Source organism: Scyliorhinus canicula, chromosome 1, assembly GCF_902713615.1.
Source record: "Scyliorhinus canicula chromosome 1, sScyCan1.1, whole genome shotgun sequence".
Lineage (NCBI taxonomy): Eukaryota > Metazoa > Chordata > Chondrichthyes > Carcharhiniformes > Scyliorhinidae > Scyliorhinus > Scyliorhinus canicula.
Window position 1 is genome coordinate 251,812,647 of NC_052146.1, and position 72,089 is coordinate 251,884,735.

General features: G+C 47.5%; 1 long non-coding RNA gene across 1 annotated transcript; it reads right to left on the minus strand.

Moving 5' to 3' along the window:
* Nucleotides 1–13,921: 13,921 nt before the first annotated feature.
* LOC119973415 lies at nt 13,922–35,524 on the minus strand. The gene is made up of 3 exons (XR_005462308.1): nt 35,384–35,524; nt 16,645–16,927; nt 13,922–15,017 (listed from the first exon to the last, which is right to left on the minus strand). It is a non-coding gene; the product is annotated as an uncharacterized LOC119973415 (long non-coding RNA).
* Between the last annotated feature and the right edge of the window lie 36,565 nt (nt 35,525–72,089).

Here is a 72,089-nt window from a genome sequence, read left to right on the forward strand (position 1 = left end):
CTTAGCTGAAATGTGTATGAATTAGATTTTTGCAAACCTCCCATGCCAGTGTTGGCTCATCATTTGCTCGTGCAGACTATTGGAGTTCTTTCTTCTCCCTAGCAATGGCTCAGGGCCATTCCTCATTGATTTCAAGGTAGGTGCTCCTGGATTTGCAATATAACACACCACAATGGATTTGATCCCTCCGGATGACTCATACTTTCAAATTCCTCTGTGCAGTAAGACACTAAAATTGCTCTTTGAGAAGACTGAGCAATTGCTCTGTAATCAATTGCGTTGCTTTGTCTGCTTGATTGTACTTGTATTCTGCTGACATCATGTGGGTGTGCAAAGGGGTTATGAGTCATGGTTGCAAACCATAGTAATGATTTCCCTAAAGACAGCTTTGCAACCATGTAGCCCATTTAAACATCCAGGCGCACTAAACTGGTAAGGATGAAGAAGTCAGAGGTTGACCCTGTATTCACCACAAGTATCTTTTGTTGAACATCACAGATCACCTGCATATTAAGGCTGAAAGACTGCACATATGATATGCACCATTAGTTTAATCGTCAGTAACTATCTCTACATGAATACATTTGGCAACAAAATGGGGAAGGCAGCAAAAGAATAGAATTGTTGATCTTAACACTTTGCATAAAAGGACATGCCTTCCAGAATGATTACATCAAGCATTTATTCAATGTTAGTGGGTATAATGGGGGCGATTCTCAAATATTGGGCCCAAAATCCGCGCCGTTGTGAACACTGTCGCGTTTCACGACGGCGCGAACCGGGCAGCCCCGCCGATTCCAGCGGTCCGCTGCCGCGCCAACGCAAATGGCGCCGATTCTCCGCACCTCGGAGAATTGCGCACCGGCGTCGGGGTGTCGTGGCGCAGTCGCGCCGATTCTCCGGGCCAGCGCGGGGCTCGGAGAATCGCCCCCGATGCTTCCATGTCCAATGCAATATTAATCACCACTTAGGGATTAAAATCATCCACACTGAGAAAATTAATGACTGCTGTTTCTTCTTGGATTTGAGGTCTAGATGAGGTTTCTTTAGAGTTTGCTTGTTACCCTAAGAATGTGAACATAGACTGCTGTTCATGAAAACCATTCTAGTTTACACATAGATCTATACACATCTCAGCACTCCACACCAGGCTGTAATTCTGCTTCCCATTAGTTCTCAGCCCCTTTGTCATGTTACATTGCATCAGTAGTTAAATCAGTATCAGGTACGACAGATGTTAACTCTTTGCTGCAACCCCCCCCCCCCCCCGCCCCCCCCCCCCCATCCCCCCAAAGTTTCAGACTTCACAGGGTTAGTCTCTCTGGTGCCTTACCCAATCTCTCTGATCTGGTCCTGATTTCATTTTGAGATTGAGGAGGAACTGTACTCTCTCTTTGTTTAATCAGAGTGTCTTTCACCTGCATTGTAATAGAATTTCTGCTTGCTTCTGGTTCCTTGTCTTCATCCATGGATAGTAGTCCACGGTTCCATTGGATTTCTTCCCAATGGTATCAAGGATCTTTGGTTTCTTCTCATACTTCCCTAGTTCTGTAAGATGTCGATTGTGGACTCTGTTGGTCTTGTAATCCATATTCTCTCCCTAAGCTGTATTACTTTCAGGTCTCATGCTGTGTGGCTGAAATTTAAATTACAAGCTTGATGCCACTTTGTTGTTCCTCATGCTTCTGAGCTTTCTCACAACTGTATGAGGTAATGTTAAGTTGTAGGGTGGAATTTTCACTTTTTTTGACAATGTGTCATGTCAGGCGTGTAAAAGTGGTGTGGAGCCCATTGACTTTTCCTGCCATATACTTTGACACATTGTCAAAAGAAATCCCTGAGGCAGGTCCCACATCATACTCGTGGGGCAGGTTCTGAATGAGCCAGCCCTGCCAGCAATCTTAAAAAAAAGAAGCACAAATACTCCACGGAAGCCCCTCTTTATGGACTAGAACACCCCTACCCGAGGGATCCACCAACTGGGACCCCCTCCCCCAGGACTCACATCCCAAATCTCCCAATGAAAGGCCCAGGGACTTCAACCTGACACTGCCCTTTGCGGGAGGCCTCTACCTGCCCGCCCATTGACTACTAGAACTCAAGCTCACCATTTTTTCATGAAATTGCATTATAAGTCTGTACTCATGTGTCCCCAGGTCCCCACTTGTCAGGACTCCACCGGGGTGATGTCAGATTGGTGAGGCAGGGGATCTTTACGTGAGGGGGATAATTCAGCAGGGAAGCCCGCTAATGATATTTAAATGGGGTTTCTGACCTGTCACGACGACAACCCCATTATGTCTTTGGCGGGGGCAATTGATCAGAAAACTTCCGCGAATGTGAAAACCATTTTGGGACTCCCCACATCCCACACCCCTGCCGCCATTCTCATAGGGTTGGGAAATCCTGCTCTCCCTGTAGTGCTTGTTGTGGAGCTGGAAGTTGTATTCACAGCCATTTTCCCCATCAGTAGTTCTGAACGGCAAGCACCAATTGTGTTAATGGTGTGGGTCTGTAGCTAAGAAGGGCTCAGTGAATATCTCCATTTTATTTTCATCAATTCCTTGATAGTTGAAACTCCTCTTTCTGCTTCCCCTTTCAACTGCGGATATCCAGGTGAACTAGTCACATGCATGAAACCATATTCATGCACAAAGTTGTAGAAAAGTTCATTAGCGAACCTGTTGTCTGGCACCACAAAGTCCAGGATGCCACATGTCACTAAGATTGCTCTATGTAATGACTGCCTCTGCTGTGATGCTGTGCAGTCTACTCACTTCAAACCCTCTCACACGGTAATCAATGACTGTAATTAAAACTTTGCATTTAAACTCAGAAAAATCCATCTCCAGGTGCTGCCATGGCCTTTAAGGGAAAGTAGAGAGTGCCAAAGGTTCACCGTGCTGTTGGCTATTCACTGCACACGTAAGGCAATTCATGATTAACTCTTTAATGGAGTGACTGATGCCTGACTACCAGACTGACTGCTGGCCTCTTGCTCTGCATTTCGCTACCACAAAGTGACCGCGATGGATTTTCTGTAGAATGTCGAGTCAAAAGTGTTTTAAGGGTGACTGGTCTGTCATTAAAAATTAAGAAATCATTGATGATGGCGAGATGCTTTCTCTGCTTGTAGTATTAGCAAAGTACTGTGTTGCTAGGAGTATAATCCGGCCATCCGTTCTCACAATACTCTTTTATCTGGATGCATTCGCCATCCTGTTCTTGTGCTTGCTTGATCGCTTGTAATCTCTGTTCCATGGCTGGTAATGAACAAAGTATATGCTTCCGCTTCCTCTGTAAAATTTAAATCTTCCAGCTTGACTCCATCCACCGGCATTCTTCCCTTGAACGTATTCGGTAAATGAAAATAAAACATTGAATTCTGGATGGAATTTTGGAAATTTCTTTAGGTTATATAGAGTAACGAAAGTTTTGTAGTCAGTTTTAATTTTAAACCATAATCCCATGACATAATCAGTGAACTTCTCACAGGCCCATGTGGCTGCCAATGATTCTTTCTCAATGGTTGCATACCTCTTCTCTATGTTCCAGAAAGAGTTTCAGGCATAATAAATGGCCTCCATTGTCCTTTTTTGACCTTGAAATATACCAGGCCTGTCGATGGTGCATTGACTGCTACAAGTGTTGGCAAGTCTGGATCATAATGCGAGATAGATTTTGGTGACATTAGGAAATTTTGATCTTGTCAAAAGTGTTTTACTGGTCCACGTTCCAGCATCTCCTTATCTCAACAACTAATGTAATGGCTGATTAATTTCTGCCAGGTTTGGCCCTCATCACGAGGACGAGAAACCTCCTTCGGGTTTACAGAGTTTTCTTCTGTGTAAGTGTGTCACCTGTTCAACCTCTTTCTACATATCTGAATATCCCTCTCCCTCTTGATAAGTTCTGGAATTCCCTCCCCAAAGGTCTCCACCTCTCGACCTCTCCATCCCTCCCTTCCCCGATCAGGCTCCCCATAAAACGTACCTCTTTACTCAAGCCTTAGATCGCCTGTCCTAAAGTGGCTCGGCTTCAGCACTTTTGAATGATGATACTGCCGTGAGTTGCTGCAATTGCTGTTGTTCCTCGTCAAAAAAAAGCTGATCGCTGCTTAAATCGGTGCGATGTGCTATGCTGCCCGTCTAAATGAAGGCACCATTTAGTCTGTGGGCATAGCTGAAATTGTGACCTGAATATAATGAATTGTAATCTGAAACATGATTTTAGATAACTTTATCTGCCCTAACAATAATTGGCTGAATTGCTATTTTATTTATCAGCATAACAGATTTGTTCATCAGCAGAAATGTGTTAGAATCTATCAACTGATGTGCTGTTTCTCACAAGTTAATAAGTCAGTGCAGAAAATTGCAAACAGAGGGTTTCTCTGTTAGGGGCTTTTCACAGTAACTTCATTTGAAGCCTACTTGTGACAATAAGTGATTTTCATTTTCATTTCATTTTCATTTCTTATCCAATTTTTAAGTGGCACAGAAATGACTATATGAAGGAACAATTAAGCAGGTCTACCGATGCATCAAACAATACAAAAAAGTATGCAGCTTGAGAACCAATTTTCTGATATTCTAGCCATTAGTATAACCTTGGAGTTGCTGGGCAGTAAAAGCATGTCAGCTGTGTGACCTTCATTTGTGTTCATTGCAGCTTATTTGTAAACATTATCTAAAGCTGAAGGAGGGTCGAACTGACTTTTTTTAAAAATAAGAAAGGCAATTTATAATGTAGAAATATTCTTTACATTCTCCTGATTGTAATTTGTACAGGTGTGGTGTGAGAGTGGTGTTATGCCAATGGGCTCTATACTTATTCCTGCTGTGACCCCATTCTGAAGCTTGAAACTTGCCTTTACCCCAGAGCGAGAGCAGGGCGGAGCATAGAGCTGTGAGAGCAGGGGGATATTTGAGAGGGTGCAGGAAAGAGAGGGTGGGGAGGAAGATTTATGAGAGTGAAGGGGGGAGATTGAGGTTGAACATGGTGGGAAATGTTTAAAGTGAAGACCACCTACTTCTCCATTGGCTTTTTTGGCGCAGCAGTCAGGCTTCGAAGATTGGTCCCAGTACACCAGTCACTGAAAGCTAGCATGCAGGTGCAGCAAGCAATTAGGAAGGCAAATGGTATGTTGGCCTTCATCGCAAGAGGACTTGAGTACAGGAACAAAGATGTCTTACTGCAGCTATACAGGGCCTTCGTTAGACCACAACTGGAGTACTGTGTGCAGTTTTGGTCTCCGTATCTAAGAAAGGATATACATGCCATAGAGACAGTGCAGTGAAGGTTCACCGGACTGATTTCTGGGATGGCAGGATTGTCTTGTGAGGAGAGATTAGGTTGACTGGCCCTGTATTAATTGGACAGACTGGATGCAGGGATGTTGTTCCCTCTGGCTGGATGGTCTAGAACAAGAGGGTCACAGTCTCAAGATATGTGGTAGGCCATTTAGGGCTGAGATGAGGAGAAATTTCTTCACTCAGAGGGGGGTGAACTTGTGGAATTCTCTCCCACAGAAGGCTGAATATATTTACGTGGAAAATAGGTAGATTTCTAAACTCTAATGGTGTCAAGGGGTTTGGGGAGAAGGTGGGAATAAAACATTGAGATAGAGGATCAGCTATGATCATTTTGAATGGCGGTGCAGGCTCAAAGGGCCAAATGGCCTATTCCTGCTCCTATTTTCTGTGGTTAGTTAGGCCACGTGCACTATTTTAAATAGCATGAAGATTTTTAAAAAAAAATAATTTTTATTGCAAAATTTTGTATTTATGTAGCAACAACGAACCGCAATAAAATACCAACAATAACAATAATGATAACAGTCATAAACATTCGCTCACCCTCAATGAACAACAAAACATATTAACAACAACTTAAATTAACACAATATTAAGTTAAATAACCATAGAGAAAAAAAAATAGAAACAATAAAGAACACCCTCCCCCCCCCCCCCCCCCCCCCCCGGATTGCTTCTGCCAAGATACCTATCTTTGAACCAGAAAGTTCAGAAAAGGCTGCCACCGTTTATAGAACCCTTGTACTGATCCTCTCAGGGCAAATTTGACCCTCTCCAGTTTTATAAATCCCGCCATGTCACTGATCCAGGTCTCCACACTTGGGGGGCCTCGCATCTTTCCACTGCATCAAGATTTAAAGGTACCTCGCAGCTGTTAGCATTCTGTCTGAGTGCAAGAGTAACCATTGCCACCTTTTTGCCCACGACCCTAAAATTTTGTTTCACAACCGCACTATGGATTGTGACCCACAGTTTGGGAAGCCCTGCTTTTGAGACCTGGTTAATGACACCACTATATCTGAGCAACACAGGTACAATCAAGGGTATGGGACCTTCAAAAGTATCATAAAGCATACAACTGGCACCTTGAAGTAAAAATTCCATTCAAGTTTGGATCTTAATTGTTCTGGGACGTCCTGACAAAATGATCCAGACAAAGTGGACTGTGTCATCTAGTTTGCTGCAGTCTGCACAACCTGGCGATGCAAAGAGAATTAGAGTTGGAGCAAACAAGTAACAAAAAGAAGCATCATTGGACAAGGAAAGACAAGTCTAAGGATGTGCGTTTAGGTGGGTTGACCATGCTAAATTGCCCCTTAATGACCAGGATGTGCAGGTTAGATTATGGGGATAAGGCGGGATGGACAGGTGAGTGAACCTAGGTAGAGTGTTTGGAGGGTTAGCGCATACTCGAAGGGCTGAATGACCACCTTCTGCACTGTAGGAATTCTTTGATTCTAAGGAATACTTGAATAAGTCTGAGAGAAAACCACAAGGAGGAGAAGCAACATTGAGTATTGCAGCTAATGAAGCCAGGGAACAGTGACCTATTCATTCCCCTTGCTGAGATGTGACAAAAAGCCCCTCAACATTCACAGTCCTTGTTACCGCTTCACCATTCCTCCAATTCTGTATTAAAGGACACGGAGCCAAATATTACCCCGGGCTTCCAGACTCTGACTATGGGGGCCTGAGTCCACACTTGCTGGCGGGGGACCTGCTCAACATTCTTCCCGAAGGTGACGCCTTAATTGTCTGCCTCTAGTTTTGTCAATTTGAGGCATCCTTGGAAATAAAAAAAATTAAATTCTAAGGCACCAAGCAAGCTGACTTCACAAAATGGCCCACTTAGGCCGCAGGGTGGCTTTTCCCTCTGAGGGCCGTGGGCCACCCAGCCCCAATGGCTCCTGGGACAGCTGAAGTGTTGCACTGCTTTCCTTACTGAAAAATGCCAATGGCATAGAAAAGTCGCCTTTAATAGGGCGCTTAATTAATTAAATTGCCTACCCATTCCAGTCCAGCCTGACTTAGCCACTATTTCCTTTGGCTCCCCCACCTCACAGCTCACCACCCTGGGGCTGGGAAAAATCAGCCCATTGAAACCATTAGACAACCTCTATGTCAGGCTGGGGGAGGTGGGGGGGGGGGGGGGGGGCAGCCACATACACTCAAAAAGCAAACCATTTCTAATAAAACTACATTTTGGTACAAATAAGGATAAAATCTTTATTATTATGATCATTATACCATCATAATGATGCATTACATACAACATTGAAACCAAACCTACCCTCTTTTCACACTTGCTTGCCTTAATGTAGACAATGCAGCTGGTCACCCTGCTTCATTTCCTTTTTCTTTACAATGGCATCAAAGTCCGGTGTCACTCATTTCTATGTCCACAGATGTTGCCTGATCCACTTACAACATTTTCTGATTTTATTTCAAATTTTCAGTGTCTGCAGTATTTGACTTTTGTGTTATCAATATAAATCATAGAATCACTACAGTGCAGAAGGAGGCCATTGAGCCCATTAAGTCTGCACCTACCCTCTGAAAGAACCTAGGCCCCACTGTCTCGCAAACCCTTAATCCCACCTAACCTTTGGACACTCAGGGGCAATTTAGCATGGCCAATCCACCTAACGTGCACATCTTTGGACTGGAATGGAACAGGAGAATGTGGAGGAAACCCTCGCAGACACGGGGAAAATGTACAACTTCCACACAGTGACTTAAGGCGGGAATTGAACCTGGGTCTCTGGCGCTGTGAGGCAGCAGTGTTAACCACTGTGCCACCGTACCAACATCCAAATTCTCTGACGCCTCCCTGGGGAGACTCCTTGCTGATGTTGAGGCCCACCGTAATATTATCCACCTGCCCTCAAGGCAGAAACCCAGCAGCATGGGAGGAGGTGGCAGTGATCAGGAGTGCCAATGGACTGCCATCCAGTGCAGGAAGAGGATGAATGATCTCCTTTGTCCTGCCAGGCTAATTCACTCTTCTCATTATTCTCAACTCACACACTCACACACCCATTACACATCCACACTCACTGACGCCACCACTCGTTCTCCCACACATGTCTTAGTCTCCTCTGTGGATCATTTCCTTATCAACTGCCTGGTCCTGATCATCATCCACACATGCCAGGCAACCTTATCATCTATCCTGGCACATATTCTGCTTATGTGCTCTCCATTTGTCTTCATGCAGGAGAAGCTGGCACATAACAAGAGGAAGAGATCCCAGAAGGTCAGGGGAATGCCAGAACTCAAGGCCCTCAGAGATTGAGGACAGAGCCATCCAGCAGGCCGGGAAGATATTGTCCACCGTTGTGCTGATGGTGATGTCGCCGGCGATAAACTAAGTGAGGATCCAGCACTATACCATCTGTCAGACGACAAGGCTGTGAGTCATGTCTCCTGTTTCTCAGGCCTCTGCCATGTCTTATTGACTTTGCTTTTCTTTCCCTTCACATCTGGGAAGCTACCAAGGGAGCCCACCAGCCGGATCTTCGTATCCAGTGTCATTGGCTGCACAGAGGAGGGATTCATGGACCCCAAAATTGAAGACCCATCACAATGCTCCACTGGTATAGTGGCACACCTCCACTGGCACAGCGGCACACCTCAGTGAGACCTAGTTCAAGCGTAGATTCAGCGTAACAATCTGGTGAGCATATCACACTCTCAGAGCCACAGCAGGTAATGGTAGGGATGTCCCAGAGTGCAAGCACTCGGAGAATTAGACCATAAGTCCACAAGACAGAGGAACAGAATTAGGCCACTCGGTCCATCGAGTCTGCTCCGCTATTCAATCATGGCTGATATTTTTCTCATCCCCATTCTCCTGCTTTCTCCCCATAACCCCGATCCCCTTATTAATGAAGAGCCTACAATCCTAGCAATCAATGGGGTGACAGATGTCACAGCCAGATTTCCCTCACACCCAGTGGCTGATTCCAGGGTTCCTGGATTCAGGAATCCACTGAGATGTACTCCATGATGCAGACACTTGCTGGGATCCATGAGTGCCAACACCAGAGGACGGCAGGGCTTCTCAAGCTCACTCCAGCTGCCCCACTATCCAAAGGAGTTTGTCAGGTAGCCTTAGGGAGGAAGATCAGCTGGTTCATACCCCGGGGCCATCCTCCCAATGACTACAGGAGTATCCTGCTCCTCCAAATCCTCTCTTCCTGTGATCACCACTGTTCCAGATTTGTTACTTTAATACTGACTTGAAAACTGGAACCCTGTACCAGAAAAGTCAGGGTGCTCAATCTGGGGATTGCTCCATGTGCTTTGTGGAAGGTTGCAAGCACATTGGTGACTGATGAACACATCAGTCATGCCCGCCTTGGAAACTCCCACAACATAAAGGGCTAGCATCACTCATTACAATCATTGTCAATGTGTGCTTTCTGCACCTTTTGAGGTGGAACTGGTCCCCCCCATCTACTTCAGCCTGAGTGGCAATGACCCTCAAGGTCATGAAAGATGCCCCAAGACCAGGAGAGATTAAACTTTCCCGACTGCATTGGCATGATATGACCCTAGTCATTGAGAGCAAGTGAGCTGCCATTAGCCAGACAGGCGTCAAACATTCACAGAAGCTGTAAGTCTATGGACCATCCCCACTGCAGGTTGTCAGCATCCACTGCATCCCCATGATAGGAGCCTTATCATAGAGATTGTGGGCTGCCAATAGTCAGATAGGAGAGCAATGCTCATAGAACCCATGTGAAGATAATGGGTTGTCCTCACTGGATGTCCTCATCATCTTCCATAAATCTCGTGGCAATGAGGGCACCCCAAGATTGTCTGCCTCGTCTGGACATCACCTTTGATTCATATTCACGATCCTTTACTTGAAGACCATCTCAGCCTCGTCCCCTTTGACATCTTCCCCATCGGAGGAAATGTTGATGCTCTTCCATCTCCTCTTCAGGCATGTCCTCCCCTCCACCCCCCATTGCAGCACAAGGTTGTGCAGGGTACAGCTAGCGAATACAATGTGCAACACCCTTTCTACATTGTATTGCAGGGTTCCACCAGACCAGGCCAATACCCGGAACCTTACCTTCAGTATCCCTAAGATCTGGTCCACCAAAAGGTGAGTTCAGCAGGAGCCTGATTGGACCTTGTCTCAGTTGCTCTCTGTGGCCTCTGGTGTGATCAGCCACCTGCTCAGTGGGTAGTCCCTGATCCTAAGGAATCAACCCTGCAGCCTTTGTGGATCCTGAAACATGTCAGGGATCTGTGAATGTAGGAGTTGTGCACACTCCCTGGGAATCAAGCACACACCTACAGGGTGCATTTTGCACGGTCACAGAACAGCACATTTAACGCGTGACAGCCAATGCAGTTCACATAGTTTACTGCTTAATCGCCCAGAGATCAGAGTGGCATGTGAGTACAGTCGATGGCACCCAGCACCTGAGGAAAGCCAGAAATATCTGCAAAGCCCATCAGTCATGCATCCTGGCTTGCCTGGTCCTGGGCAAAATGGATGAACTTGTGTGCCCTTGAAAAGATTGCATTCATCACCTCCTGGATTCAGTTATGTGTGGAGGTTTGCATAATCCTGCTGAGCTCACCTGTGGAGCACTGGAAGCAGCCACTGGAGTAAAAATTGAGCGCTATGTAATTTTCAGCAACACTGGCAGTGGATGTCCTCCCAAGTCACGGTGACATTGAATTCTGCAGCAGGTGACAGATGTGACCAACCAGTTCCCTGGACATGCCTAGTCTTCGGCAACACTGGTTCTCAGACATCTGCAGATTTGTTAGGCACCATCTGTAGACCCTGTGTCTAGCAAGGCACCTCCAAGCAACACTCTCTGGGATTCATCCTCTGTGTTTGGTTCTACTTTGCCTTTGGTGAGCCAGGAGCCTCCATCGTCATCTTCTACTTCTCTCTTGCCTGTGAGCAAAAAGAATGACAGCGGAGGTCACCTGGTTCATGCTTTGTTTGTTCTCAGTAAGAAGTCTTACAACACAAGGTTAAAGTCCAACATGTTTGTTTCAAACACTAGCTTTCGGAGCACTGCTCCATCCTTAGGTGTGAATCACGACTGGCCTCAAAAGGCTTGCAGCTGACGAGCATCCCTCCGAGGCAAGTTCCGAGGTGAGTGCAGCACTCTTAGAGCAGCTCCGCCTATTAAGGGGGAACACAAGTTCAGCCATTTTGCCCAGGACCAGGCAAGCCAGGATGCATGACTGATGGGCTTTGCAGAAATTTCTGGCTTTCCTCAGGTGCAGGGTGCCACCGACTGTACTCACATGCCACTCTGATCTCCGGGCCATTAAGGAGCAGTGCTCCGAAAGCTAGTGTTTGAAACAAACATGTTGGACTTTAACCTGTAAGACTTCTTACTGTGCTCACCCCAGTCCAACGCCGGCATTTCCACATCATCGTTTGTTCTCCTCACTGCAGTATCAAAGAGAGAGACTTGACGGTTAACAATTGACTCCTCAGGACCACTCTTCGCCTATTCAGCATCTGAAGCTGCCTCTCCAAGCCCACTGACTCATGTACTGGCAACCATATTGATGCCCAGTTCTTAATTCGCATTCTGCTTTGACAAGACCCCTCATCGCCCTTGCCCCACACCACATGACCCAATCGTCACAGAGGAAGACTCAGGTGCATACATTGTCTAAAGTTTCACTCTAAGACATGCAGTAAACCTGGTCTATGGGGAACACTTGGCAATAGCACCTCAGCACACAGCTAAGGATTAGGAGCGTTCTCCCTGGGCAGTGTGCCATTTTCAACTCTTTAAGGGTTACATTTGCTTGCCCAGTTGGCTAATACCAGGCAGCGGATGGCAGTCAGCGTTTTTTGGAAATCAGTGTGCCAAAGGTTAAATGCTGAGCAGCAATTAGCGGCACTCACACACATAGGTAGTGCTAGAGTGGGCATAACCATATGACTAATTTAACTCCAGAAATGTCAATTGAGTTACAGTTGCATAGTCTCAGCTTCAATCGGATACGGAACACTGACATGTCTTTCCTTTAGCCTTGCCCTTGTCAACATCCCACCTCAAGAAGCGCCCTCCCAAGATTTGGGTGGACCTGTCAGTCCATGATGACTTCCCATCTACCCGCTATACTGCCCCAGGCTTCTATTCCCTCTGTGAGGCCCTTTGAAGAATCGTGTGGCCCAGCAGCAGAATGGTTCCCAAGGATTAGCTTTTCACACTGTGACAGTCTTCTCCCTGGTTCTTCCCTGAGTCAGCCCCCGGTTTCTCCCAGCTAGGTCCCCGGTACCCTTGGGCACCCCCTACCCTGGAGACTTCTGCTCCCACAGGTGCCATTGAGTTTTCTTCGCCTCCCCCCCATCCTGGCACATACTATGGAGTCTTCTCCCCCCACTACCACTACCTTGGAGTTTTACCCCTCCCCCAACCCACCAGTTCCATGGAGTCTTCCCCCCTCCACACCCTGCAGTATTCTACTCCCCCTCCCCCCCCCCCCCCCCCCAGTACCTTGGAGTCTTTGTCCTGTACCCTTACAGTGTACCCCGGTTCCTTTTGATCCATACTTGCTCCCAGCAATGCTCTGTGCTGCCAGCAGTGTTCTGCAAAATCAGGACTCCTGAGGCAACCACTGGAATGAAGCTCGAGAATTGTTTTTCACTTCTCCATCATCCAACTGCTGTTTGTAGTCTTGTGATCCTTCTAATTGAGTGAAATAGCTGACTGAAATCTCACTGGCATTGAAAGTTTCTCACTTCATCTTCCCTTCTGTCAGATCTGGCACTTCGTCTGTGTTCAATCATGCCTCTTGTTCTGTTGTCTCTTATAAAAACTCCGCCTATTGCACCTGGCATGACAACCTGCTTTATCTCTGGACCTATCCTTTTTAGATCCAATATTAAATCTGCCAAGAGCAAGTTCACTGAAAAGAAGAATTGACTAGTATCTTTCTGAACCTTCAGAAATTGTTCCTTCTGGTCCCTTGCCAGAATTATCTATCATGACTTCTATGAATCATCCTTTCTACCTCTCTATGTAGAATTGGAAGCAGCCCAAAGAAATGGCTGGCCTTTTTTGCTCACTTCACAAATTTAATTGCAATGGTCTTGGCAAAAAAACCTTCCTCACTTTTTCCATTCTGCTCCACCAAATATGCAGGATATAAGTTTTGTGTCCACATCTGATGAATCCCCTGCTCTGAACTCCATGATGTTTGATTCTGACGGAAGATACCTCAAGAAAGGTACCTGCAGAAATACTTCTTCCCTTTGCCTTATGATGCCATAGCTCATCCTCAGGCACATTTTCCATTCGCTAAGAGAGTGCATGCTGCTTTGTTTTCTCTTCCACTCTGTTCCTTTTTTGTATCGATGGCTTTCTCCACCTATCATTAGATCCAATCTGTTCTTCCACTAATAATTCCACCTATATTAATTTCCTTCTGATTATCGACCCTCAGTATATAGGGGACTGGTCCAGCTTAGTTGGCTATACAGCTGGTTTGTGATGCAGATCAAGGCCAACAGCGCGCGTTCAATTCCCGTACAGGCTGAGGTTATTCATGAAGGCCCACCTTCTCAACCTTGCCCCTCGCCTGAGGTGTGGTGATCCTCAGGTTAAATCACCAGCAGTCAGCTCTCTCCCTCAAAGGAGAAAGCAGCCTATGGTCATCTGGGACTATGGCGACTTTGCTTTACTTTTACATACAACCTCCATTCCTCTTTAGTGCAGTAGGTAAATTAATTTAGATTTCCTCTGTTCTTTGAGTGAAAATGCGGTTTCTTTCAATTCATCATTCACTCATAATTGTAAATAGCAACTAGCATTTCTTGCTTTTTGGGGTCCTAATCGTCCTCATTCATTGATACGGTTGGTTTTACCTTCTCCTCTGGCTTCATGGAACTCTGCTAATCCTTTCATTGCTTAAACTGTGCTTTCAAAAAAGCTCATTTTTCTTTTACTTTTAATACAAATTCTCTCCTCAGCAGGTTTTAACTCTGTAAACCTCACATTGGTTTAAGACTTGAATGTTGCTCCTGCATTTGGAGCGATACTTCACACCTCCCTAACAATCCTGGGCAACACTAATGAAAACATCATTGGCATATCTGTACTACCCATGTCCTTTCTCCTATCAAGCTTCAATTTCACACTGACCACATGAAAAGTGTTTCCTCAAACAGGTCTAGGAGCTAAGGGTTTGTGTGTGTGTATATGTAGCCACCTTTTAACGTGAAAGGTCAATTTAAAAATAGCCAGCAGTCAGGCTTTATTCTTAAACAGATAAAGGTTAGTTTGTTACAAAATTACTGCTGGAAGTTAATCAATTAAAAGTGTTAAAGTTATGAACAAAATGCAGATACAAAGATTAAATACAGATAAGGGTAAAAGATACTTATAAACATGAAATTCAGCTCAGTCCTTTAAGATCGTAACAGTGCCGTAGCTTGCAGTGGAAATGTTGGTCGTCTGGAGTGAAGGGCTGTCTTAAGCAGCTGCAACGGCTTTTGTAGTTGATTAATTAATGTTTGCCTTTTCAGGTGGAATCAACAGGTAGAACAGCTTTAAGGAGCCAGTCGATGTTTCTTTTCTTTATTGGTTCTGCCAGCACAATATTTGAAGACTGCCTGGACTCTTTGTTCAGCATAATAGTGGCGATGTATGGACTTCCAAGGTCTTCAGCGTTCTCGACACACAATGGCTGATATCAGCCAGCCTTTATACAGTTCAAAACACAAAAAGGGTTGATATGTTAATTTAGGTGAGTGGGGCGGCATGTGGCGCAGTGGTTAGCACTGGGACAGCAGCGCTGAGGATGTGGGTTCGAATCCCGGCCCTGGGGCCCTACCCGTGTGGAGTTTGCACATTCTCCCCATGTCTGCGTGTGTTTCACCCCCACAACCCAAAGATGTGCAGGTTAGGTGGATTGGCCATGCTAAATTGACTCTTAATTAGAAAAAAAATAATTGGGTACTCTAAATTTTTTTTAAAAATTAGGTGAGTTATTGCTCCACATGAGTTAATTAAGTTGCAATCATAGAGCCATAGAGTTTTTACAGCATGGCCTTGGGTCCATCATGTCCGCGTCGGCCATCAAGCACCCATTTACTCTAAACCCATTTTCCAGCACTTGGCCCATAGCCTTGTCAGCTATGGCATTTCAAGTGCTTATCTAAATACTTCTTAAATGTTGTGACGGTTCCCGCCCCTAACACCATTTCAGGCAGTGAGTTCCAGATTCCCACCACTCTCTGGGTGGAAAAGTTTTTCCTCAAATCTCTTATAAACGTCCTGCCCATTAATTTAAATCTATGGCCCTGTTTATTGGTCCTTCTGCTAAAGAGAAAAGTTCCTTCCTATCCACCCTATTTACGCCCCTCATAATTTTATACACCTCAATCAGATCCTCCCTCAGCCTTCTCTGCTCCAAGCAAAACAATACCAACATGGAAAATAATCCCAGTCTTTTGCATATTAATATCAATATTCTGTCAATATCAAAGGTGTCCTGAGCTTTCAGGCCTTTGGAAGATTTAATTGTGTTGTCAAAGACATCCTTGAAATATTATAGATTTTCTTGGTAAATAATTGAGATAGCACATGCTCAACAATGCTCAACCAATCATCTTTGGAAACAGCTGCCTTCTGTAACTTCCTTCTTGACAGGACTTCTAAAATTTAAGGGATGTGATTCAGCGACCCCACTATGCCCAGCGCAGATCAGGGCGTAACGGGTAATTCATGCGAGAGTCCCAAATTGGGCTCCGCACTGGGTGCCGGGCCGATAGCAAGTCACCTGACTCACTCCATCCAGCGCCCAGTGAGGACAAGGTCCAGATCTGCATAGTTAAATGAGCCTAATGGCTGGATTCACCTGCCGTCACAGTCTCTTGACCTGCTTCTGGATTTCCTTGGTCAATTCTATGGGCTCCGGCTTAGCCACTTCAACCTTCACTGCCTGGAAGGTTTCAACTGTCTGCAACTTTACGGACCCCTAATGCTGAAATTGTTTCGTTTTCTGAACTTCTCTGGACTATTTTTGAGTTTTGTGGAGTAACATCTTACAACTCGAATGGACATTTCTTGGCAGCAGGTCAATCCCTTGACTTGGCAAACTTAAGATGATACCCATCATTACCAATCTGGTAATGTGTTCACTCTTAAGTGAATGTTCACTCATGGTACCTTCTCTATTGAGTCATTCGACTATCACATGATAATCTGAAGATAAAGGTTAGTTTATTACAAAACTACAGCTGAAAGCTACTTGAGGAAACGTGATAAATTTATAAACTAAAATCAGATACAAAGATTAAATACAGATAAGAATAAAATATACTTACAAACTTGAACTTCAGTTCAGTCCTTTAAGATATCATTGCAGCCTTTTGTAGCTTGGATTTGAAGTGTTGGTTGGCTGGAGTGAAAGGCTGTGTTCAGCAGCTGCAATGGCTTCTGTAATCAATTATTGTGTTAGCCTTTTCCGGTGGAATCAGCAGGTACAACCGCTTCCGGGAGCGGGCCAACATTTTTTTTACTGGCTCTGCCAGCACAACAGGTGAAGACTACCTGGATTCCTTTTTCAGCAGAACACTGATGGTTTCTGGACAACTTCCTCTGTGACCCCTGGTGGCAGAAAGAGACCCAGTTCTCACATGGTGTTCTCAGTTAGTTCAGCTAGGAGGTTGTCAGGAATTGATTTCCGAAGGTCTTCAGGAATTTGCACACAATGGCTGATCTCAACCAGACCTTATGCAGCTCAAAGCTCAATAATGGCTGATAAGTTAATTTAGGTGAGTCATTTTGAGGCAATGTCCAAAGTGGTGGGGATGAGAGTGGAGCCGTGCCTGAAAGTGGCTGTCTTTGGGGTTTCAGACCAGCCAGATCTATTCCTGGGGAGGAGGGCGGACGCCCTTGCGTTTGCCTCCCTGACCGCCTGCCGTAGAATCCTGTTCGGCCGGCGGTCAGCAGCACCACCCAGGGGGAGAAGAGAGAGGAGACAGGGAACAATAGAGGGGAACCAGAGAGGTGGGGGAAGCAAGGGATTGATAACCGGAAGGAGGGCAGGGGAAAGATAACAAACTTGGCAAATACAGGAACAGAGAGCAAGGAAAATAGGGGCGAAAGACAGGACGAATGGCCGAAGCGGAGGTGAACGCGAGACGACAACGGCAGCGAAAACCATCCGGGAGAAGCAAGTAACAACACCAACACCAGGCCCATTCGCGTATTGCCCTCTCTGTATTGGATATAACCAAAGTAATTGTATCTCCGGCACCCAAATATATAGGTACCACCCCAGTTTCGCCCCCCGCCACGAACAGGTGCCTACTTATGTGTTAAAAATAATATTGCCAATTGTCCAGAGTTGCTGTTGTTGAGCTAGTGCATAATACCCTACCAGTTTTTCTTGTGTGTTTTCTTTTCTTCTCCTATATATATATATATATATATATATATATTATTCTGTGTACATAACTGTAACTATACTTTGCTCAAAAACCCAATAAATGAAATGAAAATTGCTTATTGTCACAAGTAGGCTTCAAATGAAGTTACTGTGAAAAGCCCCTAGTCGCCACATTCCGGCACCTGTTCGGGGAGGCTGGTACAGGAATTGAACCTGTGCTGCTGGCCTGCCTTGGTCTGCTTTAAAAGCCAGCTCTTTAGCCCTGTGCTAAACCAGCCCCTAAAAAACATTCATTAAAAAAATTTAAGCTCCACAAAACCAATGATTTAATTAAATTGCACTCTTTTGAGGAAGTCTTATTGTTGATTTCAAAGGTGTCCTGAGTTCACACACCTTTGGAAGGCTCAATTGTGTTTTTCAAGGCTTTCTTATATTGTTAAAGATTCTCTTGGTGTCTGATTCTGAGATAACATGGGTTCAATAATGTTTAAACAATCATCTGTGCAGACAGCTGTCTGCTGTGTCGCCCATCATAAAACAACTTTTCCATTTTAACTTAAAGATTTTTTAAAGTAGGTATGTACTTCTAGATTCATTGATGTTTACAGCACAGAAAGAGGTCATTCAGCTCGTGTCCACGCCAGTCAACAACGATGTGACTGCACTAATCCCATTTGCCAGCACTTGGCCCATAGCCCTGCACGTTACGGCAGCACAAATTCATAAGTTCATAAGATATAGGAGCAGAATTAGGCCATTTGGCCCATTGAGTCTGCTCCGCCATTCTATGATGGTTGATATGTTCCTCATCTTTTACCTACAATGCTACAGACCAAGAGCTGGATTGGAAAATCAGCCAGAGCATCTCCTCCCTCGAACACATGACCGAGGAGCAGAAATAGATAATTAGCCACCCGAGCGCAAACACCTTCAATATGATCATAGCTGATCCCATCATGGCCTCAACTTCACTGTTCTGCCTGTTCTCCATAACCCTTCAACCTACTGCCAATTAAAAATCAAACTCCCCCTTAAATTTACTCACTGTCCCTGCATCCACCGCAATCTGGGATAGTGAATTCAACAGATTCACAACCCTTTGGGAGAAATAGTTTCTCCTCAAATCTGTTTTAAATTTGCTACCTCTTATTCTAAGATTATGACTCTCGTTTTAGAATGCCCCTCAAGTGGAAGCATTTGCTCCACGTCTACTTTATCCATACCTTTTAGCAACTTGTATACCTCAATTTGATCTCCCTCATTCTTCTAAACTGTAGAGTGTATAAGCCTAAACTGCTCAGTCTCTCCTCAAACGACAAACCCCTCATCTCGGGAATCAATCCAGTGAACCTCCTCTGAACTGTCTCCAATGCCACTACATCGTTCCTCAAACAATGGGACCAAAACTGTGCACATTACGCCAGGTGCAGTCTTACTAATGCCTTGTATAGTTGCAACAATACTTCCTTACCTTTATACTAAATTCCTTTTGCTATAAATGCCAACATTCCATTTGCTTTCCTTACTATCTGCTGCACCTGCATGCTCGTTTTCTGTGACTCATGCACGAGGACACCCAGATACCTCTGTATCGGAGCACCCCGAAGTCTCTCCCCATTTAGATAATAAGTTCCCTTTCCAATTTTTTGACCAAAATGCATGACCACACTTACCCACGTTAAACTCCATCTGCCTCATTTTGGCCCACTCTCCTAACCTATCTATATCCATTTGTAAGGTTCTTATTTCCTCATTGCAACTTACTGTCCCAACTACCTTTGTGTCATCTGCGAATTTGGCTATAGATCCTTCTATCCCGTATCCAAGTTGTTCATGTAAATTGCAAATAGCTGGGGCCCAAGACCGAACCCTGTGGCACCCCACTAGTTACATCCAGAAAAAGACCAATTTATCCCAACTCTCTGTCGGGATAAATTAATATTTAAATACTCCTTAAATGTTGTGATTCACCCATCCTTTCAGGCAGTGGGTTCCAGACTCCCACCATCCTCTGGGTGAAAAAGGTTTCTCCTCACCTCCCCTCTTAATCTTCTACCTCTTACCTTAAATCTATGCCACCTGGCTATTGACCCTTCTACTAATGGAAAAAGTGTCTTCTCATCCACCTTATCTGTGCCCTCATAATCTTATATGCCTCTACCAGGTCCCCTCTTAACCTTCGCTGCTACAAGAAAAACAGCCCCGGCCAGTCCAATCTTTCCTCAATCTTTCCAATCTTTCTTCAAAGCTCAGACCCTCCAACACAGGCAGCAAACTGCGAATCGGTCGACCGATTGCATATCTGGCGCTGCCGGTTAAGTGAGATTTCGGATCACCCAGAATGTCTGTGCTCCACAGGCCGTCAACAGAATGACCGTCTGGCACTCGTTCTCTGTGATGTAGTTGGCCAGAAGAAGGAACAAATTCTATCTGCATTCTGGTTCCAGCCTTCAACACCAACGTCAAATACATTTAATCACCCAAGCACAGACATGGCGAACCAAGTAAATCCAAACCTGGGTCCAGAAAACTGGCTGGGTGGCTCAGCTGAGTAGGCCGCAGCAAGCCAGTTTACTCCTTGTTGCCAGTTTAATAAGGACACGAGGAGTCCACACCGAGTAAAATAAAGTATTGGATTCCTCACTGCTCAGTGCCTTAAGTGGCCTTACCTTTATAAAGATGGAGAAGCTTGTACTCTGCAAGGAACTCGCTAATCATTCCCACCCCATAGGCCACGTGTGGGCAATTGCAGAGAGATTCACTGATGTGAACTTTTGTGGAAATATGAAATGATTACTATCCTATGACACCCCAAATGACTGATGTGATCATTGGATCAATGGACAATAAATTTCAAAATTAAGATTTTCCTGGTTGCCGGAAAATAAATCAGTGATTAACTGTTGGAACTCTTTAAGTTCCTTTAAGTCGACCATTTCAAAAACTCTTCCTTCAGTTACAAGTTCTGGGAATTAGAAATTCTCATTGTGCCAGACTTGATCTAACGGAGTCAATGAGGCATGGGTAAATTGGTAAAAATGTGAATACCGACTGACCCTGACGGATCGTGAAAATGCCAACTTTCAGTTTAACTGTGGCAGATTTGGAAGCATCTGAATGGCTTTCTCTGGCGGGCTGGGTCACCAATTTAAATATGTTAATGAGATGTGTACCTCTGGTTCTGGTAGTCATTTAAATGTAATGGCTGTGGGTCAACTTGCCAAAGTTCAGGAAACCCAACAGCTAAAGGGAGTTGGGAGCAGCCATATCCAGCAGATATTTGGTTTTCCAACAGAGCTTGTCATCTGTTAGGAACTGGAGTGCTTGCCCAGTTTTTCAAACAGTCTGCCGCAATCAGCAAATACCCTGTGACCTCTCCTTCCTTTCCAACCTCACTGTTGTCCCCCAGTGCCCCCTCCATGATTCCTGCCCGTCTCAGTTGCCAGTGATCATAGCCAGCTGTACCCAGCTGATGTTTAGTATCACAGGCCTTCTTGCCCGAAGGCCAACCAGCATTTTAATTTGGCTGGCTGCTGGGTGGTAAACAAGATTAAAAATTTCTAATGAGGTCTTTCAAGGGAAATTAGTGATAGTATTAGATTCAAAGAAGTGGCATACAAATTAGCAAGAAAAAGCAAAGAACTGGGGATTGGAAACAGTTTAAAATTCAGCAAAGGCAGATCAAGGAATTGATTAAGGAAGGGAAAATACAATTTGAATGCAAACTAGCAGGGAACATAAAAACAGATTGTAAAGGTTTCTCCAGATATGTAAAGAGAAAAAGATTGATTAAAACTAATGTAGGCCCCTTGCAGTCAGAAACAGGGGAATTCGTAACAGGGAACGAAGAAATGGCTGAGGAACTAAATTCATACTTTGTTTCTGTCTTCACAAAGGAAGCCATGAATAAGTAACAGAAGATCTGAGAAACACAAGTTTCAGTGAGGAGCTGAAGGAAATTAGTATCAGTAAAGAAATGGTTTTGGGGGAAATTAATGAAATTGAAGGTGGACAAATCTCCAGGGCCTGATAATCTTCATCCCAGAGTACTTAAGGAAGTGGTGCTAGAAATAGAAGATCCATTGGTGGTCATTTTCCAAAATTCTTTGGACCTGGAATGGTTCCTTCAAATTGAAGGGTAGCGAATGTAATTCCGCTAGTCGAAAAGGGAGGTTGAGAGAAAACAACAAACTATAGACCAGTGAGCCTAACATCGATAGTAGGGAAGTTGCTAGTGTCCATTATCAAGGATTTCATAGCACAACATTTAGAAAGCAGTGATGTAATCAGACAAATCTATGAGAATTCTTAGAGGATGTAACTAATAGAGTTGACCAGGGAGAACAGGTGAAGGTGGTTGATTTAAACTTTCAGAAGGCTTTCCACAACGTCTCACATAGCAGATTAATATGTAAAGTTAAAATGCTTGAAATTACGGATAGTGTCTTGAGATGGATAGAAAGCTGGTTAGCAGACAGGAAGCAAAAGGTTGGAATAAATGGGTCTTTTTCTGATTGGCAGCAGAGACTAGTGGCGTACCGCAGGGATCTGTGCCAGGACCCCAAATGTTTACATTATATATTAATGATTTAAATGAGGGAACTAAATGTATTATCTCCAAATGTGCAGATGCTATAAAGTTGGGTGAGCTGTGGCGAGGATGCAGAGATGCTGCAGCGGGATTTAGACAGGTTGAGTAAGTGGACACATGCATGGCAGATGCAGTATAATGTGGATAAATTTGAGGTTCTCCGCTTCGGTAGCAAAAATTGGAAGGCAGATTATTATTTGAATGGGTGTAAATTGAGAGAGGTGAATACTCAGCAAGAACTTGTTCTCATCGTGCATCAGTTGCTGAAATTAACCGCGCAGATATAGCAGGCAGTAAATAAGGAAAATAATATATTGGCCTTCATAGCAAGAGGATTTGAGTATAGGAATAGTGATGTTTTACTGCAATCAAATAGGGCATTGGTGAGGCCACACCTGGCAGTTTTGGTGCCCTTATCTGAGGCAAGGATGTTCTTGCTGTAGAGGGAGAGCAGTGAAAAATTACCAGTGATTCCTGGGATGGCGGGACTGTCATATGAGGCGAGCCTAAATCGGTTAGGATTATATTCATTGGAGTTTAGAAGAATGAGAGGGGATCGCATAGAAACTTACACAATTCTGACAGGATTAGACAGGGTAGATTCAGAAAGAATGCTCCCGATGGTGGGTGAGTCCAGAACTAGGGTTCATAGTTTGAGGCTAAGGGGTAAACCTTTTAGGACTGAGGTGAAGAGACATTTCTTCACAAGAGAGTGGTGAACCTGTGGAATTCGCTACTACAGAAAGTAGTTGAGGTGTAATTTCAAGAAGGAATTAGATATAGCTCTTGGGGTGAAAGGGATCAAGGGATATGGGGGAAAGGTGGGATCAGGGTATTGAACTGAATGATCAGCCATGATCATAATGAATGGCGGTGCAGGCTTGAAGGGCCGAATGGCCTCCTCCTGCTTCTGTTTTCTCTGCGTTTCTATAATATTGTTCGTGTATGATTTCGGAACGATATTGTCATGGATATGAATACATGTGAATCCAGAATGCTGCATCACTCATTACTGTACTAAATTTCATAGAATTTACAGTGCAGAAGGAGGCCATTCGGCCCATCGAGTCTGCACTGGCTCTTGGAAAGAGCACCCTACCCAATCCCCTACCTCCACCCTATCCCCATAACCCAGAAAACCCACCTAACACTAAGGGGCAATTTGGACCCTGAGGGCAATTTATCATGGCCAATCCATGTAACCTGCACATCTTTGGACATACGTGGGTTTGACTGGGGTGATCATTGCTCGGCGCAACATCGAGGGCCGAAGGGCCTGTTCTGTGCTGTACTGTTCTATGAGTCTGCATCGACCCACTTAAGCCCTCACTTCAACCCTATCCCCGCAACCCAATAACCCTCCTAACCTCTTTTTTGGACACGAAGGGCAATTTAGCATGACCAATCCACCTTACCTGCACAACTTTGGACTGTGCGAGGAAACCGGAGCACCCGGAGGAAACCCACGCACACACGGGGAGAACGTGCAGACTCCACACAGACAGTGACCCAGCGGGGAATCGAACCTGGGACCCTGGCGCTGTGAAGCATTTGTGATATCCACAATGCTACCGTGCTGCCCATTCAGTGTATTAAACAACAATGTATCACTCTGAAGCACAAGGCTAGATGTGAGAAATACATTTGATTTCAAACTTCGGTGAGACAAAAGGCATAACAGTGAGCAAGCCTGATTGTTGCTCCGGTCTTGCTACATGCTGTGTCATTAGCTGAAAGGTGGAACTGATCATTGAGCAATCATCAGCAAAGTTCCTAATTCTGACCTTTTAATGGAAGGAAGGTCATTGATGAAGCAGCTGAAGATGTTGGGCCCAGGACATTGCCCTGAGGAACTGCTGCAGCGATATCCTGGGACTGAGTATATTGACCTCCAATGACCACAATAAATTTCCTTTGTGCTGCTTATGACTGCAGCCGGTGGAGAGTTTACACCGTGATTTCCACTGACTTCAATTTTACTCAGTCCTCTGTCAAATGCTGCTTTGATGTCATTTCCACCTCACCTCTGGAATTCAGCTCTTTGTTCCATGCTTGTGTAATGTTCTTTGATTGGGCTGATGTGGAATCTCGATATTGCCGTGTGAACAAAGAACATTCGACTTTGTTTTATAAACAAAGCTATTTATTACTAACACTACATTAACGAATAACTAAAATGTCTAAGCTGAATACAGTTGGAAATAAATGTCTAACACTAACTTACACTAAGATACAACAGAATTACTTTAAGATGTGATTGCTATCAACTCCTTACAAACACCTTCTGAAGGACCACATGGTGCATCCAGGGCCCGGGACTCCGTACTCACCCCACCTGCTGGTTGGATGCTAGAACTGCAACAGTAAAACATATGATTTATAATCTACATGCAAATCATAGAGTTTACAGTGATGATGAACTCTTCATATTATATACAGATGATAGTCTGCCTATCATCACAGTTTGAACTCAGCCTGTAATGAGGTTTGGGAGCGAGTGATCCTGAGCCCCCTCTTGCCGGTAGTTGCTTAATCGTCTGTCACCATTCACAACCCCTGCATCATTTTGAAATCCTCTAATCAATGCCATTGTGGACAGATGCCAAAGGCCTGAATCGTAGGCCCAACACAGAATTCGACACTCTAAATTAAACCACAGCCAGGCCTGTTGGGAATTTGGACAGACCAAAGTTTGAGTACATTGGCCAGAGACAGGGAAATCTTGGAAAGTCTGGACTTGTCCTGCAAGCTGGGATCCGAGATAATTGGCTCTATCCAACTAACGACAATTGTTGTGTATTCCCCAGATTTGGACAGACTTTCTGGCACCTCGGATTCCTGCCATTATCTTTTGTGGAATAGGATTACGTGCTGACAATGCACCTGAAGATGGACACCTGGGAGGGTTCTTGGCCTCGGAATTGGTAACTCTACTGAGTGTTGTGATCCCCGCCCAGTGACCTCATTAGCTCAAGGACAGAAAATCTCTGGAAAGGACACCTGTAGGCCATTCCCAGTGAAGACTTGACACGACCTCCAGTGAAGGAGACTACAGCCAAGACTCAGCGGCAACCCAGAGAAGGGTGGAAGAGGGCGAAAACATTCACTTTAGAAGATGAGGACCCTAAGACAGCAGAAGCTCAGAGAACTGGGAAGCTCAAAGAATTTGGGCAGCACGGTAGCATTGTGGATAGCACAATTGCTTCACAGCTCCAGGGTCCCAGGTTCGATTCCGGCTTGGGCCACTGTCTGTGCGGAGTCTGCACATCCTCCCCGTGTGTGCATGGGTTTCCTCCGGGTGCTCCGGTTTCCTCTCACAGTCCAACGGTATGCAGGTTAGGTGGATTGGCCATGATAAATTGCCCTTAGTGTCCAAAATTGCCCTTAGTGTTGGGTTGGGTTATGGGGATAGGGTGGAGGTGTTGAGCTTGGGTAGGGTGCTCTTTCCAAGAGCCGGTGCAGACTCGATGGGCCGAATGGCCTCCTTCTGCATTGTAAATTCTATGAACTGGACCCGTGGTTCGATCGAGTTGATTGGCATGGGTACTATTAGAATCTTGGGCAAATGACGTTAAGATAATTTGGGGATAGCAACTGTTTGCTAACATTTCTTGAACTTGTGAATAAATTTGGGTTGAACCGCGAACCTGTTTCTGTCTTTTGTTCTGGTAAGTAAGGGCACCTGGGTAAATGTTTTAATAATAAATTGGTTGAAGTGTTTGATAATTTCCAGACAACACCATTCAGCTGATAATATTGAAATTGTGCTGCAATGGAGTAAATGCTTTCAGTTGGTAATTAAACACAGCTATCCCCAACTGGGGAAAGATTAGGGAGTCATTGCAAGAGTATTTAAACCAGTTCACCCTGCCGCGACTGATGGGCACTGCAGGAGTTGAGGTGCATTATTGACTCCCAGAGCAACACCTTACTTTGATTTATTAAGTTTCCTGTAAGGAACAGCATGGTGATGCAGTGGTTAGCACTGTTGCATCACGGCGCCGAGTTCCCAGGTTCGATCTCGGCTCTGGGTCCCTGTCTGTGTGGAGTTTCCAAATTGGCCCCGTGTTTGTGTGGGTTTCGCCCCCACAACCCAAAGATGTGCGGGCCAGGTGGATTGGCCACATTAAACTAACCCTTAATTGGAAAAAATGAATTGGATACTCTAAATGTTTTATTTTTAAGTTTCCTATAAGATTTTGTTTTTAGTTATAATGTTCCTTTAATGGATTGTCACCTTTGTTTAACTTTGTTTAATTTGCTCAATTCATTTGAATTTGGTTAATTTATTACTCAAATTAGTATAAACGGGTTCACTCTGGGTGCCTGTGAGGAATTGGGAGAGTCTGTGACTTTATTTTACTGTCTTGGAAATAAACCTGTTTTAATGTGGGCAAGCTTCAGACTTGTTTTTCCTCAACGTACAACTAATAGAACTAACATAGTAGCAGAGGATGAACATTAAGCTTTGATGATTTGTTACTGAATAAGATGTTTTTTCACTCTGCTCTGAGAGAAAAAGAAGCAGATTTCTGCTGAAAGACGTAATTACAGAATGGCGGAAGGATGATGCAAAATCGGCACGTCCTCCCCCTGTGTGCGTGGGTTTCCTCCGGGTGTTCCGGTTTCCTCCCACAGTCCAAAGATGTGCGGGTTAGGTGGATTGGCCATGCTAAATTGCCCGTAGTGTCCTAATAAAAGTAAGGTTAAGGGGGGGGGTTGTTGGGTTACGGGTATAGGGTGGATACGTGGGTTTGAGTAGGGTGATCATGGCTCGGCGCAACATTGAGGGCCGAAGGGCCTGTTCTGTGCTGTACTGTTCTATGTTCTATGTTCTACTTTGATATCCACCAGTCTCTTTTCAGGGACTGAATCTTATCAGCAATGGAAAACTGAAGTTGAAATGTGGACATAGATTACTTTGTTACTCCAAAAGAAGCAAGCAAGACGGGGCTGGTTTAGCTCACTCGGCTAAATCACTGGCTTTTAAAGCAGACCAAGGCAGGCCAGCAGTACGGTTCAATTCCCGTACCAGCCTCTCCGAATAGGCGCTGGAATGTGGCGACTAGGGGCTTTTCACAGTAACTTCATTGAAGCCTACTTGTGACAATAAGCGATTTTAATTTCATTTCATTTTTCAATGACTTGAGCTTGTCAATACCAGCAAAAATAGTATCAGAATTGGATGTCGTTGACTTGGACACCGAAGGGGGATTGACTCTTCAATATAGTTTTTGGATAAGTTTTACAAAAAAGATGATGTATTGGAAACTTACGAAGAATGGTCAAGCTTTGATAGATTTAAGAAAACAGAATATCAGTCCATGGACTTTGATAAATGGTATAAGAGACTGAAAAAGCCTTGAACTCCTGGAGTCTATTATGGCATTTAAGTTATTAAGTTTCGATTGACTTTCCCCTCAGTGCAGCAAGAGGTCAGAACACCACTTTTAAATGGTTTCCCGGTCACTTGAGCCCCTGACGCGATCCCTGAACCCACCCACACCCTCTCCACCCCCCCCCCCCCTCCCCCCCCCCCCCCCCCCCCCCCCCCAGCCCCAACTCATTATAAGGACATCCCTGGTCCCTCCTGCACCTCCCCCCTCCCAACACCCGTGCAGGGCATACCCCGGTGCGATCACCGCTGCACGACAAATGCCAACTTGGCACCTTGTCACCAAGACTGGCATCCTGGTGACCTCTATCCCATTGATTCTGCCTGCCCAGGCCAACACCCTATAGTGAACCCTTGGAGGGGAGAGTGGGAGTAAGGTTGGTAGGATGGAGGGACGGGGAGGTGCAGTTAAAGGAGGAGGTACAGGGGCAGTGCAGTGAAGGGAGGAGGGACAGGGGAGGATGTGAGCAATTATGGGGAAGGGGGGCATCATTTAGAATGGGGCCCAGGGCGTTGGGGAGAGTATGGACAGGTGGGACAGGGTGGCGGTGCTGCCTGTGGCAAAGCACTCTAGTAGGCAAATATTGAGGCAATGAGGTTATATCATGTGCGGTGGTCCTGGACCACCTGTCAGGTGGCCTGTCATGCCAGCCCAAGATCCAGGACCAGTTCTTCATACCCATCCTCCTCATTCTCCTTGTCAGATGAGGCCTGGCATTCTTCCTCCTTCTCCTCCAGCATGTCCTCATCTGCTGAGCGATGTTGTGCAGGATGCAGCAGGCCAGCACGATGTTGGAAACCCTCCTGGGGCTATATCGGAGCGCCCCACCAGTGTGGTCCAGGCATTGGAAGTGCGATCAGAAGCATCTTGAGGATGCTGATGCTGATTCTGATATACCACTCAATTATGCTCCTGGTTACTGCCTAGGCGTGGTTTCAATGGTTCTCCGCCTTGGCCTAGGGCCTCCAGTCAGGCATCATTGGCCAAAACCTCAGTGGGTATGGATTGTAACCCAAGAGTCAATCTCTCACCGAGGGAGCACCTCAAAGGTGCCTGAAATCAGTGAGTGCGCGAGGATGTATGTGCCATGCACACTGCCTGAGTATCTGGTACAGATGATCATGATGTGCAGCTGGTGGTCACACACCTACTGCAGGTTCAGAGAGTGGAAGCTCTTCTGATTGATGAAGGGCACCCCCTGATGAGCCAGTGCTCATAACGAGATATGTGTGCCAAAGATCATCCCCGGACCTGGGGCATGCCAATGATGGCAGCACATTCTGCTGCCCGAGCATCCTAGTGAACTTGTTTCAGATTGACATTTATGTAGTTTGCTGCCATTGCACATAGGGCATCCATCACAGCGCGGATGCACATTTGTGCGAATGTCTGAGAGATCCCAGACAGGTCCCACTTGATACTTGGAAAGACCCAGAGGCATTAATGTTCAGGGCAACTGTCACTGTTTTGTTATGCTCTTGACGTGGCATAAGATGCTTCCTTGATGTGCACTCTGATAAAGGAAGGTTCAGACTTGGAGATAGCTTTAACATATTTATTAAACTGTTCACAATTCTCCTACTTGGATTCGACTCTCCTGTTAATCCTGCTATAGCTACTCAGACTGACGAACCAGTCTGCTACAATCCACATGGTGGGTGTGATGTGTTTCAAATCAACCCTGTCTACCCACTGAGTGTCTCCACTGGAAAGTGGAAGATCATGTGTGCTGTGTCCTTTTATATGGGTTGGTGTAATACCCTCCTGTGATGAATGGTATCGGTATAACTGCTGTAACTGTACCTTGCCTTTAATACATTGGCCCTTTAAGACCGGGTTTGGAACCCTGGGGGACTCCGCCTCTGGCTCCGCCCCCAGGAAACTGTATATAAGATGATGCTTACTGGGCAGCAAGCTGTGAGCACACTTCTTGGCAGCTGTCCGGTTCCCTGGTAATTAAAGCCTTTGAATGACCAATCTTCTCTCCTGAGTCGTAATTGAGGGTATCTCAATTTAATTACCAGAACACATCAAGATGGACAGCGCTCTAAAGCCGGAGAAACTCAACCTAGATGCTCGGTCGCCGGAGGCCCCAGAAATTTTTTAATATTGGCTCCGGTGTTTTGAGGCCTATCTAAATTCTTCAGAGACTGAAGTCGACAGCACTCGCAAGCTGAGCTTACTACATGCCCGGGTGGGCCACCGACTCTCCTCCATGATCGAGAACGCTACGACATACGAAACTGCGGTCGAAATACTAAAGAAATGCTTCGTAAAGCCGATTAACGAGGTGCACGCCAGACATTTGCTCTCGACCTGCAGCCAGCGCTCCGGGGAAACTCTAGACGAATACGTGGAGAGACTCACTGCGCTCGTGAGGAACTGCAATCATAAAGAAGTGACGGCAGAAGTCCACATGAACTTAGATATTCGTGATGCTTTCGTGTCCGGTATCAGGTCCTCGTACATCCGGCAGCGGCTCCTAGAAGACGGGGCAAAGGACCTCCAAGGCACGGTAACACTCGCCTCTTCTCTAGAAACGGCCCACCATAACCGCCGTACATACTCCGCGGACCTTGCGAACCCCTCCCGATCCCCTCCAGACTTGGCCACGCTACAGGCCTGCGCCGCGCGGTAATCCGCTCACTCCAGGAGCTCCCCATGCTATTTCTGTGGGAAAGGCCAGCACCCACGTCAGCGTTGCCCAGCCCGCTCCACGATCTGGAACGACTGCGGGAAGAAGGGGCACTTCGCAAAAGTCTGCCTGGCTGGGCCCAAAGGCCGCAAACAAAAGTCTTACCGGGCCCAGAAATCAAGCTCCCGGCCTCACAGGCCCCACAATGCGGCTGATCGGCGGCCGGACACGCCTACTTCCGACACGTCATCGACCTCGTGCGAGTCCTGGGGCGGCCATCTTGGTGGCGGCCATCTTCGAATCGTGACACGTGCGACCGACGGCGGTGGCCATTTTGTGACTCCCGGCGGCCATATTGTGAGTCCGACTCAACCGAGAGCTCTAACTACCCGCAACTGGTATTGATCACACTTGATCAATCGCGGCCGAAGCACCTGCTGAACTCAATGATGCGGGTACAAATCAACGGCAACGATACTCCCTGCCTATTCGACTCCGGGAGCACGGGGAGCTTTATTCATCCGGACACGGTAAGGCGCTGCTCTCTGCGCACCCACCCCGCCTCCCAAACTATCGCCCTTGCTTTGGGGTCCCATTCGGTCCAAATCACGGGGTATTGTGTCACGGACCTCGCGATTCAAGGCGCTGAATACACCTGCTTTAAACTTTAAATCCTCCCTCACCTCTGCGCCCCCCCTGCTGCTCGGTCTGGACTTTCAGTGGAGCCACCGGAGCCTGACACTGAAGTTCGGCGGACCCCTGCCCCCACACACGGTATGCAGCCTGGCGACACTCAAAGTTGCGCCACCCCCCTCTTCGCGAACCTCATTCCCGACTGTAAGCCCGTCGCCACCAGGAGTCGCCGGTACAGTGCCCAAGACATGACTTTTATCAAGTCAGAGGTTCAGCGGCTACTAAAAGAGGGGGTCATAGAGGCCAGCAACAGCCCTTGGAGGGCTCAAGTATTGGTAGTTCGCTCCGGGGAAAAGCAACGAATGGTAGTGGATTATAGCCAGACCATAAACCACTATACGCAACTCGATGCGTACCCACTTCCCCGCATAGTGGAAATGGTGAATCAAATCGCCCAGTATCGGGTATTCTCCACGGTCGACCTAAAATCGGCCTATCATCAACTCCCTATCCGCCCAGAGGACCGCCCCTACATGGCTTTCGAAGCAGCCGGTCGGCTGTTTCACTCTCTCAGGGTCCCTTTTGGTGTCACAAACGGAGTCTCCGTTTTCCAAAGGGTGATGGATCAAATGGTGGACCAGTACGGCTTATGGGCCACCTTCCCGTACTTGTACAACGTCACCATCTGCGGCCATGACCAGCAGCACCACAATGCAAACCTGAGGAAGTTCCTCCAGACTGCCTGGGCCCTCAACCTCACATATGACAAAGAGAAAGGCGTGTTCCACACAACCCGGCTAGCCATCCTCGGCTACGTCGTGGAAAACGGGGTCCTAGGCCCGGACTCCGACCGCATGCATCCCCTTAAGGAACTCCCCCTCCCACATAGCCTCAAGGCACTCAAATGGTGCTTGGGGCTTTTCTCCTATTACGCCCAGTGGGTCCCCAGATATGCGGACAAAGCCCGACCACTCATTAAGACCACGCTTTTTCCCCTGATGGCTGAGGCCCAGTTGGATTTCAGCCGTATCAAGGCCGACATCATCAAGGCTGCCATGCATGCGGTGGACGAAACCATTCCCTTCCAGGTAGAAAATGACACATCAGACGTCGCCCTGGCTGCTACCCTCAACCAGGCGGGCAGACCAGTAGCGTTCTTCTCCCGAACCCTCACCGCCTCGGAAATTCGGCACTCTGCAGTCGAGAAGGAGGCACAAGCCATAGTGGAGGCCGTGCGGCACTGGAGGCACTGGAGGCACTACCTAGCCAATAGGAGGTTCACCCTCGTCACCGACCAACGGTCGGTTGCCTTTAAGTTCGATAACGCACAACGGGGCAAAATAAAGAATGACAAGATTCTGAGGTGGAGGATAGAGCTCTCCACCTATATGTATGATATTAAATATCGCCCGGGGAAACTCAACGATTCCCCGGATGCCCTGTCCCGCGGCACGTGCGCCAACGCGCAAAAATACCGCCTGAGAGCCATCCACGATGACCTCTGCCACCCGGGGGTCACCCTGCTTGCCCACTTCATCAAGTCCCGCACCCTACCCTACTCCACAGAGGAGGTCAAGGCCATGACCAAGGCATAGCAGATCTGTGCGGACTGCAAACCGCACTTCTATCGACCAGACAGGGCCCGCCTGATAAAGGTCTCTGGGCCCTTTGAGCGACTAAGTGTGGACTTCAAAGGGCCCCTCCCGTCCACCAACCGCAACACCTATTTCCTCACCATCATTGATGAGTTCTCCCGCTTCCCTTTTGCTGTCCCCTGCCCCGATATGACCTTGGCCTCCGTAATCAAGGCACTGCACAGCATCTTCACACTGTTTGGTTCCCCGTTTATATCCACAGCGACCGGGGTACATTGTTCATGAGCGATGAGCTGCATCGATATCTGCTCAGCAAGGGCATCGCCTCGAGCAGGACGACGAGCTATAACCCGCGGAGAAACGGGCAGCTGGAGAGGGAGAACACGACAGTTTGAAAGGCTGTCCTTCTAGCCCTACGGTCAAGGAGTCTCCCAATCGCCCGCTGGCAGGAGGTCCTACCCGATGCCCTACATTCCATTAGGCCGCTCCTCTGTACGGCCATGAACGAGACCCCTCACAATCGTTTGTTTGTCTTCCCCAGGAAGTTCACCTCTGGGGTCTCGCTTCCACGTTGGCTGACAACTCCGGGACCAGTTCTACTCCGGAGACACGTGAGGAGCCATAAAACAGATCCCATAGTCGAGAGGGTCCAATTGCTACACGCAAACCCTCAATACGCCTACATCGAGCAGCCCAACGGCAGGCAGGACACCGTCTCCCTGCGAGACCTGGCACCCACTGGCTCTCCCACCGACCCTGCTGGCTTCCCCAGCAACCCCCCCCCTCCTACCGACGCTCTCCTCCCCGCACCAACTGCCGGCCCCGACAGCTCCCCCCCCCCCCCCCCCCCCCCCCCCCCCCACTCCAAAGCGGGCAAAGGCACAGTCAACCGTGCTCCGGATATACCACCACCGAAACCGACCGTATCTACGGCACCACCACCGAAGCAGAGAAGGTCAGTACGGACGGTCAGACCACCCAAAAGACTGAACTTCATAGATCATAAAATTTACAATGCAGAAGGAGGCCATTCGGCCCATCGAGTCTGCACCGGCTCCTGGAAAGAGTATCCTACCCAAGGTTAACACCTCCACTCTATCCCCATAACCCAGTAACCCCACCCAACACTAAGGGCACTTTTGGACACTAAGGGCAATTTATCATGGCCAATCCACATAACCTGCACATCTTTGGACTGTGGGAGGAAACCGGAGCACCCGGAGGAAACCCACGCACACACGGGGAGGATGTGCAGACTCCGCACAGACAGTGACCCAAGCCGGAATCGAACCTGGGACCCTGGAGCTGTGAAGCGATTGTGCTATCCACAATGCTACCGTGCTACCCCTAACTTATAACTCCACTTCACCCCCGACGACATATATGGTTTTTTTTAAACAGGGGGTGAATGTGATGAATGGTATCGGTATAACTGCTGTGACTGTACCTTGCCTTTAATACATTGGCCCTTTAAGACCGGGCTTGGAACCCTGGGGGACTCCACCTCTGGCTCTGCCCCCAGGAAACTGTATATAAGGTGATGCTTACTGGGCAGCATGCTGTGAGCACACTTCTCGGCAGCTGTCCGGTTCTCTGGCAATTAAAGCCTTTGAATTACCAATCTTCTCTCCTGAGTCGTAATTGAGGGTATCTCACCTCCTGTGGTAGTGTCACCTCTGTGTGTGTCGTGACTGCCCATTGGTCATGTCCTGTCTTACTGGCCTATTGGTTGAATGCCTGTGTGTCATGTCTCTGGTGCTCCCTCTAGTGTCTATCTAGTCGAAGTGTATTTACATTAACCCCTTGTGTATTTACAGTGATGCATATTACCACAGTCACATTGCCAGCCACCAAGAGCAGGCATCCTCCACAGTGCCAGGTGTGCCACACTCTGGCACATGGTTTCCCTGGTTAGCCGAATCTTTGGCAGCACACGTGGTCCAGCAACTCCTCGAAGGACAGGCGGCGACGGTACACACGTGGCCTGATGCTGTGCCTTCTTCGCACCTCCTCCTCGGCCTCTTGGATGGCCGGCACTCGAGTCTCACCAGCTGACCCCTGATATTCTGGGGCAAGCTTCTTTTGTGCAGGGTCCTCCCTGAGCAGGCCCTGTGCCTCAAGCCTCTGTGCATCCATAATGGCAGCTGAAGCCAGGTAGATAGTGAGCAGAGAGATCTGGCCGTTCAGTTCCACCCATCACTGAAAGCGGCAACACAGGTGAATAAGGCAGTCAATAAGCCATACCACAGGCTTGCCTTCATTGGTTAGGGCATTGAGTATAGTGGCTGTTTTGTGTTCATACTGTTTGCTCAATTTCTCATTCTCTTTTTCTCTGGCTCCAATTTGGGTTGAATTTTCTCAAGCTTTTTCATCATTTATTTCATTTATAATCCATTGCTTTTACTCACAAACATCTGCTGCCAGCCTATTATATTTTGTGGTTGCCAGAAGTTCAAAGTAATCATATTTTTAGACACGGATCCTGGAGCTTTCATCAAATGTATTTTTCACAAATCATCATATGCTGTGGAATGATACCTTATGGCTTTGGTATACTGAACGCCGTGCCATTGAGAGTGATGTGGCATTCTGGATACACATATTCATGACAATATAGTTCCTAAATCATATAGGAATAATAGTATAATATAACAGAAAGATTCATGCCACACAAGTGCCAGTCATCCCCTGCTCCCGTTGACATCTAATAGCATTAACCTTGCTGAATCAATGTCCTGGGGATCACTACTAGACTTTACCATATAAATACTGCTAATAAAAGTGTAGCTCAGAGGCTGGGAATTCTGCAGAAAGCAACTCACCTGCTGGCTCCCTGAAGCTTCTCCATATCCACAAAGCACATTTCAGGAGGGTCTTTTAGATTTGTTCATGGGATGTGGCCATCACTGGCAACGCCAGCATTTATTGACCATCCCTAATTGCCCTTGGGAAGATGGCGGTATGCTGATTTCTTGAACTGCTGCAGTCCATGTGTTATCGGAACACACATAGTGCTGTTAGGAAGAGAGGTGCACAATAAATGCTGACCTTAAATATTCACTAATAAATCCAAAAAGATATTGAGGAGAAACTTCTTTATCTCGAGAATGGTAAAAATGTGGAACTCACTATCACAGGGAGTAGTTGAAACAAATAATATCCATGAGTTTTAAAAAACCTAGATTAGCACATGAAGGAGAAGGGTTTGATTTGAAAGGTTTGCTGATAAGATTAGCTGAAGAGAGGTTGGAGGAACCTTGCGTGGAGCATATACACCAGCAGAAAGTGGTTTGGCCAAATTTGTGCCTCTGACTCAATGTGACTCGATGTAAGAAGGTTAGAATTATTTAAATGTGTGAAACAGTGGTTCTTAAGTGTATGTGTTAAAATAAATAAACTGTTCTGAAATTATTAGCCTGAGGAATCTACCTTTAAGGTGACATGTCTTGGTTTTGTCGTTTTATAAGAGGATTTCTAACTGGAAGCAGGATTTAGAAGGGGCAACAATTATTATTTTGTTTTCTGATTATTTTATTGACTTAACAACTGAACTTGCATAATTTACAATTTTCTGCTATGCAACATTTTGCTTTAATTGCTTCCCATTGTGAAGAGCAAACAGTATAGACAAAGTTCATTTTGCAACATAGGTTGAATTTGTAAGCAACCACAGGTATAGGCCAGTGTAACTTCTGACGTATGTCAAACTAAAATTTTAGTCAATTGAAAAACTAGATAACTGGATCATTGGCATTATTCCACTGTTTCTTCACAGTGAGATGCACTCAATTATATTTTGCAAAAATAGTAGCGATAATTCAAGAAAGACATTGGTCTTAAATCATTGAGTTTGCTTTTCTAGTTGCTTAACGCTGCTGTTAGCCTAGATTTTCCATCTCTCCGGTTGAAAAAAATTGGGAAAGATATATAACACTGCATCTTCGCCTACTTTACACCATTTGTCACTTTCCGGGATGCAATACATCAGAGACCAGAAGCATCTGTCTGAAACAGGCAGTAGCTTCATTTAGACATTAAAACAAAGAGTGGTCGGACTCGAAACGTTCGCTCTTTTCTCTCCCTACAGATGCTGCCAGACTTGCTGAGATTTTCCAGCATTTTCCCTTTCGTTTCAGATTCCAGCATCCACAGTAATTTGTTTTTATTATTATTTTAGACATTAAAATATGGACATAGCTGTCTTCCATGGATTTCCAGATGTTTGTTCATGGAAACTATACATTCATAATTTTGTTGTTCTTTTGGATGCAGTGTTAAACCAATCTGCCCTCTCAGGTGGATGTAAAAGCACTGTTTTGAAGAAGAGCAGTGGAGGTATGCCCAGTGCGCTGGCTAATAGTCATGCCTCAATCAACATTACAAAGATCAGATTACCCGGTCATTATCGCATTGTTAACCACACTTGTAAATGTTGGCAGAATATGGGTGTTTGGGATGCCGACAAAACCAAAGATGAAGCAGATGATGGGAACTGATCATCCAAAATTTCAGGCACTGGTAATTAAATAGAAGTTCAGAAAAACAGTACATTAATGTCGTGCCAATTATATTTCAGTAATTTATTGACTATTTATTTTCTTTTTCCGGCTGTCATTTATTGGCCTTTGAAACAAATGTTCTAATTTTACTCTATCCCCAGCAACATCACTGGCAGGAGTGTGTTTCCCATTGAGATTCTTCCTATTTAATGTATTTGAAACAAGAGGAAAGGTCCGATTTAGGGTGTCAAGCTACATGGGAGGTGCACTACGTTCGTAATTATGTCTAAATCAAGTGAAGGTTTGGTTTGGTGCAGAGAGCACACTAGTGTTGGGAGCAAAAAAATAAGTGTAATTACAGACAGGGTTAACTTTTGTGGATATGTTCAGCGTTGACCTAATGGGTTAATAGCATAGGTGGAATAGAGGGAATATCCTTGCAGTCCAATTTCCAATTCAGTTGGTTGCTAAGCTGCTCTGCCACTTGCCGGCAGATTGGTGCCTGGATCCTGGATTGCCTTCCTCTTTCTTTATCCTGTCACTTCTTAGTCTCTGCTATTCACAGTTCTGGAATCATTTTCCAAGGATAGAATTTTGATGGAAGGCTGTGGCCCCAATTTGTGAAAGACTGGTTACTGAAAATTTCACACCAGCACCTCAGTTTATTTAAACCAGGTGCTGAAGCTGTGCCACATAGACCACAAAGAGTCGAGGTTTGATCCCTGATTTGGTTAGGTTAGCTGATCTCAGGTGACCAGTTGTCAGGTTACGACAATTAGATTCAGGGAAGTGGGAGGAGAGAAATTGACTAGAATCATGATTGTTATCGATAATGATCCAGAAGAGCTGAGGAAGAAGGGCCACTTATAAACTTAAACGTTAAGGCCGCAACCACAGTATACAACAATAGGGTCCCAGTCGGGGATTAAAGAAAGTGCCGGTCCCAGTTTGGGATGGTATTTAAAAGGCTAAGTAACGAGTCCCAGCTGGGCGGACCTCCGCCCATTAGAGGGGAAACTCGCATTCTGTGAGTCCCATGGGAAGATCTAACAGTGTATTCCCGTGGGCCTTGCGAGGGTGATCACACTATCCTTACTGCATGTATCCAGGTGGCAGCTGAATAAGGAGAGGATTACACATGGCTGTGATGTCTGCACAATTAACTAGCATGCCAAGCTTCATGGTCCAAGGCCACGCATCAAGAATGGCCATTTTGCTCAAGTACAGGAGGGGAATCCGAACCTATGGAACATACCTCATTTACATAAGAACATAGAAAATAGGAACAGGAGGAGGCCATTTGGCCCTTCGAGCTGCTCTGCCATTCATTATGATCATGGCTGATCATCCAACTCAGTATCTGTTACTGATTTCCCCATCCCTTGAGGCCCAAGAGCTATATTTAGCTCCTTCTTGAAAACATACAACGTTTGGCCTCAACTGCTTTCTGTGGTGGCGAATTCCACAGGCTCACCGCTCTTTGGGTGAAGATATTTCTCCTCATGTCTGTCCTTAATGGTTTATCCCATATCCTCAGACTGTGACCCCTGGTTCTGGACTCGCTGCCAGAGGGAACATCCTTCCTGCATTAACCCTATCCTATCCTGTTAGTCCTTCAGGAGAGGATCAAACATGGTGAGAAGTGGGTGAAAAGAGATGAAGAATCATAGAATCCCTACAGTGCAGAAGGAGGCCATTCGGCCCATCGAATCTGCACCTGCCTTGGAAAGAGTGCCCTACTTAAGCCCACACCTTCACCCTATCCCCATAACCCTATCTAACCTTCTGGACACTTAAAGAGCAATTTAGCGCTGCCAATCCACCTAACATGCTCATCTTTGGACTATAGGAGGAAACCGGAGCACCCGAAGGGAACTCAAGCAGACACGGGGAGAAAGTGCAAACTCCACACAGGTGGTCACCCAAGGTCGGAATTGAACCGGGTCCCTGGTGCTGTGAGGCAGCAGTGCTAACTACTGTCACACTGTGCCGCATTTACCTCGTCCAGGTTTAAGAACATATATGAAATAGGATCAGGACTAGATGCCACAAGCCAGTTCCACCATTCAATGGATCATGGCTGAACTACTATATGAACTGAATTTTCCCATCCTATCTCTTTATCTCTTGATTCCTTTTGTGACCATTCAATCCAGCCTTGAACATGCTCAACATCTATGCATTCAAAGCCCTCGAGAGCATAGAATTCCAAAGGTTCACAACGCTCTGCGTGAAGAAATCTTCTCCTCATCTCAGCTCCAAATGGCTGATGCCTTATCCTGAGAGAATGACTCCTACTTCTCGACTCTTCTGCCCAGGGAAACTGCCTCTCAGCATCCAACCTGTCAAGCCTTTAATTCTTTTAAACGCCAGAGAATTTAAGCCCTTCCTATCCAATCTCTCTCATTCTAGGAACGAATCTTCTGCAATTTTATAAAGAACTGAAGACAATGTAATTTCTAGACTGTATTGGAACCATGTTTGGAATCGATCCTGAGGAAACAAATGATGAGCTTTAAGACTGATGTATTTATCAAAATGGCCTCTTTAAGAAATGTTCACATTTAATTTTTTGTGTAACGCTGACCAGCTGTTCTGTTTATATCCATTCCGCTTCTTTGAATATTAGAATTCTACAGAGGAAGTATCATTTTTTTTGGGGGGGAATGAACAGCCAGAGGCCATGGTCCACATTGGGATCAATGAAATAGGACGAGAAGGGATGAGGTCTTGAAAGCAGATTTTAGGGAGTTAGGAAGGGAACTAAAAAACAGGACCTCAAGAGCAGTAATCTCAAGATTACTCCCATGTGCTAGTGAGTTTATGTATCGGAAGATTGAGCAGTTCAACATGTGGCTGGAGAAATGGAGTAAGCGGGATGGCTTTTGTTTTTTGAAGCATTGGAACCAGTTGTGGGGAAGGTGGAACCTGTACAAGAAGGACAGTTTACAGTTTAACAGGACTGGGACGAACGCCCTCGCTGGGAGGTCTGCTCGTGCTGTTAGGGCGGGTTTCAACTAGATTGGCAGAGGGATGGGAACGTGAGGAGAAATTCAGAATGGAGAGGAGAAAAACTGGAGTGGGAAGTAGAAAACTATTAATTGAATGGAGGCTATATCAGAGTAGTAGTATCAAGGAAATAGAATACTTCGAGAGTCTGATGGAACAAAGGTACACAATAATAAGACATTGGATGGGGTAAGAGTAATGAGGAAAGTAAGCCTAAAATCAGGATTAATATATGTGAATGCACGCAGAGCGTGATTAATCAGATTGGTGAAGTACAGGCACAGGTTGACAAATGGAATTATGATATTATTGCTAGAACAAAGACCTGGCTCAAAGAAGGGATGGGAACATGAGGAGAAATTCAGAATGGAGGGGAGCAAAACTGGCAGTGGGAAATAGGGCATTAAATATTCCTGGGTACAAGGTGTTTAGGAGAGAGATAGGAAAGGAAGAGGGGGCAGGTGTGGGGGAGGGGAGGGGGATGTTGTGTGGCAGTATTGATTCAAGTTGGTATTACAGTACTGGAGAGAGGTGTTCCAGAGGGGTCAAGGACCCCTCTGCTAGAGATAGGGAATGAAAAAGGTACAATAACATTGATCAGTGTAGTATATAGACCATCAACAAGTGCAAGGGATGTAGAGAAACAAATTTGCAAAGAAATTACATAGAGGTGCAAGAATTATAGAGTAATTATAGTGGGGATTTCAATTATCTAAATATAGTCTGGGATAGGAATAGTGCAAAGGGAAAAGAGGGGCGAGATTCCCTAAAGTGTGTTCAAGATAATTTTCTGCAGCATATGTTTCCAGTCCAACAAGAGGACAGGTACTGTTGGACATGGTTCTGGGGAATGAGTTGGCCCAAGTGGATCAAATAACAATGAGAGCATTTAGGGGACAGTGAGCATTGTATCATAAGGTTTAGGCAGTTAAACTTCTGGAAAGTATAGTTCTAGACAAAATCAATAGTCACTTAGACAAGTGCAGGATAATTCATGAACGTCAGCATGGATTCATTGAGCGAAAATCATGTTTAACTTGGAGTTTTATTAAGAGGTAACAAAGGATGTTGATAAGGGCATATGGTATATATGGATTTTCAAAAGGCATTTGATAGTGCCACACAACAGACTTGGGCGCAAAATTCTAGTTCATGAAATAAAAGCTCAAGTAGGAACTTGGATAAGAAGCTGGCTGAGTAACAGGAAACAGAGTAGTGATAAGTAGTTGTTTTTCAGATTGGAAGATTTGTAGTGGAGTTCAGCAGGGTCAATGGTTGGACCCTTGCTCTTCCAGATATCTATTACTGACGTAGACCATGGCATGCAGGGCATGATTTAAAAATTTGTGGATGATGGAAGCATTGTCAACTGTGAAGAGGATAACCTTGAACTTCAAAAGGACATAGACATATTTGTGGATTGGGCAGACAGGTGGCAGATGAAGTTCAATGCAGAGAAATGTGAGGTGATTCATTTTGGCAGGAAGAATATGCAAAGACAGTACAAGGGAGAAACTTTAATGGAGGTGCAGGAACAAAGGAACCACGGTGTATATACACTTAAGTTATTAAAGGTGGCAGGGCATGTTGAGATAGCAATTATTAAAGCATATGGAGCTGGATTCTCCATTACTGAGACTATGGGCGGAATTCTCCGCAAGGCCCGACGCCGTCGTGAAACCTGGAGAGGTTCACAACGGTGTCGGAAGCCTCTCCCGGGCTCCTATTCTCCCCTACCCGGGGGGACAGGCGGGGCGTACCGGAAAACTCGGCGGCCTGGCCTTGTCCCTGGCTTCAAGGCCCGGCGGGGCAAGCATGACGCCGTGGCGGAGCCTAATGACTTCAGCCGCGCATGCGCGGTTGCCGTCTTTCCCCTCAGCCGACCCGCAAGATGTGGCGGCTTGATCTTGCGCGGCAGCAGAGGGGAAAGAGTGCGTCCCCTTGAGACGCCGGCCCGACGATCGGTGGGCACCGATCGCAAGCCAGTCCCCTCCCGAGCACGGTCGTGGTGCTTGATCCCCAATCCTCTCCCCCCAGGCCCCACACTTAACATGGCATGCCATGTTCACAATGGCAGCGACCAGGTGTGGTTGCCGCTGTCGTGAACAGGTCGGAAACGGCAGGCTGCTCGGCCCATCTGGGTCAGAGAATCGCGGGCTGCCGTGAAAAACGGCGGCCCACGTTTCTCCGAGCGGCGTGTCGGAAAACCGGACACGCCATTTTGGGGGGGGTGGGAGAATAGCAGGAGGTGTGGGAGCGGACCTCCCGCTATTCTCCCACCCATCGTGGTTGCGGAGAATCGCGGCCTATGTCCCCACGCTGGCATCAAAACGGTGGAATTATACTCCTGAAAATCCTGAAAAAAAGTGAAATGAATTCATAGCCCTGCAGGGGGCTAGCAGGGACACGGAGTAAATCTCACACCTTTTGCTGCACATATGGGCCCCCGCACATCCGGGTCAGAGGCCATGCATGCGCACGGCGGTAGCCTCCAGCGGCCACGCTGTGCTCCATGGCGGACTCGGACCGCAGAACTGGACCAGAAAATAAGACACCCGAATGGCCATGTGCCCGGCCCTCAAACCCCGCACAATCATTCGCTGGCCACCTATAAGGCCCCCCTGGCCTCCGATCGGCCCGGCCCCGACCCAGGGCAGCCGTGGACTGAGTCCGCAGCCGCCACACGAGTATCCTGACCGGCAATAGTAGGTTAGTTCCACGCCATCAGAAGCGGAGGATTTCAGAGCGGGCCTCTGGCAATGGCCCCCGGCGGCATGCTGTACTCCCCGGTGATGCTGATTTTCGGTGCCCTGAGAATTGCCGAACCGGCGCCAGGCCTGATTATGGCAGGAAACTTGATTTCGCGCCCCGGCGCCGGCAGCGATTTCGGCATCGGGATGTGGAGAATCCAGCCCATGGTATCCTAGGTTTTATTAAGAGGGGCATTGAATACAAGATAGAGTAAAGAGGTTTTGCTGAACCTGTATGAGAAACCAGTTCAGTCTCATCTGGAATACTGCATCCAATTCAGGATGTGAGAGCATTGGAGACAGTACAGAGGAGATCCACAAGAATGGTTCCAGGCATAAGCAACTGTAGCCATGGAGATAGAATGGAGAGGTTGGGTCTGTTTTCCTTGGAGAAAGGAAGTTGCCAAGAGACTCTGCAGAGGTATTCAAGACCTTGAGGGATGTGGGCAGGGTAAATAGTGAGAAACTGTTCCCTTTGAAGAGTGCATCACGATCTGGAGAACACAGATTAAAAATAATGGGCAAAGGTAATAAAAGTGATGTGCAGAAAGTGGTTAGCATTGCTGCCTCACGACGCCGAGGTCCCAGGTTCGATCCCGGCTCTGGGTCACTGTCCGTGTGGAGTTTGCACATTTTCCCCATGTTTGTGTGGGTTTCTCCCCCAAAACCCAAAGCTGTGCAGGATGGGTGGATTGGCCACACTAAATTGCCCCTTAATTGGAAAAAATGAATTGGGCACTCTAAATGTATTTTTAAAAAATGATGTGAGGAAAACTTTTTTCACTAAAGGATGGTTTGAGTCTAGAACAAACTTCCTGGTAAGGTGATGGAGACAGGTTCGATCGAGGTATGTGGATGGGAATTGGATTGCTGTCTGAAAAGAAACAATGTGCTAGTTTCCGGAGATAAGGCAGGGGATTGGGACTAGGTAGAATGCTCTTTCAGAGAGCCAGTGCAGATTCGATGGGCCGAATAACCTCCTTCTGTGATTCTGATTTCTGAGACCATTAATCCGATTTCCAAAAGTTTTGTATCTTTTATTATCTGCACTATTTTTGTGCATGAGATTTTAACGACATGTGTGAAGCAATTGTTTTGATTGTGAACTGACTAAAATTAACAGAAAACAAGAAAGCTTTTCTGGCACAAGGTGTGACTCTTTTATCCTTTGAGGATTATGATGGCATTTCTGCAGTAAAATATAGAACTGGCACATTTAAGGGATTAAATTCCATAAATTCTAATATGTAACAACTAATCTTCAAAATTATTTGTTTCATAGATATTGTAAATTAATAAAGTGGACATTTTTACTTCAGAGGATTAATCCTGTGTTGGTTAGGTCAGATGGCTGCACGGCTGCTCCGTGATGCAGAGCGACACCAACAGCTTGCGTTCAATTCCCGTGCTGGCTGAGGTTATTCATGAAGGCCCCGCCTTCTCAACCTTGCCCCTTGTCTGAGGTGTGATGATCCTCTGGTTAAATCACCACCAGTCAGCTGTCAAAGGGGAGAGTAGCCTACGGGACTGTGGTGACATCTTTTTTTTTTAAATAGGTACAGTCATTGCTTTTACAATTCTTGAGAAGAGGAACTATTATGGTCATAATTTTGGCAAATTATTTATCAAAAATATTAAGCATAAATCTGTGTTGTGTTGCATTGCCATAAAGGAATCATCAAGAAATAACTTAAATGTTTTTGTGATAAGACAACAGTCGAATAAACATCTAAAAAAAAACCCAGTCAACTGTAAACAACTGCTACTCCAGATGCAAAGCTCTTTACCACTCCTGAACCGTATTTTTACAGTGGGTAGGATGATTTTGCCCTCCAATTATACCAAACAGCTCAGTATAATATCCATTGCATGTAGCAGCTGATTTGGTCAGATGCTTCATTGACTGCGCTAATGGAAACATTATCACAAAAATTACTGAAAATAGCAGTTTTGTTTAATTGTGCAAATAATTAGCCATATAAAATGTGCGGGGGCATTCTTGGTCTATGTTTTAAAACCTGCACTTTTCACCTTTATCTTCTAAAATCCGTGTTGGTGAATGCAAAATAAAAACTTAGCAACAGTACACACCACAGAATGGTGGTATTCGGAATATTCAGAATAATAGCATTGGTCTTTCTTTTCATTCTTTCACACAATGTGGACATCGCTGCCTCGGCCTGCAATTATTGCTCATCCCTAGTTGCCCTTGAGAAGATAGCCGGGAGCCGCCTTCTTGAACCGCTGCAGTTCATGTGGTGTAAATACACCCAAGGTGCTGTTAGGGACTATGTCTATATTTTTCAGAATGCCAATGCACTGGAACAAGCAAAAATACATACACAGGATGGAAAGCTATGCTTCCTTGACAGATCGGCTGCGGGATTCTCTGTCGGCGGGATTCTCCACCTCGCCAGCAGTGCACCCATGCCCTCGGGATTCCCGACAGCGTGGAGGTGGCCAGAATGGGAAACACCATTGGCCGGCTGCAGGGACGGAGAATCCTGCTGCTGGTGGGGGTGCGCCGCACCAGAATAGGGGGCTGGTAGGATGGAGAATTCCGCCCAGGAGGTATGGTGTGGGTGGCCATTAAACAATAACATTGAATCACAGGAATGGCAATGCGTAATTAATTCATGCCAACTGACCGCAACACAGGCAACACCTAAACTTTGTGCTGCCTATTTGCAATGTTACATGATTGCAGAGAGCAATCAGGGCTAATTGCACTGTTGATTGGCTAGACACCATTGCAGAGGGGCAAGGTTATGAGTGGCTAGAATGAGTTAAAGCTAATCTGCACTTCTTAAAGGTAACCTACATCTCTTAAAAGGGATGCACATTGTAGTTGAAGCAGGTGCTGGGAGTACTTTTTGAGCTAAATCTGATCTGTGAAACATACAAACAGGAGTTGGCCATGCAGCCCCTCAAGACTGTTCAGCCAATAGATGAATAATGGGGCATAGTCTTCTTTATTCTTGGTGGGTGGATAAGATGAGACAACTAGTCACCCCTACCTGTATCTAGCTTGTGACTGATGACAAATATAAATCATATAGAAATACATTGAAACAAGAGATATATATGGCCGCGATCTAATGCGATTGGGGCCCACCGACCCTCGGGCGGGCCTGTGCCTTGGGGCCACTCTAACGCCCCGCATCGGCCGCTGTGATCCTCCGCGATGGCCGATGCAGTGATGAACCCTCCCACGCATGCGCAGGGATGATGTCAACACGCGCTGGCGCTGCCGCGCAGGCACCGACTCATGCCGGCCAGCGGAGGCCCTTGGGCACCAGTTGGCATGGCGCCAAGCCTCTATGCCGCCGACCGGCGGGGCGCCAACCACTCTGGGGCAGGCCTAGCCCCCGAAGGTGCAGAGGATTCCACCCGCCCTGCCGGGTACAAGAGAATCCCACCCATAGTCTTTGACCTGGACCAAGCTAATCAAGATGCCCGTTCAGCAGGATTCTCTGCCATCGCCGGGATGCTCCAAGTCCTGGGGGTAATAGATGGCACGCATTTCACCTTGTGCGCACTGCTCTGGGCGGAGTGCCTTTCATTAACAGGAAAGGGTTCCACTCCCTGAACGTCCAACTCAACTCCGACCACCACCTCAAGATCATCCACGTGTGTGCACACTTCCCTGGGAGTGTGCATGATAACTACATCCTGGGGCAGTTTGAGATCCCTGGCATCTTTGAAGGGCACCCCAGGATTACCGGTTGACTCTTGGGAGATAAGGAGTACCCGCTTAGGTCCTGGTTAATGACGCTAGTGCGGAGGCCGCTGACTGATGCAGAGACCTGTTATAATGATGCCCATGTGGCCACCCGGGCTGTCATTGAGCAGTGCATCGGACTGCTTAAAATGCCATGACCTCTCTGGTAGTGCACTGCAATGCACACCCAGAGGGTCACCCACATTGTGGTGGTCTGCTGTGCCTTCCTGGCACAGCAACCTAGTGGTCTGCAACCTGGCCCAGCAGCAGGGCGATATGCTTGGGGTGGAGGAGGAGGAACATGCGGTCTCGTCAGAGGAGGAGGATGAGCTGGCCCACGAGAGGTTGGAGGACGAGCCTGGGGTAGACCTGCGGCCGCCGAGGATGGAGGACAGGGTCCGGGAGGGCCAGGGAGGCTGTCAACCTCGCCCGCTTCTTACAGGGCATGGCTTCGTCCATCATCTGGCACCCACCCCCACCCCAACCGCCCGATCTGCCTATTCCCCACTCCCTCCTCCCATCCCCCTGGCAACCATTCCACCCCCCCCCCCCTCCCCCTCAGGTGTCCTTTGATGCCCCAGGCGGGCATCCTCTGGATGACCTGGGGCCAGTGGTATTGTCACTGGACTAGTAGTCCAGGGGCCCAGAATAGTGCTCTAGGGACCCAGGTTCAAATTCCACTATTGCAGATGGCAAAATTTGAATTCAATAAAAAATCTGGAAGTAAAAGTCTGACGATGACCATAAAACCATTCTCGATTGTTGTTGATAATAACCTTTATTAGTTTTACAAGTAGGCTTACATTGCCATTGCAGTGAAGTTACTGTGAAAAAACCCTAGTCGCCACGCCCCGGCGCCTGTTCGGGTACACAGAGAGAGAATTCAGAATGTCCAATTCATCCAACAAGCACATCTTTCGGAACTTGTGAGAGGAAACCAGAACGTCCGGAGGAAACCCACGCAGACACAGGGAGAACGTGCAGACTCTGCACAGTGACCCAAGCCGGTAATAGAACCTGGATACCTGGCACTGTGAAGCAGCAGTGCTAACCACTGTGCTTAAACACACTAATGTCCTTTATCGAAGAAAATCTGCCATCCTTACCTGGTCTGGTCTACATGTGACACCAGATCCACAGCAACATGGTTGACTCTTCATTGCCCCCTCAACAGCAATTAGAGGTGGGCAATAAATACTGTACTGGCACAGCCGGCAAGACTCACATGCCATGAACAAACGCTTTAAAAATGCTACCCTATTCTGCCCGCTGATCCCAAGACGTGCAGTTGTCAGGAGTGGCGGACTCAGGAGAGCTGGTGACCACAGGGCGCGGAAAGCAGCAGGCTGCCTCCACCTCTGATGTGCACCGAAATGTAACAGCAGAACACGGAGGGCTAAGACGATTGAGGATTACTGACAGGACACTCGGGGAAGAGTGGGGGGGGGGGGGTCGGCGGCACCATTGGTAGTTGGGACAGTAGGGACAGTTAGGAGCTGGTGACTGCCGTTGTCACCCTGTATGAGCAGCTCCGGCACTTCTTCCTCCAGGCTGGTGCCTATAGGGCCCGGGTGTCACTTTGGAATGGAGGGGCAGCTGGATTAAGCTCCAGAGGCCCCTGTGTCCCCAGGCTCTGCCAGCCGACAGCTTCCCATTCTCTGCACAATGGTGTTGATGCCCTCTGTGAGCGGGCCACCCTCTGCAGTGCCTTGCGAATGTCCAGATGCATTTGGGATATGCTCCTCAGCGACAGGGACATGCTCTGGAGTGAACCAGCAAGGTCCACCTGAGACTGGGATACTTCCCCTAGCAACTGGGACATGCACCTTGTAACTGGGACATGCACCTTGGAAATATCCACCTGAGACTGGAACATACTCTGCAACGCCTCTGCAAGGTCCGCCTGCATTATGGCATGACCCCCAGCAACCTGGACATGTTGCCGAGGTCATAAGCCATGGCCGACACTGACTGAGCAACCACACTCATGCTGCTAACATCCTTCTCCAGGTTTTCCACTGCGGTTGCCACCCTAGCAGTGTTGGCCTCGGTGCCGCGCATTGCAGGCACCATCTCCTGTGCCCAGAGCCTTTGGGACTCCTCCAATCGGCTGTGGACCTGCTGGAGGTCTTGGAGTGTCGCTCACATCCTCCTCTGAATCTCACAGTATTTGCATCAGATCCAGGATTACCTGGTCCAGAGGCTCGACATCAGACTGTGATACAGCTGGGTCCTGGGATCCAGCAGACCACCGACTGCTGTCCCCCCTGGACATTCCTGCCTCCACCTGATGTGCATCAACAACTCTGAGGTGCTCACCAGAGTGGGCCCCAGAAGCCTCTCCGCTATTTTCACCCACTGAGTTGTATGTCTCTGTGCTGGTGGAGGGTGGGGATGACAGCTGTGACATCTCAATGGTAGCAACCTCGGAACTCTCCTCCGAGGTGTTCTCTTGGATGGCAGGGCAGCGGGTGGTGATGCGGGGGGGGGAGATCTGAATGGGCCGGCAACATCGAATGGAAATCCTGCAGGAGAATGGATATGTGGTCAGTAAGAGGGCAGGATCATTATGTCTGGCATGAATAACACATGTGACAGGTCATCTGGGCAGGGGCCGGTGGATACTCACCACAGTGGCACTCGTCTGGCTCAACGTCAGTGGCCAACTGTCCTTGGCCAATCCCGCAACCTCCAGGGCACATTCCTCATAGGGGGTGAGTATTCTGATGGCCAGTACCCACCTCCCATCTGGACCCTTTCCCATCTGTTGAGGGCCAATTTCTCCTTTGAGGACAAAGAGAGAGCATCATGAGCCACACGCTTCATGCATCGTAGGGCAGGGAAGCTACGGCAGGGGTCAGGTATGGTTATTGCTGCTGGGTATGGGTGGGGTGCACTGTTGTGCTGGGATACATGCGCAGTATTGTGCTGGGGAGGTGCTGCAGTGCCAACCACAGTGCCAACCGGGTGGGTGTGGCTAGGGTCGCAGGCGGGACTGACACAGGGGGGCTGATGCCAACTCACCCGTGTGGCCCATGTGGGTCATTTAGCTTCTTAGCGCACAGGGTGGCGGTTCTCTTGGTTACACTACTCGTGTTGACGGCTGCTGCCACTGTCTCCCAGGCAGCACTGACTGCCCTGTGGCTGACCCTCCGACCTCCTCAGGGGAACAGGGTATCGCGTTTGGGCTCCACTGCGTTCAACAGTCGGGTCAGCTTGGCACCACTGAAACATGGGTTGGTCTGACTCTTGTTCATGGTGGCATGACTGCGTGCTGTCTGGGGTTTGCTCTGCGGGATCTGTTTAAGAGCTGCTCCCCCTCGTTACCAGGGAGCTGCCACAGTCCAGGCAAATCAGCCGGCGGGACAGTAATTTCCAACGTGACACATGTGGGGCATCATTAAGTGCCCTAATTAACGTGAGATACCGGTGACGGCCTTGCCGGGTTGGCAGTCGGGATACACCTGCCAGTTCCCGCTCACTACCACACTTTGAAACTTTTCCATTAGATCGCGCCAAAAAAGAAAATACTTTGGATGCTGAAAATCTGAAACAGAAACAAAGTGATGGAAAATCTGATTTTCCTTCTTTACTGAATAAGAGTCAGATTTGGCTTGAAATGTTAACTCTTGATGTTTTCTCCACAGATCATAGAATCATAGAATTTACACTGCAGAAGGAGGTCATTTGGCCCATCGGGTCTGCACAGGCCCTTGGAAAGGGCTCCCTACCTAAGCCCACACCTCCACCCTATCCCTGTAACCCAGTAACCCCAACTAACCTTTCTGGACACTAAGGGGCAATTTATCATGGCTAATCCACCTAATCCACACATCTTTGGACAGTGGGAGGAAACCGGAGCACCCGGAGGAAACCCACGCAGACACGGGGAGAAAGTGCAAATTCCACCCAGACAGTCACCCGAGGCTAGAATTGAACCCGGGATCCTGGAGCTGTGAAGCAAGAGTGATAACCACTGTGCTACCATGCTACGAAACCTGCTGAATTTTCCCAGTACTCGCTAATTTTCTAACCATTCTTACAAGTTGGACAGTTGCTTATTTCCAATATCTTTAGAGCCGAAACATTTGCAGTTTATTGAATGTTGCCCCAAACCTGTTTCATACAATGATCACAAATCAGAAAATATTACCGAAAAACATGTGACCAAAGAAATCCAGAAAAATTGATTCACCTCTCAGTATGTATTCGAATCAAAACCAGCACATTTAAAACGTGCAGCTTCAAAAATATCGGACAGGTTTGACATTGGTGTGATGTGCCAGTGTAGTTCAGCAAATTTCTACTGGAGAATTATTGAAAATTTGCCAGAAAAAACATTCAAAGCAAAACAGTCTGTAAGCAATTATAATATTGGTTACATAAAACAAATGCTCCAATGTTTGACTGAAGAGACAGCAACATCAATTAAGCACTCCAGAAACAGATAGACATGAATTGTGAGTAATTTGTCTTTTATAATATATATGCAGAGAACGGCATTTCCCTTTAACATGTAGTAAAATTAAAACCAATATCACTGCAGTTTCAATCAGGTGCTGCAATTGCACTTTATTTCAAATTACGTGAATTGTTTGCAGAAGCTGGCTATTCAGTGACAAAACGTTCACTGCCCCCTAAATAGTGGGGCAGCACGGTAGCATTGTGGATAGCACAATCGCTTCACAGCTCCAGGGTCCCAGGTTCGATTCCGGCTAGGGTCACTGTCTGTGCGGAGTCTGCACATTCTCCCCGTGTGTGCCTGGGTTTCCTCCGGGTGTTCCGGTTTCCTCCCACAGTCCAAAGATGTGTAGGTTAGGTGGATTGGCCATGATAAATTGCCCTTAGTGTCCAGAATTGGCCTTAGTGTTGGGTGGGGTTATTGGGGTATAGGGATAGGGTGGAGGTGTTGACCTTGGGTAGGGTGCTCTTTCCAAGAGCCGGTGCAGACTCGATGGGCCGAATGGCCTCCTTCTGCACTGTAAATTCTATGATAATCTATGATAATCCGCTCTGCACCTCCTTCAGTGCAATCACGTCCTGCCTATATTGTGGCGACCAGAATTGCACACCGTACTCCAGTTGTGTCCTCACCGAAGTTCTATACAACTTCAACATGACTTCCCTGATTTTGTAATCTATGTCTCGATTGATAAAGGCAATTTGGACAAACTAGCTAAGGTCCCTTTGTTCCTCAGAACCACCTAGTGTCATGCTGTTCATTGAATACTTCCTTGTCAAATTACTCCTTCCAAAGTGTACCATTTCCCACTTCTTGGGTTAAATTCCATGTGTTATGTATCTGCCCATTTGACCTATTTGTTCCTGTAACCCAAGACACTCAACCTCATTGTAAACCACCCGATCAGTCATGATCCTATTGAATGATGGATCAGACTCGATGGGCCGAATAGCCTACACTTGCTCTTACGTCTTATGGTCTTACGGATCATGTAAAAACAAAAAGTGCATCATGGTGGAAACCACAGCTGTCCAGACAAGACCTAAGGTGATGAACCAGAAAATCATGGAGAGGGAAGGGGCATTGAACCAGACAACAATAGTCATCTGCAGACCCTGAGAAAGAGGGTCATCTGACCTTTGTGGTTGCAAAGAGCTGTTAAGGTGGAAAACTGCACAGGGAACCATGATGCAGATGTGTCCTGTGGACCAAGCTTTTGGAACAATGACCTCAGCCTCATGAAGGTCTTACACATGCATCATCGAACATTCTGAAAGTGGAAGAAATCATATAAAGGTACGGGACAGCGGAGCCTCAGAAGCGACAACCCTGGAGCAAAATCCCTGGGAACAATCATCACAGAAGACGACCCTGTCAGGTACGAGGAGACCAGTGAAGTACCCCTGGAGAAGAGCCTGGCCAGCTGTTCTGCTAGGGTGATACTTGAATTCAGTTCATGAGTTGAGTTAAAGAGCTGTGTGACAAAATAGTCTGTTTGACAATTATCAAGTTTAAAGTCTCTATGACATATTAGTAGAAATCAGAGTCTTTAAGTGAATACTATCAATATTGTGTAGTTTGTGAGACATGTCAGTTGTGAGCCCTCGAGGAGCAGAGGGGCAACTGGATACTTCATGCATTTAAACAAAGAACTTTAATTTCAATTTTTTACCTCCATTCCCTGCAATGTCCTTATTCGCCAATGTAAAAATGTTGTTAAACTGTTTCTTTCTGACCTACTCTGGTTGTCTTTACACACGTTGCGATACTGTTCTGATGCCTCAATCTTTCTTTTTAAATTTCTAAATCTCCCTTTACCCGAGCCCTCCCCACATCCACACACCCTCCTGGTTAGTTTTTAAGCAAGTGCACTTTGTTGTATAAAATTATTTTTACGCGTGTGTGAATTGTACTAGTAGGGATCATTTTCATGCAGGAACAAAATCATCCCGAGTTAGCACAGGGACTATGATAGCAAAAGGTAATGAGGAAAAGGTTGCACAGCTTTCATAGATAATAAGACTTACAATTCTATTAGCCCAGCAATCATTTGTTCAACTGAGGGAACCAAGATTTGCAGGCAATATCTTTGCAGGAATATAAAGGAAAATAAATATTACATCAGAGAGACTACAAAGTAAATATTAGAAGAGTAAGTACATGAAATAGGGAGAAAGGAGATCATTGAAAGTGGAGATAAAAGAAGAAGGGAAAAGGAAAGGAAAAGCATACAGAATAAATTAACACTGATCTAAGCTGTGTAGGATATAAAGCCATATTTTTACAATGAATTACAAGGCACTATGGACAGTATTTAAAAATACATAACACTCCCCCACTACTAGTTTAATTTTTTAATGAACAGAAATAGCTTGGGAGTTGGTTATTTTAGTTAATAAACATCAACTGTGGTAGAGTGGACTACCAGAGACTGTTTTAGCTTTTAAACATTTTTTATCATAGAATCATAGAATTTACAGTGCAAAAGGAGGCCATACGGCCCATCGAGTCTGCACCGGCCCTTGGAAAGAGCACCCCATTTAAGCCCACATTTCCAACCTATCCTTGTTACTCAGTAACCCCTCTAACCTTTTTGGACACTAAGGGAAATTTAGCATGGCCAATCCACCCTAACCTACACATCTTTGGACTTTGGAAGGAAACCGGAGTACCCGGAGCAAACCCACGCAGACACGGGGAGAACGTACAGACACCGCACAGATGGTGACCCAAGCTGGGAATCGAACCTGGGACCCTGGAGCTGTGAAGCAACTGTGCTAATCATTTTTTATTGGAACTTTGTACCTACTGGATTAATCCTAAAGCTAATGACCATTCCTCTCAGTAAAATGTCTCCTTGACAATTATGATTAGCTGAAAGCACGCCTTTGTATAGATTCCAAGGGACATTACACTATCAACAATATCACTACTTACAAAAAGAAATCCATCTAGATTAAAATCTGGAAATTTCTTCTGCAACACCCTGGGCCAGTGAACTCCAGCCCCACTTAACCCGGAGTAGCAACACAAATGAAATTAGATGTTATTTTAAAATAGTTGAGAACTTAATTAACTGCAGTCACCAGGTTTGTAACTTTAACACAAGTGCACTTTTATTATCTACAGTTTTTATAATTAAATGAGCAAAAAAATGCAACAGATTATAATTTTTTTTACCCCCTTTCCCACCCCCTCACCCGTTTTCTAACTGCCCCCACTCTCTCCCTACACACACACACACACACACACACACACACAGTCAACGAACACAGAGGAGAAAAGTGATTGAGAGGTAAAAAAAATCTTGATAAAAATATAAGGATGACGGATCTTTGATGCACGAAGATGACTTCTAGTTAATGTCTTTCTGAAGGATAGGCCTTCATCTGGGTATTTTCTTTTCCTTCAGCTTGTAATGATCTTCACTGCAGACTCACAAAGGTAGCAGGTAACGGGCAGCAGAGTGAAGGCAAAAACACACCTCCTCTTCCCTTGACGATCTATTCTAGAGGCTTCTGGCCAGGGTGTCTACGGTTTCTGTAGATTCAGGAACAATTCAAGTTTACAGCATGGATGTGCCAGGCACTCACTGATTTTAAAACAATAAAGCAGTTCTTTCAGAAATAGAGAGAGTCAGCACACTCCTTCTCCTTTCAAGGTCTAATCACTTGAAATGAAAATTGCTTATTGTCACGAGTAGGCTTCAATGAAGTTACTGTGAAAAGCCCCTAGTCACCACAATCCGGCGCCTGTCCGGGGAGGCTGGTACGGGAATCGAACTGTGCTGCTGGCCTGCTTGGTCTGCTTTAAAAGCTAGCGATTTAGCCCAGTGAGCTAAACCAGCCCCTAGTGAGCTAAACCAGCCCCTACCCAGTTCTCTCAAAAAGCATCATGCAGGAACTAATCGCTGACTGTTGTCAGGCAAATCACTGTCCCTGGCGAACCCACCGCTTGCCAGCCAACCAATCGAACAACTTACTCCAAAGTTTGTTCCTAAGATTCACTTGGCGCTGAAGTGTCTGGTTTCCTCTCTCCAAATACAAAACCTGGAGCACAATGTCTTGACAAGCAGGCCGCTTCAGCTTGGGTCCTCTACTTAAAGGCACATTCCGAATATCAATATTGGACTGGGAAATTGAGTTGACTCAATGGATAATCTTCCACATCTTTTTTAACTGGTGGAGTCCAAAAGGAGTTGGAGTGCTCTTCTCATTGTTTAGTTTCAGGCCCAATTGTGGATATAGACACTTATATATTTTGGTTTTATACTAACATTTCTCTCTCCAACTACAGTACAAAATCCATGTGCTTAAAAAACTGTTTTAAACCTTTTGTAGCCTCCCATACTGATTTGTTTCCGAAAGACATGTACTCTCTTTTCCTCTCTCTTTCCTTTTTCTGTTTACTGATCCATCCCAGACAACGGGCGGAATTTTAGAGCCCCTCCTGGGATCTTCTGGTCCTGCTGTAGTGGGCTTCAGTACAGGTAATAAGATGAGTTGAGGATGAACATGCATTTCATTGCTCCATAAGCTTAGTGGTTTTGTGATATGTGAAACTACTTCAACATTCCTGCCTTTTGCAGCAAGTCCATTCTATTTGTTTTGAAAAAGATAGGGGACTTATTGCATGTGAATTGGAATCCATTCACCCACTTTTAGAATTCCAGATCGTCCTCAATAGTAGATATGCTCTTCTGAATGTGTCACCTCAGAAACATGGCTAATGGTATTACCATTGATGGTATTACCATTATCAATACCCTGAACCTTTGATCGGAAGCTTATGTGGACAAGCTGCACAAATGCTGTGGCTAAAAAGCAGGTCAGAGGCTGGAATTCTGCAGTGACTACCTTCTTCTTAACTACCCAAGGTCTTTCCAATACCCATAAGGCACAAGTCTGAAGTGTGATGGAATACTGGCTACCTGCTTGGATGAGTGCACTCCAACAACACTTCAGAACGTTGCCAACATCCAGGTCAAAGTGGCTGTTTCATCTTCTCCTCATCCACCACCTCAGTATTCACTCCCCCTTTCACCATTGTAATGCAGCTGCATTGTGTACCGTCCATATGATTCACTGCCAGGACCAATCAGAGGGGGAGCCAGGGTGGCCATTTGTCCTTGGTCTCAGGCTCAAAGGGGGCCTCAACTTTAGACAATTGTTAATTTTCTGGCATTTGATAAGTTTTGCAACTTGTTTTTATGTGCATAAGGAAAATAAAGTAAGTATTGTTGTTCCTTCCTGTACATCAGGCAGCGCCTGCACAGCCTATCTTCCTGGTGTATGAAGGAGAATGTAGGTACGTGCATATGTTAAGTTGTCGTATTACTGGGTGGCACAGTGGCTAGCACAGTGCTGCTCAAGGTGCTGAGGACCCGGATTCAATCCCGGGCCTGGGTCACTGTCTGTGTGGAGTTTGCACATTCTCCCCATGACTACGTGGGTCTCACCCCCACAACCCAAAGATGTGCAGGGTAGGTGGTGTGGCCACGCTAAATTGCCCCTTAATTTGGAAAAAAAATGAATTTGGTAGTTTAAATTTATTTTTAAAAAGACATTGTCATATTATTTGTTCGCAGTGACTCTTTATAATGGATAATTTTTCAGCATAAAGTCCTAAGAGTGAAAACACACTTCTGGATTGCAAGTCAATAAATACTCAAACTTGGACTCTCTGGGGTGTTTCCTAATATCACAATTATGTCGCCTATTTTTGGCAGGTGAACGCACTTCAACGCGTTTAGCTGGTTTAGCATAGTGGGCTAAATAGCTGGTTTGCAATGCAGCATAATGCCAGCAACACGGGTTAAATTCACGTACCGGCCTCCCCGAGCAGGCGCCGGAATGTGGCGACTAGGGGCTTTTCACAGTAACTTCATCGAAGTCTGCTTGTGACAATAAGTGATTATTATTATTAAGTAGGTGAAGAACTGTTAACCACTCATCTTTGGGCCAAGAGTGTTTGAATGTTCGCACCGTGCTTAATATCAGCTAGATTGTCCTCAATAATTAGTGCATTTGCACAGAAAAAGACTAGAAAAGCATTTGTTAAATTAAAAATATATTCAAATTTTCTCTCATTTTTCTTTGGTGACTTGTTTTCATGTTTCTTTATTTTTTTACTATGGTCTGGGAGCCTAAAATACTGGAGGTGGTCTGGGCCTCTCTGGACCTCTGAGAGGGCCTGTTCACTGCAGCAACTGACCAAAGCTAATACAACACCACTGTCCAAACCCGCAACCGCTGTCACCCAGAATGAAAAGGGTACTCGGGAACATCATCATTTCCAAGTTCCTATCCAACTTGGACACTTCAAACTATTCCTTCATGAATTCTGGATCAAAATCTCAAAACTGCTTACCTAACAGCATGATCGGAACATCTTCACCACACTGCAGCAGTTCATGAAGGTGACTCACCACCACCTTCCAAGAGCAACTAGGGTTGGGCAATAACTGTTGGCCTTGCCAACAAAATTCGCATGCTGTAAACGAACAATCCACAAAAAAAATCTGTTTGATGAAACTTAAAATTTAGCCTCATCAAGAAAATGAATAAACATAGGTAAAACGTTCAAAGAGATCGGATCATGAATCTTCTCTCAAACCCCCAGAGATGATTATGTAAAACCTCCAGGCTACCTACCAATTTGCCTATTTTAACTGTAACCAGTTGCATCCAATGGAATTGATTCTTATGGTCAGGTTGCTCAGTTATTCATACCAGAATCCCAGTTACAGGTATGATACTCATATGGTTTGCAATCATAGTCTGCACTTTGAAATTGTCTTACAGTTATATAATGGTGTTGTGCACAATGATATAGTGACAATTTCAGAAATGGCTATACTGTGTGCTGATGCCTGGGCACTCTGTCCACTGTGCATGCTGCACAGAGCTGATTGTTTGCAGTGGCGTTTTCCACTGGTCAGTTTTGGGCCATTTACTCTTTCTAATTTTCATAAATGACCTTGATGTGAACAAAGCGAGCAGCAGTATAATGTTTGCCGATGATATGAAACTTGACAATATAATAGATAATGAGGAATTAGTTCTAAACTTTAGGATAACATACACAGGATGGTGAAATAAGCTAAAAGATAGCAGATGGAGAAGTGTAAAGTGATGCACTTCGGAAGAATTAATGCAGAAAGACAATACACTACAAATGATATAGGAACATAGGACTTAGGAGCGGGAATGGACCATTCGGCCCCTCGAGCCTGCTCCACCGTTCGATACGTTCATGGCTCGTCTGGTTATATCAACAGCACTTTCCTGTTTTCAGCCCTATAACACTTCCCTCCCTTGTCTATCAAACATCTATCGAACTCAGCCTTGAATAAATTCAATAATCCAGCCTCCCATTACTTTCTGGGAAAGAGAATAGCACAGATTAACGGCCCTCTGAGAGAAAAAAATGTCCTTATTTCCTTCTCAAAAGGGAGACTCCAGGCAAGATTTACTGAACAACACATGGTGTGATTTTCAGCAGCGGGGGCGGCCGCCACTGTCAACGGGATTTCCCGGTGACTGCACCCGTCATCGCCAGGAAACCCATGCACAGGACTGGAATATCCTGCCGGCGTGAACAGCTGGTAGATCGCGCCCAACATATTCTTGTTATTAGACTCTGTCCCTAGTGTTCCGGTGACGATGATGTGCTGAACTGTCAAACATCAGGCGGCTCTCCTCCAGAATACAACCAAATAGGCACTTTTAGTCAAATAGAGCCCGAAAATTCAGATCTATTTCACCCACAAATAAGAAAGGGAGAGAATAGGGACAACATACCAGCAAATGGGAGCTCGAGAGGCTGCAGAGAAGACAGGAGCGCAGGAAAAGGCCAAGAGCAGTATGTGGATGAGTCGGCAGACCTACGAGGAGAGGGAGACCAATGACACGAACAATGCCCCCCTCATGGAAGACATTCCTGACAAAGGAACTGATGAATGAAGAATGAAAATCGCTTATTGTCACGAATAGTCTTCAATGAAGTTACTGTGAAAAGCCCCTAGTCGCCACATTCCGGCACCTGTTCAGGGAGGCTGGTACGGGAGTGCCGATGAGGGAGGTGATAAAAGTGGAAATCCAGGTGGCGGTCAAGGTGGCAGTGATGACGGCGTTGCCCGCCATGCAGACAGCGATCGTGGAATGAAGAAGAACGGGAAGCTCAGGGGAAGATGGTCCTAGAGCTGGAAAAGGCATTGTCGGACCAGAGCGACAGGATGGTCTTTCTTTGGTATCGCTCTGCAGGCCAAAATCAAAATGTTGCAGGCAACCCAGGGGAGCCTGAAGGGTAAGGTCAAGGACCAGGCGAACCAATCCCGGCGCCAAAATATCCTGTCCGTGGGCCTGCCAGAGGGGATTGAGGGCTGGGACCTGATGGACTATGTGGACCAGATGCTGACCAACGCAGTCGGGAGGACAGTTCCCCCAAACTGCTGGAGATCGACAGAGCACACAGATCGATCCGGCCAAAGCGCAAGGTGGGGAACAGCCAAGGGCAACAATTGCTAAATTACATCATTACCAGGATTGGGAGAGGATCCTGTGGTCGGCAAGGCAGATGAAGGTGAGCAGCTGGGAAGGACACAGAATCCGGGTCTACCAGGACATTCGGGCAGACCTGGCAAAGTGCAGGATCTAGTTCAACCAGGCACAATCGGCCATGTACAAGAGTGGAGTGAAATTTGGAATGCAGGTTTTCAGCCAGTTCCTGGGTCACATTCCAAAACAAGGAACATTATTTCAATACCCCGGCAGAGGCGGACGAGTTCGTACGGACGAACGGCCTGGACAAGGCAGCGTTCAGGGCAAAGGCAGAGGAGGAAAAAGGGGAAATGAACTGTGCTGGACTTATACTATGTTTATGCAGGAGAGTACCGCCTCACTTTGAACAGAAATGTTAGACCAAAGGGAAGGGCCAGGGCAGAGGAAGACAGGAGAGGGTGAAGAGGAGACAGAGGGAACAGCTATCTAATAGGCATAAGAAATGGATAAGATCAGCCCCGGGCAGGGGGGTTGGGGGAGGGGGGGGGGGTGTGGTTGGCACCACACTAGGGGGAAAACGGCAGGGAGGGAGCATCTGGCAGAGGGGTTGCAGGGGAAACCACAGGGGCAGGGATGGGGAATGTAAGGGTGAGGAGATGGGGGGGTGGGCATGGGGGAGGGAGGGAGTGGGTAGCAGGGAGGACAAAGGGGTGAAGGGGGAACATAAGGGAAATACAAGGATAAGAAAAGGATTCAGATGGGGGTCAGCAGGTAAGCTGCAGGTTGAGGGAACAAGATCGTGCCACAGCCAGCCACTTGGAGGGTCCCTGAACAAAGAGAGACCCCGGAGTGCAGGGGCGCACCCAGGTGACGTACACACAATTGGCGGCCATGTTGGGTGCCACCCGGACAAAGGGAAACCTGGCCTCATGGTGGGAATGGTGACTGCGGCCTTCTTGGTTGGCCCCTGAACAAAGGAAAACCCCGGAGTGCAGGGATGCATCCACCAGGTAACTACAGTTGAACCCACAGGAGGGAGGGGACATAAAAACCCACCAGGATTATCACCTGAAATGTCAGGGGACTTAAAGGCTGACTGAAAAGATCCAGATTCTTCGTCCATTTGGCAAGTTTGAAAGCCAACATAGTCTTCCTCCAAGAGACGCACCTGAGGGAGAAGGACCGACTGCGAGTAAGGAAGGGTTCAGTGGGACAGACGTATCATTCATGTTAAGGGATGAGGGCTAGGGGGGTAGCTATCCTGATTAGTAAGAGGACGGTGTTTACAGCAACAAGGATGGTCATGGACACAGGGGGATGGTATGTCATTGTCAGCGGTGTCCTAGACGGTGCACCGGTAGTCCTGATAAACTTGTATGCACCCAACTGGGGAAACACGGATTTCATAAAAAAAGACCATGGCAGAAATCACTGACTAATCAGTGGGTTGGAGGGGGGGGGGGGAGGCTTTAACTGTATACAGGACCCATTGATGGACCGATCAAACCCCAGAATGGGGAAGCAGAAAGGCATGGCCAGAGAGGTTGAATAAACTTGGTTTGTTCTCACTGGAACATCGGAGGTTGAGGGGTGACCTGATAGAGGTCTACAAAATTATGAGTGGCATAGACAGAGTGGATAATCAGAGGCTTTTTCCCAGGGTAGAGGGGTCAATTACTAGGGGCATAGTTTTAAGGTGCGAGGGGCAAGGTTTAGAGGAGATGTACGAGGCAGGTTTTTTTACACAGAGGGTAGTGGGTGCCTGGAACCCGCTGCCGGAGGGGGTGGTGGAAGCAGGGACGATAGTGACGTTTAAAGGCCGTCTTGACAAATACATGAATAGGATGGGAATAGAGGGATAGGACCCCAGAAATGTAGAAGATTTTAGTTTAGACGGGCAGCATGGTCGACGCAGGCTTGGAGGGCCTAAGGGCCTGTTCCTGTGATGCACTATCAATTACGACGAGACGAGAGCAGACAGTAATCGAGGCTTTATTACACAGAGATGTGGAGCTGCTGCCGAAATGGCTGCAGCTCGGGGAGAGCCCACACATTTATACTCCGCCTACTGGGCAGAGCCAGCAGGCAGGGATCTACCCCCGTACCCGTCGTACCTGTAGTACAGGGGCCTTACCGTAATACCCTTGTATTCAGTATACACAATACAACAGGGGTGACTACCACATTCACCCCCTGTTAAAAAAAGTGTCCAGCCGGGGGGGGGGGGGGGGGGGGGGGGGGGGGGGGGGGGTAATAATCTATTCACATACAGGTTGTTGGAGCAGGGGCTGTGGAGAACGGGTCATGGAGCCATGTTGGGAGCGAAACCCCAGAGGCGGACTTCCTGGGGAAGGCAAAGAAACGTTCAAGGGGAGTTCCGTTGGTCGCAGTACACAGGAGCGACCGAATGGACTGAAGGGTGTCGGGTAGGATCTCCTGCCAGTGGGAGGCCGGGAGATTTCTGGGCTGTAAGGCCACTGGATGGCATTCCAGCCTGTCCCATTCTCCCGCTCCACCTGCCCGTTACCCCTGGGGTTGTAGCTGGTCGTCCTGCTCGAGGCAATGCTTGAGCAGGTACATCGCTCATGAATGAGGATCCCCGGTCGCTGTGGACGTAGGCGGGGATACTACCGAACAGAGCGAAGATGGTGTTGAGGGCTTTGATGATGGTGGCAGACGTCATGTCGGGGCATGGAATGGCGAAGTGGAATCTCGAGTACTCGTTGACTACATTGAGAAAGAACATGCTGTGGTCGGTGGAGGGGAGGGGCCCTTTGAAGTCCACGCTGAGGGGTTCAAAGGGGCAGGAGGCCTTCACCAGGCGCGCACGGTCTGGCCGGTAGAAGTGCGGTTTACACTCGGCACAGACCTGGCAGTCTCTGGTGATAGCCCTGACTTCCTCGATGGAGTAGGGCAGATTGTGGGCCTTTATGAAGTGATAAAAGCGGGTGACCCCTGGGTGACAGAGATTGTCGTGCAGGGTGCGGAGTCGGTCCACTTGTGCGCTGGCACATGTACCTCGGGATAGGGCATCGGGGGGCTCGTTGAGCTTACCGGGGCGATACAAAATTTTGTAATTGTAGGGGGAGAGCTCGATCCTCCACCTCAAGATTTTATCATTTTTGATCTTACCCCGCTGTGTGTTGTTAAACATGAAGGCAAACGACCGTTGGTCAGTGAGGAGAGTGAATCTCTTTCCGGCCAGGTACTGCCTCCAATGCTGCACAGCTTCCACGATGGCTTGGGCCTCCTTTTCGACAGAGGAGTGCCAAATTTCAGAGGCATGGAGGGTGCGGGAAAGAATGCCACGGGCCTGCCTGCCTGGTTGAGGGTGGCGGCCAGAGCGACGTCTGATGCATCGCTCTCGACTTTGAAGGGTAACGTCTCGTCGACCGCGTGCATCGCGGCCTTGGCGATGTGGGCCTTGATACGGTTGAAGGCCTGGTGAGCCTCGGACGTTAGTGGGAAAACAGTGGCGTGAGTGAGTGAACATAGAACATAGAACGATACAGCGCAGTACAGGCCCTTCGGCCCTCGATGTTGCACCGACATGGAAAAAACTAAAGGCCATCTAACCTACACTATGCCCTTATCATCCATATGCTCATCCAATAAACTTTTAAATGCTCTCAATGTTGGCGAGTTCACTACTGTTGCAGGTAGGGCATTCCACGGCCTCACCACTCTTTGCGTAAACCCACCTCTGACCTTTGTCCTATATCTATTACCCCTCAATTTAAGGCTATGTCCCCTCGTGCTAGCCACCTCCATCCGCGGGAGAAGGCTCTCGCTGTCCACCCTATCTAACCCTCTGATCATTTTGTATGCCTCTATTAAGTCACTTCTTAACCTTCTTCTCTCTAACGAAAACAACCTCAAGTCCATCAGCCTTTCCTCATAAGATTTTCCCTCCATACCAGGCAACATCCTGGTAAATCTCCTCTGCACCCGTTCCAAAGCTTGGTATCCTCCAGTCCTCTGGCACTATTCCTGTAGACAAAGATGACTTAAAGATCAAAGCCAAAGGCTCAGCAATCTCCTCCCTAGCTTCCCAGAGAATCCTAGGATAAATCCCATCTGGCCCAGGGGACGTACCTATTTTCACACTTTCCAGAATCGCAAACACCTCCTCCTTATGAACCTCAAGCCCTTCTAGTCCAGTAGCCTGCATCTCAGTATTCTCCTCGACAAATTTGTCTTTTTCCTGTGTGAATACTGACGAAAAATACTTATTTAGCACCTCTCCTATCTCCTCGGACTCTACGCACAACTTCCCATTACTGTCCTTGACTGGCTCTACTCTTGCCTTAGTCATTCTTTTATTCCTGACATACCTATAGAAAGCTTTAGGGTTATCCTTGATCCTACCTGCCAAAGACTTCTCATGTCCCCTCCTTGCTCGTCTTAGCTCTCTCTTTAGATCCTTCCTCGCTTCCCTGTAACTATCAAGCGCCCCAACTGAAACTTCACGCCTCATCTTCACATAGGCCTCCTTTTTCCTCTTAACAAGAGATTCCACTTCTTTGGTAAACCACGGTTCCCTCGCTCTACCCTTTCCTCCCTGTCTGACTGGTACGTACTGATCAAGAACACGCAATAGCTGTTCCTTGAACAAGCTCCACATATCCAGTGTGCCCAACCCTTGCAGCCTACTTCTCCAACCTACACATCCTAAGTCATGTCTGATGGCATCATAATTGCCCTTCCCCCAGCTATAACTCTTGCCCTGCGGGGTATACTTATCCCTTTCCATCACTAATGTAAAGGTCACCGAATTGTGGTCACTGTCTCCAAAGTGTTCACCTACCTCCAGATCTAACACCTGGCCTGGTTCATTACCCAAAACCAAATCCAATGTGGCCTCACCTCTTGTTGGCCTGTCAACATATTGTGTCAGAAAACCCTCCTGCACACATTGTACATAGAACGACCTATCCAATGTACTCGAACTATATCTTTTCCAGTCAATATTAGGAAAGTTAAAGTCTCCCATAACAACTACCCTGTTACTTTCGCTCTTTTCCAGAATCATCTTCGCCATCCTTTCCTCTACAACTCTAGAACTATTAGGTGGCCTATAGAAAACTCCCAGCAGTGTGACCTCCTTTCCTGTTTCTAACCTCAGCCCATACTACCTCGGAAGAAGAGTCCCCATCTTGCATCCTTTCTGCCACCGTAATACTGTCCTTGATTAGCAGCGCCACACCTCCCCCTCTTTTGCCCCCTTCTCTGACCTTACTAAAACACCTAAACCCCGGAACCTGCAACAACCATTCCTGTCCCTGCTCTATCCATGTCTCTGAAATGGCCACAACATCGAAGTCCCAGGTACCAACCCATGCTGCCAGTTCCCCTACCTTATTTCGTATACTCCTGGCATTGAAATAGACACACTTCAAACCACCTACCTGAACACTGGCACCCTCCTGCGAAGTCAAATCTGTGCTCCTGACCTCTATACTCTCAATCTCTCGCACCCCAAAACTACAATCCAGGTTCCCATGCCCCTGCTGAATTAGTTTAAACCCCCCCCAAAGAGTACTAACAAATCTCCCCCCTAGGATATTGGTGCCCCTTAGGTTCAGATGTAGACCATCCTGTCTATAGAGGTCCCACCTTCCCCAGAAAGAGCTCCAGTTATCCAGAAATCTGAATCCCTCCCGCCTGCACCATCCCTGTAGCCACGTGTTTAATTGCTCTCTCTCCCTATTCCTCATCTCACTATCACGTGGCACGGGCAACAACCCAGAGATAACAACTCTGTTTGTTCTCACTCTGAGCTTCCATCCTAGCTCCCTAAAGGCCTGCCTGACATCCTTGTCCCCTTTCCTACCTATGTCGTTAGTGCCAATGTGGACTACGACTTGGGGCTGCTCCCCTTCCCCCTTAAGGACCCGAAAAACACGATCCGAGACATCACTTACCCTTGCACCTGGAAGGCAACATACCAAACGTGAGTCTCTCTCGCTCCCACAAAATCTCCTATCTGTGCCCCTGACTATTGAGTCCCCAATTACTAATGCTCTGCTCCTCTCCCCCCTTCCCTTCTGAGCAACAGGGACAGAATCCGTGCTAGAGTCCCGTACATCATGGCTTACCCCTGGTAAGCCCCCCCCCCCCCCCCCACAAGTATCCAAAACGGTATACTTGTTACTCAGGGGAACGACCGCAGGGGGTCCCTGCACTGACTTCTTCTTCCCAGTCCCTCTTACAGTTACCCATCTATCTCCAGTCTTTGGTGTAACTACTTCCCTGAAGCTCCTATCTATGACCACCTCTGCCTCCCGAATGATCCGAAGTTCATCCAACTCCAGCTCCAGTACCATAACTCGGTCTTGTAGGAACTGGAGCTGGCTGCACTGCCTGCAGGTAAAATCAGCAGGGACACTAACGGCATCCCTCACCTCAAACATCCTGCAGGAGGAACATTGCACTGCCTTCCCTGCCATCCCACTTAATTTCAACCAAGTTCGGGCAGGCCTTGTCCGCATAATTAGGGACCCACTGGGTGTAGTACGAAAAGAACCCCAGGCATCGTTTAAGGGCCTTGGGGCAGTGGGGGTGGTGGAGTTCCATGAGGGGGTGCATGCGATCGGGGTCTGGCCCCAGAACTCCGTTCTGGACCACATAGCCGAGGATGGCTAATCGGTCCGTGCTAAAGACACACTTCTCCTTGTTGTAGGTTAGGTTAAGGAGTTTGGCGGTGTGGTGGAATTTGGAAAGGTTAGCGTTGTGGTCCTGCTGGTCATGGCCGCATATGGTGACGTTGTCCAGGTACGGGAAAGTGTCCCGCAGTCCGTACCGCTCAACCATTCGGTCCATCTCCCATTGGAAGACCAAGACCACATTAGTGGCGAAGGGACACCTAAAGACGGCCGTCCACTTCAAATGCGGTGCACTGGCGGTCCGCCTTGCGAATGGGGAGCTGGTGGTAGGCAGATTTCAGGTCCACTGTGGAGAAGACCTGGTACTGTGCAATCTGATTGACCATATCAGATATGCAAGGGAGGGGGTACGTGTCAAGCTGCCTGTACCGGTTGATGGTCTGACTGTAGTCAATGACCATCCTGTTTTTATCCCCAGTTTTCACCACTACCATTTGAGCCCTCCAGGGGCTGTTGCTGGCCTCGATAATACCTTCCTTCAGAAGCCTTTGGACTTCAGACCTGATGAAGGTCCTGTCCTGGGCACTGTACCATCTGCTCCTGGTGGCGACGGGTTTGCAATCCGGGGTGAGGTTCGCAAATAGGGAAGGTGGGTCGACCTTAAGGGTCGAGAGGCTGGTTACAGTAAGGGGTGGTAGGGGCCCGCCAAATTTCAGGGTTAGGCTCTGGAGGTTGCACTGGAAGTCCAGGCCGAGTAGCAAGGCAGCGCAGAGGTTGGGGAGGACGTAGAGGCGGAAGCCGCTGAACTCTACGCCCTAGATGGTGAGGGTGGCGGTGCAGTACCCCCGGATTGCCACGGAGTGGGATCCGGAGGCCAGGGAGATTCTCTGGTTGGTGGGGTGGATCGAGAGAGGGCAGCGCCTTACCGTATCGGGGTGGATGAAGCTCTCAGTGCTCCCGGGGTCCAGAAGGCAGGAAACCTTGTGCCTGTCGATCTTCACCGTCGTCGACGCAGTCGCGGGGTTGTGCAGTCGTGTCAGGTCGATCGTGACGGAGGCCAGACGTGGCTGGTCTGTGGCAGTTGCAGGCGATGAGCAGCCCGATGAGGTGTCCAACGAGCAGGAATCCTGTGGCGGGGAAGATGGTGGCACCCACAGGCCACACGTGTCCTGAGGCAGGCAAGATGGCGGCGCCCAGGGGCCGCACGTGTGAGGCGAGCAAGATGGCGGCGCCCCCAGGCCGCACGAGGTCTGAGGTGAGGAATATGGCGGAGCCCGCGGGTCATACATGGGGGGTGCCGGGGCAACAGCGGCGACCGAGCGGGCCTGGCACACAGCAGCAAAATGTCCTTTCTTACAGCAGACCTTGCAGAACGCGCTCCGTGCCGGGCAGCGTTGTCAGGGGTGTTTTGACTGTCTGCAGAAGTAGCACTTGGGTCCCCCAGGGTTGTGTGGCTGCCGCGCGACGCAGGCCTGGCGTTGGCTGCGGGAGGTCACTGATGGGGTGCATAGTAGGGTGTTCGCTGGCGGGGTCCACGATGTCCAGGAGGGGTGGGCCGCGCGGTCTGGGGCATACACCTGTATATTGCGTGAGGCGACCGTGAGCGAGAGCGTTAGTTTCTTGGTCGCCGTGAGGTCGAGGGTAGCCCCTTCTAAGAGTCGCTGGCGCATGTAGGCCGACTCTATGCCTGTCACGAACGCGTCTCTAAGTAGCAGATCTGAATGTTCAGCGGCCGAAACGGCCTGGCAATCGCAGTCTTTCACTCGGAGTCGCAGGGCACGCCAGAAATCCTCCAGACTCACCGGGGAGTTGATGCCACGTGGAGAGGAGGTGCCTGGCGTAAAGTTTGTTGGTCTGCTGCGTGTAGTTCTCCTTCAGTAGCGCTATGGCCTCAGCGTATGTCGGCACGTCCCGGATGAGCGGGAAGCCGTGTGTAGAGGATCTGGAGCTTCTGTGCCTCTGAGGGTGGTTCTGTCACAGGTCCTATGTATGCCCCGAAGCAAGCTAGCCAATGTGCGAAGGCCGACTTGGCATTGTCTGCTTGAAGATGCAGCTGCAGGCGATCAGGCTTGATGCAGAGATCCATCGTTTTAAAATCTCTGCGTAATAAATTGGTGCGCTATCAATTACGATGAGACGAGAGTAGAGAGTAATCAAGGCTTTATTACGCACAAATGTGGAGCCTCCTGCAGCTGCTGCCGAAATGGCTGCAGCTCGGAGACCCCACACATTTATACTCCGGCTACTGGGCGGAGCCAGCAGGCAGGGATCTACCCCCGTACCTGTTGTACAGGGGCCTTACCGTAATACCCTCATATGCAGTATACACAATACAATAGTGGTGACTACCACATCCTGTGCTGTACTTTTCTTTGTTCTTTGTTCTTGACTGGGAAACTTCATGGTGCAGATTGGGGCTGTGCACCCATGGCAGTTCCTACACCCTGGTGAGAGGGAATTCTCATTCTTCTCATCGGTACACAAGATATACTCCCGGATCGACTTCTTTGCAGTGGGGAAATCGGTACTTCCAGAAATATTAAGAGTGGAATACTCCACAAGTCATCTCTGCCCACGCTCCACACTACATGGATGTGAGGTTGGAGATTGGCCGTGCCCAACGCCCGCATGGAGGTTGGACACAGACCTCTTGGCCGACAAGGCCTTCTGCCAGACAACATCACTGGACATAGGCAATTACATCACTAACTACCAGAATGGGGAAGTCTCACCTGCCATGTTCTGGGAGGCACTGAAGGCGGTGATTAGGGGAGAGATTATAACCTTCAAGGCTCTTGGGACAGGGCGGCTAGGCAGCAACTGATCGAGTCCATCCTGGAGGTTGACTGATGATACTCCAAGGCCCCGACTGTGGAGCTTCTGGTGGAGAGCAAAAGCTGCAAATGGACTTGAACCTGCTATCCACCAGGAAGGCAGTGCACCAACTCTGCCAAACATGGGGGACCTTTTATGAACACAGAGAGAAGGCAAGCCGCCTGTTGGTTCACCAGTTGAGAAAGAAGGAAGCCACGAGGGAGATAGCCAAGGTAAAGGGCAGCAGAGGCAGACTGCTGGCAAAAAAGATCAGCCAAGCATTTGAAGCCTTCTACTGGAAACTGTACATCTCTGAGCCCAACGACGGGGACTCGGGGATGACACAGTTCCTCGATGGACTGGACATGCCAGTCGTGGGGGACGATAGATGGAGGGAGCTGGAGGCACCAGTACGACAGGGAGAGGTCATGGAGAGCAGCAACTCCATGCAGACGGGGAAGGCCCTGGGACCCGATGGGTTCCTGGCAAACTTTTATAAATAATTTGCATCAGCTCTGGCCCCGCAGCTAGGTGAGATGTTAGCAGACTTGCTCGGAGGGGGAACTTTGCCGCCTACATTAACACAGGCCACCATATCGCTGATACCCAAGAAAGACAAAGACCCAACGGAATGCAGATCACAAAGAGTCATTTTGCTGCTTAAAATAGATGTGAAAATACTCGCTAAAGTCTTGGCCAAGAGACGGAGGACTGTGTTCCCTAGGTGGTTGCAGAGAACCAGACGGGCTTTGTCAAGGGTAGACAGCTAACTGTAAACATCAGATGGCTGCTGAATGTGATACTGACCCCATCCAGGGAGAGAACACAAGGGGTGATCGTCTCCATGGACGCAGAAAAGGCCTTTGACAGAGTCGAATGGAAACACCTCATGGAGATATTATAGTGGTTTGGGCTAGGGACAGGGTTCACCTCCTGGGTGAAACTCCTGCACAAAGCCCCAAGGCGAGCGTTTGAACCAACACCATCAGCTCTGAATGCTTCCAGTTGCACAGGGGCACAAGGCAGGGATGCCCACTGTCCCTACATTGTTTGTCCTGGCAATTGAACACCTGGCAATTGCCCTGCGAAACGCGAGAGGTTAGAAGTGTAACTGAAGAGGAGGCAGAGAGACCAGAGTCTCACTCTTTGCGAATGACCTGCTCCTCTACGTCTCGGACCTGCAGAGTGGCTTAAAGGAAATCAAAGAAGCTCTTGGAAGAGTTTGCGGCCTTCTCGGGCTACAAACTCTACCTGAACAAAAGTGAGGTATTCCCGGTGAATCCGAACTGAGGAGGGATGGAGCTGGAGGGTCTACCATTCAAACTAGCCCAAAGCAAATTCTGCTACCTGGGGATCCAGAAAGCCCACGAGTGGACACGGATCCACAAGTAAAAACCTGACCTGTCTGGTGGAGGAAGTTAAAAAAGAACCTAGAAAGATGGGATGCACTCCTGCTCTCCCTAGTAGGGAGGGTGCAGACAATCACGATGAACCTATTGCCAAGGTTCCTCTTCCTGTTTAGATCCATACCGATCTTCATCCCCAAAGCCTTTTCCTAGGAAGAGATAAAGGGATTATGGCATTTGTATGGGGGGGAAGACTCCAAGAATCCCCGAGACAACATTGCAGAAGAGAAGAAGCATGGACGACCTCACCCTTCTGAACTTGGGCAGCCACAACCGAGAGAGTGAGGGGATGGGTAAGGGAGCCGAGCAAGGAATGGGTGAAGATGGAGGGAATAACCCTCCAAGCCTTAGCCATGACACTGCTCTCATCGCCGCCCCGGCAAAGTACATGTCCAGCCCAGTGGTGGTAGCAACGCAAAAAACTTGGACCAGATGAGACAACACTTTGGCTTAACCAAGGTGTCCACCATGGGCACCATCTGCGGTAACCACAAATTCCCACCAGCCATGCTAGATGCCACTTTTAATAAGTGGAGGCAGGACAGGGGACGCTGGCGATCAGGGACTTCTACATAGGAACAGACTTGCAACTCTAGACGAGCTTATAGAAAGACTGGAGCTACCGATTAGACAGGAGCTCCAACATTTACAAATAAAAGCCTTTCTCCGCAAGGAGACGACGAGGTATCCGAGGCCCCCGAGGGACACAATGCTGGAGGAACTGCTGGCCGGGCAGTCTGGAGAAGGAGAACTGTGGGGACGTTTACGGACGGCTTTTAGAAAGGGTGAGAACACCACTAGACGGAGCAAGACAGAGGTGGGAGGACGAACTGGGACGGAAGTAGGGTGGCGACTCTGGAGCAACGCACTAAGTAGGGCCAACCCCACCTCCTCCTGCGCAAGGCTAAGCACCATTCAGTTTAAAGTGGTGCTCAGAGCGCAGTTAACCAGAACCCAAATGAACTAGTTCTTCCCAGAAGTGGAGGACAAGTGTGAACAGTGCCAGGGAGGCCCGGCCAACCACATCCACATGTTCTGGCCTGCCCCGTTCGACGTGATGTCCAAGTTGTGGTGGTGAGGGTGGAGCCGTGTCTGAGAGTGGCAGTCTTTGGGGTGTCGGACTAGCCAGAACTACATATGGGGAAGAGGGTCATGCCTTTGTTTTTGCTCTCTTGATCGCACGCCGGAGAATCCTGCTCGGCTGGTGATCAGCAGCACCACTCATAGCTGCAGACTGGCTGACAGACCTTTCAGAATTTCTCCATCTGGAGAAGATCAATTACACCATCTAAGGGTCTGAAGAGGCTTCCACAAAGTGTGTGGGCTATTCATCAGCCTGTTCCAAGACCTATTCAAGGTCAATCGCGGAGGGGGAGGGGTGGGGGGAACCAATGGGTGCCGACAGGACCACACAAAACAGGCAGGAACAAGGGGGGTAGGCAGCAAGGGGGAACCTAGGGAAATATCAGGAGGGGACACGGGAAATGTGTGAAGAGGGGGCCAGAGGGCCCTCCCAACAAAGCCATAGGGGCATAAACACAAATACACGAAGAAAGGTAGACTATAATATCTACAATGGGCGTAAGATGGAACCCGATTAACAAAAAGGGAAGGAGGGGAGAGGGGGGAGCTAATGAAAGAAAAACATGTAAATTATATGTAACTGTCTCAATCACCTGCTGTATAGTATATGAATGTAAAATTCAATAAAAATACTTTTTTTGAAAACTGTGTCCCTTAGTTCTAATCTCCCCCAGAAGA